This window comes from Triticum aestivum, chromosome 7A (assembly GCF_018294505.1).
Source record: "Triticum aestivum cultivar Chinese Spring chromosome 7A, IWGSC CS RefSeq v2.1, whole genome shotgun sequence".
Classification (NCBI taxonomy): domain Eukaryota; kingdom Viridiplantae; phylum Streptophyta; class Magnoliopsida; order Poales; family Poaceae; genus Triticum; species Triticum aestivum.
In genome coordinates, this window is record NC_057812.1 from 410,844,967 (window position 1) to 410,917,055 (window position 72,089).

Genomic DNA, 72,089 nt, shown 5'->3' on the forward strand with positions numbered 1-72,089 from the left:
TACTCTACATGTTATATATATTGTCCACTGAGCACACGTAGTAACGTGAAATACGATTAGTTTCTCCTACTATATGACAAGCAGTGAGGTACCAGGCAACTTAGCTATCAGCGATGGACTCTCTTGCACGCCATCATTATTTATCTCTGCGCATTTGAGCTGTGCATTTGTCGATGGGTCTGGGAGTTGAGCTAGTAGGGCAGTGGCCTGGGTCCAAAGTAGTAGAAGTAGCACAAAAACATTTTTTGAGTGTAGGATTTTCCTTGCTCAAGCCTGCCTAATAGAATTGCCAGTGCTCGAAAGGAAAAGTGAAGGCAAAACATAGGAATTGGAAAGTTTCCTATGGTACTACTATTCATGCATTTGGTTCAAAGGAATGGAGCAAAGGAAAACTGTAGGATTTGTTCCTTTAATGTCTCTTTGAAAGAAACACTATAGCAATTTTAATATCCACTTGTCCTCCTTTTCCAATTCTTGTGAACCAAACATCCAGATTGGCAGAAATCCTATGTTTTTAAATTCTCTATTTTGCACGTGCATTCCTATCCTATTACTGTGTATTTCCTATCCCTGCGCTGTTAGAATCCTCCAATTCAAATGAGCCCTTACAGAATTACTTCTCTTACAGATAGTTGTCAAAGAAAACCTTGTGTGGTTTATCCCGCTCCTACCGCGGTGTCGTCCACCTGAGCTCAGCGGCTCCAACGATAGAAGGGTCCAGCACAATAGGGATCCAGCCTCCAGACTGTCTTTCACCGCCTCAGATTTTCTTCCCCGCCACGGGCGGCCATGACAACTGCATTACCATCATCAACCAAGCAAATGACCTCGAGGACTACACGGGTCCGCAAGAGAGGTTGCAGTCTTCCGTGTCTGCTTACGTTATGCATTGCTTAATATTACATGCTACTTTATCATCCTATTCGCTGATTAGACTCTGAGTCAGCTCCAAACTAATGGTCAAACTTGAGTTTTTAAATGGTTGTGGGGTACATACCGGTGCCACAATCAATAATATCTATCTACTATCTAGTTAAGCTCCGGTGTCTACTATGAGTTTCATGTTGGGTGGGAAACAAACAGTAAAGAAGACATTATCTGCCTTCTATCATTGGTTTTGGGTCTATCCACAGGTTGCTACCATGACTCTAGATTTCTGCATGCACTCCTTACATAATCTCACTATGTTTTATTCCTATGCATGTCAGTTATTGTACACAATGGAACTGAACATGTAGAGCAAAAGAGAGGAGCCTTGTGTGGCAATAAAATTTCATGCAGACGTTGCTCCATGGTAGGCGCAAAGGCACCCCCCTCCACCCATTTCGGATTGTAATCGAGAGGAAGATATCTATTCTGGGGGGGATTCAGAAGGAGAAGACCACTCCTATTTACTCCCTGAGGTCTTCGCTCTAACTTGGCATGTTGATGTTGGTCATGTCATGCATATGGTGCCTTGCATTGCTTACTTTATACATCAAATATGTCATCTTCTTAGTTTAGACATGCTTTGTGTGAATGCCATCTATTTAGTTTATTCATCGTTTATGTGAATTATGCAACGCCATCTTTTTTAGCCAGGCATCATATATGTGAATTTTGCAATGCCATCCTGCTTAGCCAGTCATCTTATATGTGAATTATATCAGGCCATCCTTTTTTTGCTACGTATTACATTTGTCAACAATGTTAGTACATTCAACTACTCTTCGTGTGCATCAGCCATTTGACACGGTGATGGAAAATTCTAGAGTGAAAACAAGGTCTTCAGAGCGGACTATGCTATCTGATGAAGCGCATATCTTGCTGGTTACGGATAGCTCCTCAGAGGAGGATTCAGAGACAGATAACCAGTCCTATTTTCCCCCGAGGTGTACGCTCTAACTTGGCAGGGTTATGTTGCTCATATCATGCGTATGGTGTGTTGCATTGCTATGTCAATTGATTAGTTTCGACATGCTTTGTGTGAATGCCACCTGTTTAGTGTCTAATTACCATATATGTGAATTATGCATTGCCATCTTGTTGCAAGACATTATATATGTGAATTATGCAATGATATCTTGTTGCAAAGGCATTATATATGTGAATTATGCAATGCCATGCTGTTTAGCCAATCATCATGTATGTGAATTATATCATGCTATCATTTTTTTTGTATTACGTGTTCCATTTGTCGACAAGTTTGTATATTCAACTACTCTTCCTGTGCATCAGCCATTTGAAGCGGTGATGGAAGTATCTGGAGTGAAAACAAGGTATTCAGAGCAGACAATGCTACCTGCTGAAGCAGACATCTTGCTGGTTACAGAGAGCTCCTTAGAGGAGGATTCAGAGACTGATTACTAGTCCTATTTCCCCCTTGAGGTCTATGGTCAAACTTGGCAGGGTTATATTACCCATGTCAGGCATGTTGTCTTGCATTGCTTAGTTTTTAAATCATATATGGATTGCCATCTGCTTACTTGATTACTATATAAATCATATATTTGAATTATATCATGCCATCATGTTTACATACACAACATCTATCTGAATTATGGCATGGCAACCCATTTAATAAAGACATCATATAGTTATATCATATCATCCTGTTTAGTGTTTACATTCATCATATTTTGAATTATGTCATTCTATCTGTGAATTATATCATGCTATCATGTTTCCATAGGCGGCATGTATGTGAATTATGGCATGCCAACCTATTTAATAAACACATTATATAGTTATATCATGTCATCATGTTTACATAGTCATCATATTTTTGGACTATGTCTTTCCATCTTTTTTAGTTAGCCATCATAATATGAAATTGTGTCATGCTATCCTGTTTAGTTAGCCATCATATATGTGAAATCGTGTCATGCTATCCTATTTGGTTAGACAACATAAATGTGAATTATTTCATGCCCTCTTTTATTCTCCACTATCCATTGCACCTGTCTATCATACAATGTATGTACATTCAATTACTTTTCTTGTTTATCAGCCGTTTGAATTGGAGAGGGTGATGGCAGTATCTAAGGGAGTAACAACACAGTCTTCAGAAAAGATAGTGCTACCAGTTGATGTAGATAGAACCACGGTTGTACTTTCCCAAGAACCAACCCCACCACACATAACCCAGACTCTCGCAAATTGTACCCCTACCCAGTTGGACAGAGAACCAACTACACCCCTTCTAACCCCAACCCCTGCAGATAGTAACCCAGTTCCAGTTGACACAACACCGTCTCCACCACAGAGCACCCAAACATGAGCAGTTAGTAAGGGAACTGCAGTGCCCAAAGCACGAGGACCACCACTCTGAATCCCAACTCAATGCTTAAAGGAGAAGAAGAATTGTTCTCAGGTCAGGTTCTATAGACATGGTTCATACTCCTTTGTTCTTGCATCACTGTATTTACTCATACCAACTATTTTCAAATTTGAAGGATGGAATTGAAACTCCAATGGCGCAACAGGTATGTTTTAAACCTGTTTCTTTAACTGATTTGCTGTGGTAACTTGCTCTATGTTGATTTCATTTTCAATTGAATAAACACTTATGTTCTCATGTCATGCACATTACAAGTGTTGTTATTGCTCTATAGTTTCCCACACTTATATTCTATCTATTCTTCTTTGTCTTGAACAAATATTATTTGAACTGTGTCTCTATCTTGATTTGGCAACAAAAACCAGAATGATATAGACCATAAAGTGAACATGGTACATAGATATATGTTTGTTTCATGCTGTTATCCTGTCCATTTTACTACTGAACTGATTTACCAAAATGAGTTTCATATACAACATGGTAAACATGTGATGTGTCTGCTTGTTTCTCTTTTAGAATGCAGACAAAATATTGGAGAATAGTACCCCGTTATGCAATGGTAAAGGAAGTAATGCAGATAAGGTTCAAGATAGTGAGACATCCCTGTCGGTCTCCAAGAAAGCTGATAAAAACTATTTTGACGATAGTGAAAGAACCCAAAAGTCCTGTCTTGATGTAGTGTTCGAGTTACTAGCCACTACTGTTGGCACAAGCTCTTCGAACTCACTTCCTGAATTTGTTCGTCTTCTTGAGTCTCAACTTCAAGTTGAAAGACATCAATCAGATGTGCTGTGACAGGAAGCTGAAGGACTGAGGAAGTCCCTGCAGAATTCAGATGCATACTTTCTGGTGCAACAGCAAGCACTGGATGATTTAAGTGCCAAACAAGAGAAAGTTAATAAGCTTGCTAAGCATCTTGCCAGCATTATGGGTACCCAGGATATTGTTTCTTGAGCTCTTATGAAGTGGTTTCAGTTCTGTACTTGTTTTGCTGCGGCGTTTATTTGCACTGGGCGCCAACTTTGACAACCAGTGTATATGATATGCTGCTTTGTTCCCTATATTTGCACTGGTGGCGAACTTTGATGCCCAGTGGATGTAATATGTGTAATAGCCGTGATAGCCTAACGTAAGTTGCTTGCTTATTTATTTCCTTATTGTCTTGTTTATTTGTTTGCTTGTAGTTAGTGCGGTTCTTTTTCTGTGGTTTTCTAGTGGCCGCAATAACCTATTTTAAAAAGTAGGCCATAATAACCATGGGCTACATATTTACTGTAGTTACCATGGGCCTCCTATGGGCCATAGAAACGATGGGCCTTCTAAGGGCCATAGAAACAATGGGCCTTCTACAGGCTGTAGCATCAAATGGGCCTTCCACAGGTCGTATGATCGATAGGCCAAACATGGGCCAATAATAGACCGCATTATGGGACGTAAACAAGCTAGATTTGGAATCGTCCATTCATGGGCCGACAATAACGGGCCGTCGTTAATCGGCTGTTTTTGATGATGCTATGAAAACAACCCAACAGATTAACGGGCCGCAAATGGGCCGATTGTAACCACATGCTGAATTTGGCCCACAAGCAGAAAAGGCCAGCAACGGGCGTAAATAACCGAATGCTGGAAATGAGCCCAAGAATAAATGGGCCCTGAGAAGGCCGAAAGATAACACGGGTTGGAAACGGCCCAATGGAAAAGTGGGCTGTTGATGGGTATAAAGTGATACACTATTCATTGCGGGCCAGATTCACCATGGGTCGTTAATGGGCCAAGAGTTACAAATGGCCTCGTATGGGCCAAAAGACATCATGGGCCATACATAGGACGGAAGTTACAACGGGCTGGAATCATATTAGACGGCCCAGATGAAGCTACCTGGCAGCCCATAATGGGTCGTGAGTTAGCGGGCTGTAAATGGGCTATATACGAACAGGCCTTTAACAGGCTTTCCGTGGGCCGACCCATTACCTTTTGACCAAGTCAAACAGGCCGGTCTTTTCACTGGAATGGGCCTCTGTTGGGTCGTGCCACGTGTCGACGTATCATAGGCGCCTCTTGTCCAATGAATGGATGATATCTGTCCCAACAGTGAGCCAACACATGTTTCCTGCGGCCAATGAAAATTTTACACATGGAAAATCCTCATTGGTCCGGGTTGTTAGCGGGTTATCGGATCCAAAACCGGACCTAATAGCTTAATGGCGACCCATTATGGTGGATGCCACGTATCGCTCACCCTTGACGAAAGCACTTCTAAGACGCGCTATTTATCGTCATGGAAGTGGACACTTCCGTGATGATAATTTTGGTAATGTTATGGAACTCTTCTACGACAACACATGTATGACTATCTTGATTCTATCATAAAATCGTCATGGATGTACATGCATGACAGAAAACATGACCTACTATGACAAACACGTATCATCACGGAAGTGTATTTTTTTGTAGTGTAGGGGTGATGTCATGTATGATATGTCGTCACCATCCTCGTCCATGTCGATGACCTCCTCGGAGGCGTAATCTAGTACGTTAGATAAGTCCTCGACTGTAGCGACTAGGTGGGTGGCCGGTGATTCGTCTCCAACGTATCTATAATTTTTGATTGTTCCATGCTATTATAGTATCAATCTTGGATGTTTTATATGCAGTTATATATATACATATCATTTTTTTGGACTAACCTATTAACCTAGTGCCTAGTGCCAGTTGCTGTTTCTGGCTTTTCAGGAAATCAATATCAAATAGAGTCCAAACAGAGAAAAAACTCTGGATTATTTTTTCTGGACCAGAAGAGACCATAGAAGGTTTGGGAGAAGACCTGAAGAGCCACGAGGGAGTGACAAGCTCGGGAGGTGCACCCCAAGGGGCTCCCCCAGGCTTGTGGGCCCCTCGTGAAACCTCTTGACCTAATTCTGCCTCTATAAAATCTCAAATATTTATCTGGCATCAGAGAGCCACCCAAAATACCTTTTCTGCCGCCGCAAGTTTCTGTTCCCATGAGATCCCACCTGGAGGCCTTCTCTGGTACTCTGTCATAGGGGGGATCGATCGAGGAGGGGCTCTACATCAACCATGCCGCCTTTCCGATGAGGCTTCTTCTCTTTCTTTGATCTTCAATACAATGTTCTCCTCGATGTTCTTGGAGATCTATTCGATGTAATGAATTTTTGCGATGTGTTTGTTGGGATCCAATGAATTGCGAGTTTATGATCAGATTTATCCACGAATATTATTTGAGTATTCTTTGAACTATTTCATGCATGATCGGTATAGCTTTGTATTTCTCTCTCATCTATTGATTTGGTTTGACCAACTAGATTGATTTTTCTTGCAATGGGAGAGGTTCTTTGTTATGGCTTCAATCTTGAGGTGCTCAATCCCAGTGACAGAAAGGGACATGACACATATTTTTATCGTTGCCATTAAGGATAAAAATATGGGGTTTATTTATGCGTGTGTTTATTTTGTCCACATCATGTCATCTTGCTTAAGGCGTTACTCCTTTCATTAAGAACTTAATACTCTATACGCATGCTTGATAGTGGTCGATGTGTGGAGTAATAGCAGTAGATGCAAAATCTTTTTAGTCTACTTGTCTCAGACGTGATGCCTATATACATGATCATTGCCTTAGATATCGTCATGATTATTTGCTTTTCTATCAATTCCCTCTTGGAGAACGTAGTAATTTCAAAAAATTCCTACACACACGCAAGTTCATGGTGATGCATAGAAACGAGAGGGGAGAGTCTTCCATGTACCCTCGTAGACCGTTAAGCGGAAGTGTTACGACAACGCGGTTGATGTAGTCGTACGTCTTCACGATCGACCGATCCTCAGTACCGAACGTACGGCACCTCCGCGTTCAACACACGTTCAGCTCGGTGACGTCCCACGAACTCACGATCGATTAGAGCTCGAGGGAGAGTTTCGTCAGCATGACGGCATGGTGACGATGTTGATGAAGCTACCGTCACAGGGCTTCGCCTAAGCACCACTATAGTATAACCGAGGTGGATTATGGTGGAGGGGGGCACCACACACGGCTGGGAGAGATCAATGATCAACTTTTGTGTTTAGAGGTGACCCCTGCCCCCGTATATCAAGGAGCAAGGGGGGAGAGGCGGCCGGCCAAGGAGGGCGCGCCAAGGGGGGAGTCCTACTCCCACCGGGAGTAGGACTCCTCCTTTCCTCGTAGGAGTAGGAGAGGGGGAAGGAAAGGGAAAGGAGGAGAAGGAAAGAGGAGGCCGCCCCCCTTGCCCTAAACCAATTCAGTTTGGTCCTTGGGGCGCACGACCCACACTCCCCTTGCTGCCCCCTATTTCCACTAAAGCCTATGTAGGCCCATTAAGCCCCCGGGGTGGTTCCGGTAACCCCTGGTACTCTGGTATTTATCCGGTAACCCCTGGAACCCTTCCGGTGTCCGAATATAACCTTCCAATATATCAATCTTTATGTCTCGACCATTTCGAGACGCCTCATCATGTCCGTGATCACATCTGGGACTCCGAACTACCTTCGGTACATCAAAACATATAAACTCATAATACCGATCGTCACAGAACTTTAAGCGTGCGGACCCTACGGGTTCGAGAACTATGTAGACATAACTGAGACATGTCTCTGGTCAATAACCAATAGCGGAACCTGGATGCTCATGTTGGCTCCTACATATTCTACGCAGATCTTTATCCGTCAAACCGCATAACAACATACGTTGTTCGTTTTGTCATCGGTATGTTACTTGCCCGAGATTCGATCGTCGATATCTCAATACCTAGTTCAATCTTGTTACCGGCAAGTCTCTTTACTCGTTTCGTAATGCATCATCCCGCAACTAGCTCATTATTCACATTGCTTGCAAGGCTTATAGTGATATGCATTACCGAGAGGGCCCAGAGATACCTCTCCTACAATCGGAGTGACAAATTCTAATCTCGATCTATGCCAACTCGACTAGTACCATCGGAGACACCTGTAGAGCACCTTTACAATCACCCATTTACATTGTGATGTTTGGTAGCACACAAAGTGTTCCTCCAGTAATCGGGAGTTGCATAATCTCATAGTCATAGGAACATGTATAAGTCATGAAGAAAGCAATAGCAGTAAACTTAAACGATCAAGTGCTAAGCTAACAGAACGGGCAAAGTCAATCACATCATTCTCCTAATGATGTGATCTCGTTAGTCAAATGAAAACTCATGGCTATGGCTAGGAAACTCAACCATCTTTGATCAACGAGCTAGTCAAGTAGAGGCATACAAGTGACACAATGTTTGTCTATGTATTCACACATGTGTTATGTTTCCGGTTAATACAATTCTAGCATGAATAATAAACATTTATCATGATATGAGGAAATAAATAATAACTTTATTATTGCCTCTAGGGCATATTTCCATCAGTCTCCCACTTGCACTAGAGTCAATAATCTAGATTACATAGTAATGATTCTAACACCCATGGAGTCTTGGTGTTGATCATGTTTTGCTCGTGGAAGAGGCTTAGTCAACGGGTCTACAACATTCAGATCCGTATGTATCTTCCAAATCTCCATGTCTCCCACCTGGACTTGATCCTGGATAGAATTGAAGCGTCTCTTGATGTGCTTGGTTCTCTTGTGAAATCTGGATTCCTTTGCCAAGGCAATTGCACCGCTATGGTCACAAAAGATTTTCATTGGTACAGGTATGACACCTATATCGGATATGAACTCCTTCACCCAGACTCCTTCATTTACTGATTCCAAAGAAGCTATGTATTCCGCTTCACACGTAGATCCCGCCATGATGCTTTGTTTAGAACTGCACCAACTGACAGCTCCACCGTTCAATGTAAACACGTATCTGGTTTGCGATTTAGAATTGTCCGGATCAGTGTCAAAGCTTGCATCGACGTAACCATTTACGATGAGCTCTTTGTCACCTCCATAAACGAGAAACATATCCTTAGTCCTTTTCAGGTATTTCAGGATGTTCTTGATCGTTGTCCAGTGATCCATTCCTGGATTAGTTTGGTACCTTCCTGCTAAGCTAATAGCAAGGCACACATCAGGTCTGGTACACAACATTGCATACATGATAGAGCCTATTGCCGAAGCATAGGGAACACTTTTCATTTTATATCTATCTTCTACAGTGGTCGGGCATTGAGTCTGACTCAACTTCACACCTTACACAGGAAAGAACCTTTTCTTTGCTTGATCCATTTTGAACTTTTTCAAAACTTTGTCAAGGTATGTGCTTTGTGAAAGTCCAATTAAGTGTCTTGATCTATCTCGATAGATCTTGATACCCAATCTGTAAGCAGCTTCACCGAGGTCTTTCATTGAAAAAACTCTTATTTAAGTATCCTTTTATGCTATCCAGAAATTCTATATCATTTCCAATTAGCAATATGTCATCCACATATAATATCAGAAATGCTACAGAGCTCCCACTCACTTTCTTGTAAATACATGCTTCTCCAAAAGTCTGTATAAAACCATATGCTTTGATCACACTATCAAAATGTTTATTCCAACTCCGAGAGGCTTGCACCAGTCCATAAATGGACCGCTGGAGCTTGCACACTTTGTTAGCTCCCTTTGGATTGACAAAACCTTCTGGTTTCATCATATACAACTCTTCTTCCAGAAATCCATTCAGGAATGCAGTTTTTACATCCATTTGCCAAATTTCATAATCATAAACTGCGGCAATTGCTAACATGATTTGGACAGACTTAAGCATCGCTACGGGTGAGAAAGTCTCATCATAGTCAACTGCTTGAACTTGTCGAAAACCTTTCGCAACAATTCGAGCTTTGTAGACAGTAACATTACCGTCAGCATCAGTATTCTTCTTGAAGATCCATTTATTCTCTATGGCTTGCCGATCTTTGGGCAAGTCAACCAAAGTCCACACTTTGTTCTCATACATGGATCCCATCTCAGATTTCATGGCCTCAAGCCATTTTGCGGAATCTGGGCTCACCATCGCTTCTTCATAGTTCGTAGGTTCGCCCTGGTCGAGTAACATGACCTCCAAAATCGGATTACCGTACCACTCTGCTGCGGATCTTACTCTGGTTGACCTATGAGGTTCGGTAGTAACTTGATCTGAAGCTTCATGATCAACATCATTAGCTTCCTTACAAATTGGTGTAGTTGTCACAGGAACCGGTTTCTGTGATGAACTACTTTCCAATAAGGGAGCAGGTACAGTTACCTCATCATGTTCTACTTTCCTCCCACTCACTTCTTTCGAGAGAAACTCCTTCTCTAAAAGATCCATTCTTAGCAACAAATGTCTTGCCTTTAGATCTGTGATAGAAGGTGTACCCAACAGTTTCCTTTGGGTATCCTATGAAGACACATTTCTCCAATTTGGGTTCGATCTTATCAGGTTGAAGCTTTTTCACATAAGCATCACAGCCCCAAACTTTAAGAAACGACAACTTTGGTTTCTTGCCAAACCACACTTCATAAGGCGTCGTCTCAACGGATTTTGATGGTGCCCTATTTAACGTGAATGCAGCCGACTCTAAAGCATAACCCCAAAACGATAGCGGTAAATCAGTAAGAGACATCATAGATCGCACCATATCTAGTAAAGCACAATTACGGCGTTTGGACACACCATTTCGCTGTGGTGTTCCGGGTGGCGTGAGTTGCGAAACTATTCCACATTGTTTCAAATGTGACCAAACTCGTAACTCAAATATTCTCCTCCACGATCAGATCATAGAAACTTTATTTTCTTGTTACAATGATTTTCCACTTCACTCTGAAATTCTTTGAACTTTTCAAATGTTTCAAACTTATGTTTCATCAAGTATATATATCCATATCTGCTCAAATCATCTGTGAAGGTGAGAAAATAACGATACCCGCCACGAGCCTCAATATTCATTGGACCACATACATCAATATGTATGATCTCCAACAAATCTATTGCTCGCTCCATTGTTCCAGAGAACGGCGTTTTCGTCATCTTGCCCATGAGGCATTGTTCGCAAGTACCAAGTGATTCATAATCAAGTGATTCCAAAAGTCCATCAGTATGGAGTTTTTCATGCGCTTTACACCAATATGACCCAAACGGCAATGCCACAAATAAGTTGGACTATCATTATCAACTATGCATCTTTTGGCTTCAATATTATGGATATGTGTATCACTACTATCGAGATTTAATAAAAACAGACCACTCTTCAAGGGTGCATGACCATAAAAGATATTACTCATATAAATAGAACAACCATTATTCTCTGATTTAAATGAATAACCGTCTCGCATCAAACAAGATCCAAATATAATGTTCATGCTCAACGCTGGCACCAAATAACCATTATTCAGGTCTAAAACTAATCCTGAAGGTAGATGTAGAGGTAGCGTGCCGACCGCGATCACATCGACTTTGGAACCATTTCCCACACGCATCGTCGCCTCGTCCTTAGCTAATCTTCGCTTAATCCATAGTCCCTGTTTCGAGTTGCAAATATTAGCAACAGAACCAGTATCAAATACCCAGGTGCTACTGCGAGCATTAGTAAGGTACACATCAATAACATGTATATCACATATACCTTTGTTCACCTTGCCATTCTTCTTATCCGCCAAATACTTGGGGCAGTTCCGCTTACAGTGACCAGTCTGTTTGCAGTAGAAGCACTCAGTCTCAGGCTTAGGTCCAGACTTGGGTTTCTTCTCCTAAGCAGCAACTTGTTTGCCGTTCTTCTTGAAGTTCCCCTTCTTCTTCCCTTTACCTTTTTTCTTGAAACTGGTGGTCTTGTTGACCATGAACACTTGATGCTCCTTTTTTATTTCTACTTCTGCAGCCTTTAGCATTGCGAAGAGCTCGGGAATTGTCTTATTCATCCCTTGCATATTATAGTTCATCACGAAGCTCTTGTAGCTTGGTGGCAGTGATTGAAGAACTCTGTCAATGACACTATCAACCGGAAGATTAACTCCCAGCTGTGTTAAGTGGTTATGGAACCCAGACATTCTGAGTATATGTTCACTGAAAGAACTGTTCTCCTCCATTTTGCAGCTGTAGAACTTACTGGAGACTTCATATCTCTCAATCCGGGCATTTGCTTGAAATATTAACTTCAACTCCTGGAACATCTCATATGCTCCATGACATTCAAAACATCGTTGAAGTCCCGGTTCTAAGCTGTAAAGCATGGCACATTGAACTATCGAGTAGTCATCAGCTTTGCTCTGCCAGACGTTCTTAACGTCGTTAGTTGCATCTGCAGCAGGCCTGGCACTCAGCGGTGCTTCCAGGACGTAATTCTTCTATGCAGCAATGAGGATAATACTCAAGTTACGGACCCAGTCCGTTTAATTGCTACCATCATCTTTCAACTTTGCTTTCTTAAGGAACGCATTAAAATTCAACGGAACAACAACACGGGCCATCTATCTACAACAACATAGACAAGCAAAATACTATCAGGTACTAAGTTCATGATAAATTTAAGTTCAATTAATCATATTACTTAAGAACTCCCACTTAGATAGATATCCCTATAATCATCTAAGTGATCACGTGATCCAAATCAACTAAAACATGTCCGATCATCACGTGAGATGGAGTAGTTTTCAATGGTGAACATCACTATGTTGATCATATCTACTATATGATTCACGCTCGACCTTTCGGTCTCAGTGTTCCGAGGCCATATCTGCATATGCTAGGCTCGTCAAGTTTAACCCGAGTATTCTGTGTGTGCAAAACTGGCTTAAACCCGTTGTATTTGAATGTAGAGCTTATCACACCCGATCATCACGTGGTGTCTCGGCACGACGAACTTTCACAACGGTGCATACTCACAGAGAACACTTATACCTTGAAATTCAGTGAGGGACCATCTTATAATGCTACCGTCAATCAAAGCAGAATAAGATGCATAAAGGATAAACATCACATGCAATTAATATAAGTGATATGATATGGCCATCATCAACTTGTGCCTTTGATCTCCATCTCCAAAGCACCGTCATGAACACCATCGTCACCGGCACGACACCTTGATCTCCATCGTAGCATCGTTGTCTTCTCGCCAACTATTGCTTCTACGACTATCGCTATCGCTTAGTGATAAAGTAAAGCAATTACAGGGCGATTGCATTGCATACAATAAAGCGACAACCATATGGCTCCTACCAGTTGCCGATAACTCCTTTACAAAACATGATCATCTCATACAAAAATATAGTATCATGTCTTGACCATATCAGATCACAACATGCCCTGCAAAAACAAGTTAGACGTCCTCTACTTTGTTGTTGCAAGTTTTACGTGGCTGCTACGGGCTGAGCAAGAACCGTTCTTACCTACGCATCAAAACCATAATGATTGTTCATCAAGTTAGTGTTGTTTTAACCTTCTCAAGGACCGGGCGTAGCCACACTCGGTTCAACTAAAATTTGAGAAACTGACACCCGCCAGCTACCTGTGTGCGAAGCACGTTGGTAGAACCAGTCTCGCGTAAGCGTACGCGTAATGTCGGTCCGGGCTGCTTCATCGAACAATACCGCTGAACCAAGTATGACATGTTGGTAAGCAGTATGACTTGTATCGCCCACAACTCACTTGTGTTCTACTCGTGCATATAACATCTACGCATAAACTTGGCTCTGAAACTACTGTTGGGGAACGTAGTAATTTCAAAAAAAATCCTACTCGTCCATGTACCCTCGTAGACCGTTAAGCAGAAGCGTTATGACAACACGGTTGATGTAGTCGTACGTCTTCACGATCGACCGATCCTCAGTACCGAACGTACGACACCTCCGCGTTCAGCACACGTTCAGCTCGGTGACGTCCCGCGAACTCACGATCCAATAGAGCTCAAGGGAGAGTTTCGTCAACACGAAAGTGTGGTGACGATGTTGATGAAGCTACCGTCGCAGGGCTTTGCCTAAGCACCGCTACAGTATGATCGAGGTGGATTATGGTGGAGGGGGGCACCACACACAGTTGGGAGAGATCAATGATCAACTTGTGTGTTTAGAGGTGCCTCCCTGCCCCCGTATATAAAGGAGCAGGGGGGAGAGGCGGTCGGCCAAGGAGGGCGCGCCAGGGGGGTCCTACTCCCACCGGGAGTAGGACTCCTCCTTTCCTAGTAGGAGTATGAGAGGGGGAAGGAAAGGGAGAGGAGGATAGGGAAAGAGGGGGCCGACCCCCCTTGCCCTAAACCAATTCGGTTTTGGCCTTGGGGGGGCGCCCCACACTCCCTTGCTGCCCTCTATTTCCACTAAGGCCTATGTAGGCCCATTAAGCCCCCCCCCGGGGGGGGGGGGGTCCGGTAACCCCCGGTACTCCGGTATTTATCGGGTAACCCCCGGAACCCTTCCGGCATCCGAATATAACCTTCCAATATATCAATATATATGCCTCGACCATTTCGAGACTCCTCGTCATGTCCGTGATCACATCCGGGACTCCAAACTACCAGTGGTACATCAAAACATATAAACTCATAATACCGATCGTCACAGAACTTTAAGCGTGCGGACCCTACGGGTTCGAGAACTATGCAGACATGACCGAGACACGTCTCCGGTCAATAACCAATAGCGGAACTTGGATGTTCATATTGGCTCCTACATATTCTATGAAGATCTTTATCGGTCAAACCGCATAACAACAAACGTTGTTCCTTTTGTCATCGGTATGTTACTTGCCCGAGATTCGATCGTCGGTATCTCAATACCTAGTTCAATCTCGTTACCGGCAAGTCTATTTACTCGTTCCGTAATGCATCATCCCGCAACTAGCTCATTAGTCACATTGCTTGCAAGGCTTATAGTGATGTGCATTACCGAGAGGGCCCAGAGATATCTCTCCGTCAATCGGAGTGACAAATTCTAATCTCGATCTATGCCAACTCAACAAGTACCATCGGAGACACCTGTAGAGCACCTTTATAATCACCCAGTTACATTGTGACGTTTGGTAGCACACAAAGTGTTCCTCCGGTAATCGGGAGTTGCATAATCTCATAGTCATAGGAACATGTATAAGTCATGAAGAAAGCAATAGCAGTAAACTTAAACGATCAAGTGCTAAGGTAACGGAATGGGTCAAGTCAATCACATCATTCTCCTAATGATGTGATCCCGTTAATCAAATGACAACTCATGTCTATGGCTAGGAAACTCAACCATCTTTGATCAACGAGCTAGTCAAGTAGAGGCATACTAGTGACACAATGTTTGTCTATGTATTCACACATGTATTATGTTTCCGATTAATACAATTCTAGCATGAATAATAAACATTTATCATGATATGAGGAAATAAATAATAACTTTATTATTGCCTCTAGTGCATATTTCCTTCATTCTCAACAATAATGTTTTTACCCACCGTAGCTATTTTCATGAGAGACGTCTCTTGTGAAAACTATGGCCCCCGGGTCTACTTTTATCATATATAAAATCCTAAAAATACCTCACTAGAATTTTACTTTATTTATTTTATTTTGTATTTTTGCTCTATCTATCTATCTATCTATCTATCTATCTATCTATCTATCTATCGATCTATCTATTTATTTATCTATCTATCTATCTATCACCATACCATTTAATCTCACAAGTAATCGCCAAAGGATTGACAACCACTTATTCATGTTGGGTGCAAGGATTTGTTATTTTGTGTGTAGGTACTTCTAATGATGTGTTGCGTGGTTCTCCTACTAGATTGATAACTTAGTTCTTAACTGAGGAAAATACTTATCTCTACTGTACTGCATCATCCTCTCCTCTTCGAGGAAATGCCAACGCAGCTCACAAGTAGCATGAATAATTTCTGGCGTCGTTGCTGGGGAGACATCATCAATATCTATCAAGTACCATTGCATAAACTTTCATCTCCTTGCATTTACTTTATTTTCCATTTGCCTCTCGTTTTCATCTCCCCCACTTCTAAAACGTTTTCACAAAAATATTTTTCATTTGCCTTTTTCGCGTTTGTCTTTTTTGCATGTTATCTTGTTTTCCTAGGCACGATGTTTTGAAAAAATTATCATGATACTTCTTATTATAAAATATTGTTTGAAATCAAGAAAAATATTAAAGATTACATGTCTACGCAATTTGAGCACAACAGTTTTTTACCAAAAAACTTAAAGAACACTATGTTAGATGCTATTGCAAAACAACTCGATGATGTGAACAAAGAAGTTCCTAATATTCAAACTCAGTTTGCTCCTACTGAACAATTGCTAGGAAAATTTCGGATGCACAAGCTACGCTAGTAAATCAAATGGTAGCTAAGTCGGAGTCATTTGCACTTGGTAATGATGAAGGTATTAAAATGATTTGTGTTTCTCCCATTGAATCTTTGTTTAGTAATATTAAAATTGATGAAAAGGGGACTGAAGAGGAGTCAACTTTAGCTAGAAGGCATCCCCATAGTTTGGAGGGTGAAAATATTAATGAAAAACTTGATAAAAGTGGGTTTGGAGAGGTAAAAACTTTAAATAGTGATGTGCCCACTATTTTGGATTGCAAAGATTTTAATTATGATAGGTGTTCCTTGATTGAGTGTATTTCTTTCTTGCAATCCATGTTAAATTCTCCCAAAGCTTATGAGAAAAATAAGGCTTTTACTAAACATATCGTAGAAGCAATGTTGAAAGCTTTAGAATAAAAGCTAGAATTGGAGGTTTCAATACCTAACTTTTTATATGATGAGTGTGAACCTACCATTAAGGTGAAAATTAAAAATTATGTGAAATGCTTTTATGTTATTTGGGTGCTGGTGTTTCCACAATACCAAAATCTCTATGTGATATGCTACGTTTTACCAATATGGATGAATGTTCTCTTAAATTGCACTTGCCGGATTCTACTATTAAGAAACCTCTGGGTAGAATAAACGATGTTCTTATTCTTGCAAATAGGAATTATGTGCTCATTGATTTAATTGTTCTTGATATTGATTGTAATTCGTCTTGTCCCATAATACTTAGTAGGCCTTTCCCACGAACTATAGGTGTTGTTATTGATATGAAAGAAGGGAATATAAAATTTTAGTTTTCGTTAAAGAAGGGTATGGTACACTTCCCTAGAAATAAAATACACCAACATATGAATCCATTATGAGCGATACCTATGGAATTAGTCTCAAGGTTGACAACACATGAAACTATGCATTACGCCTAGCTATGGGCGTAAAACGATAGCGCTAGTTGGGAGACAACCCAATAGTTCTCTTCATTTTCTTATTTATTTTTTCTATTTTCTTGGGTGCACACAATTGTGCTACTGTTATGGTTATGTTTTTGTTTTTAAATTAGTGTTTGTGCCAAGTAAAGCCTTTGGGATGATTTGGTTGATAGTTGCTTTGGTTCTGTGCAAAAACAGAAACTTTTGCATTCAGTAGCAGATTTGTTGAGACTCTCTGGAGCATGATAAAATTCCGAATTTTGTACACATGATTGATATACAAATTTCACATGTTTCCTTAATTTTTCGGAATATTTGGAGTTACAGAAGTACAGTTCTTGTTCGAACTACTACAAACTATTTGGTTTTTGGCAGATTCTGTTTTCGTTGTGTTGTTTGCTTGTTTTTATGAATCTATGGATTGTATTGGGGGGGGGGGTATAAGCCATGGTGAAGTTCGAATACAATAGGTATAATGCAATAATAAAATATGAATGGGTTTACAATAGCACTTAATGTAGTGATTTACTTTGTTATACTAATGGATCTCGTGAAGGTTTTTGTTGAGTTTTGTGTGTTGAAGTTTTTATGTTTTGGGTGAGATCACGATGGATGAAGGAATAAGGAGTGGAAAGAGACTAAGCTTGGGGAATCCCGAGGCACCCCAAGCTAATATTCAAGGACTCCCAGGCATCTAAGCTTGGGGATGCACTGGAAGGCATCCCCTCTTTCTTCTGCCATCTATTGGTAATTTTACTTGGAGCTATATTTTTATTCATCACACGATATGAGTTTTGCTTGGAGGGTCGTGTGATGACCCACAAGCATAAGGGATCAATAGTATACCTTTTGATAAGTAAGAGTGTCGAACCTAGCGAGGAGCAGAAGGAAATGACAAGCGGTTTTCAACAAGGTATTTTTCTACACGCATTGAAATTCTTGGTAACCGATAGTTTTGTGATAAGATAATTCCTAATGGTTAACAAGTAAAAAGTGTAGCAAAGGTGCAGAAAGGTGTCCCAATCCTTCTTATAGCAAAGTATAATCCTGGACGAACTCCTATATACAACAAAGCGCTCCCGAGGACACATGGGAATTATCGTCAAGTTAGTTTTCATCATGCTCATATCACGTTCGTTACTTTGATAATTGATACGTCTCCAAAGTATCTATAATTTTTGATTGCTCCATGCTATATTATCTACTGTTTTGGGCAATATTGGGCTTTATTTTCCACTTTTATATTATTTTTGGGACTAACCTATTAACCGGAGGCCCAGCCCAGATTTGCTATTTTATGCCTATTTCAGTGTTTCGAAGAAAAGGAATATCAAACGGAGTCGAAATGGAACAAAATCAACTGGAGAAGTTATTTTTGGAAGTAAACCTACCGGATAGACTTGGACCCTACGTCAGAAGATGAAGGAGGAGCTCACGAGGGTAGGGCGCGCCCACCCTCCTGGGGCACGCCCCCTGCCTCATGGCCCCCCCTTCGGTCCACCGACGTACCCCTTGTACCCATATATACCTAAGTATCGTAAAACTTCCAGAACGCAAAATAGATCGGGAATTCTGCCGCCAGAAGCCTCCGTAGCCACCAAAAACCAATCTAGACCCATTCCGGCACCCTGCCGGAGGGGGCAATCCCTCTCCGGTGGCCATCTTCATCATCCCGGTGCTCTCCATGACGAGGAGGGTGTAGTTCTCCCTCGGGGCTGAGGGTATGTACCAGTAGCTATGTGTTTGATCTCTCTCTCTCTCTCTCGTGTTCTTGAGATGATACGATCTTGATGTATCGCGAGCTTTGCTATTAAATTTGGATCCTATGATGTTTCTCCTCCCCCTCTTCTCTCTTGTAATGAATTGAGTTTCCCCTTTGAAGTAATCTTATCGGATTGAGTCTTTAAAGATTTGAGAACACTTGATGTATGTCTTGCCGTGCGTATATGTGGTGAAAATGGGATACCACGTGATTCACTTGATGTATGTTTTGGTGATCAACTTGCGGGTTCCGCCCATGAACCTATGCATAGGGGTTGGCACACGTTTTCGCCGTGATTCTCCGGTAGAAACTTTGGGGCACTCTTTGAGGTCCTTTGTGTTGGTTGAATAGATGAATCTGAGATTGTGTGATGCATATCGTATAATCATACCCACGGATACTTGAGGTGACATTGGAGTATCTAGGTGACATTAGGGTTTTGGTTGATTTGTGTCTTAAGGTGTTATTCTAGTACGAACTCTAGGGCTGTTTGTGACATCTATAGGAATAGCCCAACGGATTGATTGGAAAGAATAACTTTGAGGTGGTTTCGTACCCTACCATAATCTCTTCGTTTGTTCTCCGCTATTAGTGACTTTGGAGTGACTCTTTGTTGCATGTTGAGGGATAGTTATGTGATCCAAGTATGTTATTATTGTTGAGAGGACTTACACTAGTGAAAGTATGAACCCTAGGCCCTATTTCCTATCATTGCAATACCGTTTACGCTCACTTTTATCATTCGTCACCTTGCTGTTTTTATAATTTTAGATTACAAATACCTTTATCTACTATCCATATTGCACTTGTATCACCATCTCTTCGCCGAACTAGTGCACCTATACAATTTACCATTGTATTTGGTGTGTTGGGGACACAAGAGACTCTTTGTTATTTGGTTGCAGGGTTGCTTGAGAGAGACCATCTTCATCCTACGCCTCCTACAGATTGATAAACCTTAGGTCATCCACTTGAGGGAAATTTGCTACTATCCTACAAACCTCTACACTTGGAGGCCCAACAACGTCTACAAGAAGAAGGTTGTGTAGTAGACATCAAGCTCTTTTCTGGCGCCGTTGCCGGGGAGGTTAGCGCTTGAAGTATATCTTTAGATCTTGCAATTGAGTCTTTTAGTTTCTTGTTTTATCACTAGTTTAGTTTATAAAAGAAAACTATTAAAAAATGGAATTGAGTTTGTCTCATACGCTTCACCTTTTTAATATCTTTCGTGAGTATGATGGAAAGGATAATTGTGCTCAAGTGCTAGAAGAAGAAATCTATAAAATGTTTGGCACTAAATCTTTGAATGATGAGCATGATTGGAATGTTGTTAGTACGAATTCTTTGAATACCCATGATGCTAATGATGATTGCACTAGTTATGATGAAAATGCCTCCTATAAACATGTTAATTTTTGTGGAGTGCATGTTTGCAAGTGCACACCAAATAGGGAAGATAGATATTGCAAGGGGCATAAGTACTTAGAAACCAAATTGTTGCAAGGAGAGCTAGATGAATGTGCTGAAAATTTAAGATATCTTACCCATACTTGCGAACTTTGCAATAAACATGGTCATTTAAATATCAAATGCAAATTGTTTCATGACCGTATCATGCCCAAAAATTGTGATGACTTGATTTCCCTTGCACATCATAATGAACTTAGTTTGCTCTTGGGTTATGAAGAAATGAAACGTATAACTGAGGGTATTCCAAAATTTAATCTCAATAAACTTCTTGGTTTTGATCTAGAGAAGATTTATATGTATTGCGCGGTGAATTGCATTGAAAATCCTTATATTGCCAATTACATAAAGAAAAGAAAACAAATAGGAGATGAAGAGAATACTAATGAAAGGGAAGAGACTTCCCAATATCCTCCTATTATTTCTTATGATGAATCAGGTAACGAGGAGGAGCCTTATATTCAACCAATCTCATTAATAAGGAGCTCCAAAAAGAGGATTGAACCCACACATGATGTGGTGAAGAAGAAGAAAAGAAAAATGAAGAGAGGTAAAAAGGTATCTCTCCCAAATAAAGTTGCTCCTATTATTGTTGTGCCTCATGAAAATGATACACTTGATGATGATCTCGTTATGCCTATTGCTTGTTGTGATGATTATGATTGGGAAGATAATGACACTTCTTATGATCTTGAAAATCTTTTTGGCACTTGCTTGGAAGAATATTATAATTGCTATACTATTGGTGCTATCTATACTATTAATGATGAGAGTGATTATGCTTATGATATGAAAAGGCCCAAGCTTGGGGAAGCTATGTTTGATGAGGATGACATATTTGAGAATATATTTGCTGCAATTAATGTTTGTCCCAAGCTTGGGGATGCTATGTTTAATAATGATGATATTTTTAGCCTCTCAAGTTTTGATATGCAAAGTTGTTATGATGATAGCATGCCTTCTACTTACGATGATTATATTGATGAAAGTGGGTTTTGGAAGAGTGTCAACTTTAGGAAGTAATGATCCCACTATTTTGGAGTATGTTGAATCTTATAATATTTATGAAAGTGGATTTGGAGAGGTCATGACTTTATTTAGTGATGTATCCACTATCTTGGAAGAGGTTTCAATCGATTATGATGAGAAGAAAGTTGCTACTTATGATGATTAATGTGATAAAACTTATGCTATAAAGAGTAGTGATGATTATATTTATAAAACTTGTCATGATTATGAGTACCCTTTCTCTGAAAATTACTCATTTAACGTGGAAACCATTTATAGTATTCAAGTCTCTTATGATACTCCCACTACTCCGAATGAGAAGAATTTTGCTTATGTGGGGAGTAGTAAATTTTCTATGCAAGTAGATCATGAAAAGAATTATTTAGGTGTTGTTTATATTGTTGAGTTGATTCATGATGCTACTGAAAATTATTATGAGGGAGGAATATATGCTTGTAGGATTTGCAATAATATCAAATTTCCTCTCTATGTGCTTAAAATCTTGAAGTTATGCTTGTTTTGCCTTCCTATGCTAGTTGATTATTGTTCCCATAAGTTGTTTTCTCACAAAATCCCTATGCATAGGAAGTGGGTTAGACTTAAATGTGCTAGTCATATTTTTCATGATGCTCTCTTTATGTTTCAATTCTTATCTTTTATGTGAGCATCATTGAAATCATCATGCCTAGCTAGGGGCGTTAAACGATAGCGCTTGTTGGGAGGCAACCCAATTTTATTTTTGTTCCTGTTTAGTAATAAATAATTCATCTAGCCTCTGTTTAGATGTGGTTTTATGTGTTTAATTAGTGGTTGTGCCAAGTAGAACCTTTGGGAAGACTTGGGGGAAGTCTTGTTGATCATGCTATCAAAAGCAGAAACTTTAGTGCTCACGAGAATTTCCGCCATTTTTATTTGGAGAGTGATATTTAGTTAATTATTTTTTCACATGATTAAAAGATAAATTCCTCAGGTCCAGAAATTTATTTTAGAATTTTTGGGGTTCCATAAGTATACGTTTGATTCAGATTACTACAGACTGTTCTGTTTTTGACAGATTCTGTTTTTCGTGTGTTGTTTGCTTATTTTGATGAATCTATGGCTAGTAAAATAGTTTATAAACCATAGAGAAGTTTTAATACAGTAGGTTTAACACCAATATAAATAAATAATGATTTCATTACAGTACCTTGAAGTGGTGTTTTGTTTTCTTTCGCTAACGGAGCTTACGAGTTTTCTGTTAAGTTTTGTGTTGTGAAGTTTTCAAGTTTTGGGTAAAGATTCGATGGAATATGGAATAAGGATTGGAAAGAGCCTAAGCTTGGGGATGCCCAAGGCACCCCAAGGTAATATTCAAGGACAACCAAGAGCCTAAGATTGGGGATGCCCCAGAAGGCATCCCCTCTTTCGTCTTCGTTCATCGGTAACTTTACTTGAAGCTATATTTTTATTCGCCACATGATATGTGTTTTGCTTGGAGCGTCATTTTATTTTATTTTGCTTTTCTTGCTGTTATTTAGAAAAATGTTTTGCATCTTTTATTTCAATAAAAGTGGCATTGATAGCCTTTACTATGCCTATGTTACAAGTATACATGTCGCTGTTTGAAAACAGAAAGTTTACCGCTGTTGCACTAGTTCCCTAGAAAAGTCAGAATGTGATAAATTGTTGAAACCTTTTGCATATTAAGCTCTGATAAATTTTCTACAGTGGGAATTTTCTTTCATAATTTTTGGAGCTAGGGAAGTATGGATGTTGCAGCATTCTTTACAGACTATCCTGTTTAGGCAGATTGCTGTTATGTTTGCATTGTTTGCATATGTTTTCTTCTTTAATGATTCTATTTGAGGATAGGACTATTAAATATGCAGAGGCATTTAGTATGCAATATTTAATAATAATTTTAGTGATTTGCTACAATAGAGTATGATAAGGTTTTTGCAATGGTTTATACTAACTTATCTCACAAGTCCTTGTTGAGTTTTGCGTGGATGAAGCTTTTGAGATTTAGGGAGACCTTGATATGAGAGGAATTAACGAGACACAAAAGCTCAAGCTTGGGGATGCCCAAGGCACCCCAAGATAATATTTCAATAAGTCTAAAGCATCTAAGCTTGGGGATGCCCCGGTTGGCATCCCACCTTTCTTCTTCAACAATTATCGGTTAGTTTCGGTTGATCCTAAGTTCTTGCTTCTTCACATGATGTTTGCCATTCTTAGAATGTCATTTTATTTTGCTTTGCTTTCTGTTTGAATAGAATACCAAGATCTGAAGTTATTAAATGTTATAGAGTCTTCACATAGTTGCATAATTATTCAACTACTCATTGATCTTCACCTATATCTTTCGGAGTAGTTTGTCGATGCTCTAGTGCTTCACTTATACCTTTTTAGAGCATGGTGGTAGTTTTATTTTGAAGAAGTAGATGAACTCTCATGCTTCACTTATATTATTTTGAGAGTCTTAAATAGCATGGTAATGTGCTTAAAAATCCTAATATGCTAAGCATACAAGATTTGTAAGAATTCTTATGAGTATGTTGAATACTAAGAGAAGATTGATGCTTGATGATTGTTTTGAGATATGGAGGTGATAATATCAAAGTCGTGCTAGTTGAGTAGTTGTGAATTTGAGAAATGCTTGTGTTGAAGTTTGCAAGTCCCGTAGCATGCACGTATGGTAAACATTGTGTAACAAATTTGAAACATGAGGTGTTATTTGATTTTCCTCCTTATGAGTGGCGGTCGGGGACGAGCGATGGTCTTTTCCTACCAATCTATCCCCCTAGGAGCATGCGCGTAATGCTTTGGTTTTTGATGGCTTGTAGATTTTTGCAATAAGTATATGAGTTCTTTATGACTAATGTTGAGTCCATGGATTATACGCACTCTCACCCTTCCATCATTGCTAGCCTCTTCGGTACCGTGCATTGCCCTTTCTCACATTGAGAGTTGGTGCAAACTTCGCCGGTGCATCCAAACCCCGTGATATGATACACTCTTTCACACATAAACCTCCCTATATCTTCCTCAAAACAGCCACCATACCTACCTATTATGGCATTTCCATAGCCATTCCGAGATATATTGCCATGCAACTTTCCACCGTTCCGTTCTTCATGAAATATCTCTCATTGTCATATTGCTTAGCATGATCATGTAGTGACATAGTATTTGTGGCAAAGCCACCGTTCATAATTCTTTCATACATGTCACTCTTGATTCATTGCATATCCCGGTACACCGCCGGAGGCATTCATATAGAGTCATACTTTGTTCTAGCATCGAGTTGTAATCATTGAATTGTAAATAGATAGAAGTGTGATGATCATAATTCAATAAAGCATTGTCCCCAAAAAAGGGAGAAAAGAGAAAGGCCAAAGAAAAAAAAGAAGGCCCAAAAAAAATATAAAAAAATAAAAAATAAAAGGGGCAACACTACTATCCTTTCTTCCACACTTGTGCTTCAAAGTAGCACCATGATATAGTGAGTCTCATATATTGTGCTTCATAGTAGCACCATGTTCGTCATATAGAGAGTCTCATATGTTGTCACTTTCATGTACTAGTGGGAAATTTTCATTATAGAACTTGGCTTGTATATTCCAACAATGGGCCTCCTCAAGTGCCCTAGGTCTTCGTGAGCAAGCAAGTTGGATGCACACTCACTTAGTTTATTTTGTTGAGCTTTCATACATTTATAGCTCTAGTGCATCCGTTGCATGGCAATCCCTACTCCTTGCATCAACATCAATCGATGGGCATCTCCATAGCTCATTGATTAGCCTCGATGGTGTGAGACTTTCTCCTTTTTTTGTCTTCTCCACATAACCCCCATCATCATATTCTATTCCACCCATAGTGCTATATCCATGGCTCACGCTCATGTATTGCGTGAAGGTTTATAAAGTTTGAGATTACTAGAGTATGAAACAATTGCTTGGCTTGTCATCAGGGTTGTGCATGATGAGAGCATTCTTGTGTGACGAAAATGGAGCATGACTAAACTATATGATTTTGTAGGGATGAACTTTCTTTGGCCATGTTATTTTTAGAAGACATAATTGCTTAGTTAGTATGCTTGAAGTATTATTATTTTTATGTCAATATGAACTTTTGTCTTTAATCTTTCGGATCTGAATATTCATATCACAAGTAAGAAGAATTACATTGAAATTATGCCAACTAGCATTCCACATCAAAAATTATCTTTTTATCATTTACCTACTCGAGGACGAGCATGAATTAAGCTTGGGGATGCTTCATAAGTCTCCAACGTATCTATAATTTTTGATTGCTCCATGCTATATTATCTACTGTTTTGGGCAATATTGGTCTTTATTTTCCACTTTTATATTATTTCTGGGACTAACCTATTAACCGGAGGCCCAGCCCAGATTTGTTGTTTTATGCCTATTTCAGTGTTTCGAACAAAAGGAATATCAAACGGAGTCAAAATGGAACGAAATCAACTGGAGAAGTTATTTTTGGAAGGAAACCTACCGGATAGACTTGGACCCTACGTTAGAAGATGAAGGAGGAGCTCACGTCGGTAGGGGGCGCGCCCACCCCCTTGGGGCGTGCCCCCTGCCTCGTGGCCCCCCTTCAGTCCACCGACGTACCCCTTGTACCCATATATACCTATGTATCGTAAAACTTCCAGAATGCACAATAGATCGGGAGTTCCGCCGCCATAAGCCTCCGTAGCCACCAAAAACCAATCTAGACCGTTCCAGCACCCTGCTGGAGGGGGCAATCCCTCTCCGGTGGCCATCTTCATCATCCCGGTGCTCTCCATGACTTGGAGGGTGTAGTTCTCCCTCGGGGCCGAGGGTATGTACCAGTAGCTATGTGTTTGATCTCTCTCTCTCTCTCATGTTCTTGAGATGATACGATCTTGATGTATCGCGAGCTTTGCTATTATATTTGGATCCTATGATGTTTCTCCTCCCCCTCTTCTCTCTTGTAATGAATTGAGTTTCCCCTTTGAAGTAATCTTATCGGATTGAGTCTTTAAAGATTTGAGAACACTTGATGTATGTCTTGCCCTGTGTATCTGTGGTGACAATGGGATACCACGTGATTCACTTGATGTATGTTTTGGTGATCAACTTGCGGGTTCCGCCCATGAACCTATGCATAGGGGTTGGCACACATTTTCGTCGTGATTCTCCGGTAGAAACTTTGGGGCACTCTTTTAGGTCCTTTGTGTTGGTTGAATAGATGAATCTGAGATTGTGTCATGCATATCGTATAATCATAACCACGGATACTTGAGGTGACATTGGAGTATCTAGGTGACATTAGGGTTTTGGTTGATTTGTGTCTTAAGGTGTTATTCTAGTACGAACTCTAGGGCTGTTTGTGACATCTATAGGAATAGCCCAACGGATTGATTGGAAAGAATAACTTTGAGGTGGTTTCGTACCGTACCATAATCTCTTCGTTTGTTCTCCGCTATTAGTGACTTTGGAGTGACTCTTTGTTGCATGTTGAGGGATATTTATGTGATCCAAGTATGTTATTATTGTTGAGAGGACTTACACTAGTGAAAGTATGAACCCTAGGCCCTATTTCCTATCATTGCAATACCGTTTACGCTCACTTTTATCATTCGTCACCTTGTTGTTTTTTAATTTCAGATTATAAATACCTTTATCTACTATCCATATTGCACTTGTATCACCATCTCTTCGCCGAACTAGTGCACCTATACAATTTACCATTGTATTGGGTGTGTTGGGGACACAAGAGACTCTTTGTTATTTGGTTGCAGGGTTACTTGAGAGAGACCATCTTCATCCTACGCCTCCTACGAATTGATAAACCTTAGGTCATCCACTTGAGGGAAATTTGGTACTGTCCTACAAACCTCTGCACTTGGAGGCCCAACAATGTCTACAAGAAGAAGGTTGTGTAGTAGACATCAATAATTTGATATGTGGGTGGACCGGTGCTTAGGTGACGTCCTTACTTGTACAAGCCTCTCACTTATGATTAACCCCTCTCGTAAGCATCTACAACTAAAAAAGAAGAATTAACATAAATCTAACCATAGCATGAAACATATGGATCCAAATCAGCCCCTTATGAAGCAACACATAAACTAGGGTTTAAGATTATGTCACTCTAGGAACCCATCATCTACTTAATACTTCCCAATGCCTTCTCCTAGTCCCGAATGATGGTGAAGTGTCATGTAGTCGATGTTCACATAACACCACTAGAGGAAAGACAACATACATCTCATCAAAATATCGACCGAATACCAAATTCACATGATTAGTTACAACAAGACTTCTCACATATCCTCAGGAACAAATGTAACTACTCACAAATCATATTCATGTTCAAGATCATAGGGTGAATAAATATCATTAAGGATCTGAACATATGATCTTCCACCAAATAAACCAACTAGCATCAACTACAAGGAGTAATCAATACTACGAGCAACCCACATGTACCAATCTGAGGTTTTGGGATGAAGACTGAATACAAGAGATGAACTAGGGTTTGAGAGGAGATGGTGATGGTGAAGATGTTGATGAAGATTTGCCCTCCCTTGATGAGAGGATGTTGGTGATAGCGATGGCTACAGTTTCCCCTCCCGGAGGGAAGTTTCCCTGGCAGAATAGCTCCGCTGGGTTCTGCCTCGAGACGGCAGCGCTTCATCCCAAAAGCTTCCTTATGATTTTCTAGGTCAAAACCTTTCATATAGCATAGTATAGGAACCAGTCGATGGCCAGGGGCCCACAAGCCCTGGGGGTGCGCCTCGGGGGTAGGGAGTGCCCCCAGGCTTTTGGCCTCCTGGTGGGTCCCCTTTTGTTGTTTCTTCACCCAATATTTTTTATATATTCCAAGATAATTCTCCATAAAGTCTCAGGACATTTGGAGTTATGCAGAATATATATCTAAAATTTGCTCCTTTCAAGTCCAGAATTCCAGCTGCCGACATTCTCCCTCTTCATGTAAATCTTGTAAAATAAGAGAGAAAATGCATAATTATTGTACCATAATGTGAAATAACAGTCCATAATGCAATAAATATCAACATAAAAGCATGATGCAAAATGGACGTATCAACTCCCCCAAGCTTAGACCTCGCTTGCCCTCAAGCAAAAGCTGAAATCAATAATCATGACCACATGTTTAGAGATAGATGTGTCGACAAAATAAAATACGGACATGAGGGCATCATGATCATCTTTAGAATAAAAACATATTGTCATATAACATCTTATGATAAAGTGATAATTCATTCACAAGGTAAAGTATGAATCAAAAACTTCATTGAAAACTAACAAACTATGATCTCAGTATTGAAGCAATCACTACTAGGAAAAGGGCTATAGATGGAATTGACACTAATGGAGCACCAGACATGCGGTGCGCCATTACTAAATACTAATGGCGCACCATGTGTTGGTGTGCCATTAGTGTGCAAATACTAATGGCGCACCACATCCACAGTGCGCCATTAGTAATTTTTTTAATTTTTTCAAAACTACTAATGGCTCACCGTGGGAGTGGTGCGCCATTAGTAACTTGGCCCAAACATTCACCCGAATGCACCCCCCCCCCTGTGGACCGCCTTTTCAGTTTCAAAAAAATAAAAGAATATAAGATTCCCATGTGATATGTGGTCTAGTTGTTAGCAAAATTTACAAACATGAATTTTCGTCTTTTTGCAAAATCTCTCGAGAATTTGTAAAAATGGGCATAACTTTTGCGTACGAACTCGGATGAAAAGTTTTTTTTATGAAAAATCATCTACTCAAAAAGTTACATCCGAATTTAACGGGGGGACCCCGTTAAACATTTTCAAAATCCTCAAAAACCTAACAGAAAAAAGATACGGGGCTTTTAAGATCTGGAGAGGCAAAAAAATTCAAAAAAAAATCAAACTTACTAATGGCGCACCTACCCATGGTGCGCCATTAGTATCTTCCCTCCTTCAAAATTCAAAATAAGTCAAAAAATAATTAAAAAAAGTTACTAATGGTGCACCTGCCCATGGTGCACCATTAGTATCTTCCCGCCTTCAAAATTCAAAAAAAAAATAAAATAAAAAAAAAGTTAGTAATGGCGCACCTGCCCACGGTGCGCCATTACTATGCCGTATATATGGCTGGGCGTGGTCCTCTCCTCCTTACCTCTTCATTCTTCTCCTCCACTCCACCTCTCCTACACTCCATCTCCTCCTCTCCTCCACTCCATCTTCCCTTCTCTCCTCCACCATACTACCCTCCTCCTCTCTGGCGACCTCCTCCTCCTCCTCTCCGGCGACCTCCTCCTCTCCTCCCCTCCCCTCCCCTCACAGTTTCTCCTCCCTCCTCTCCGGTGAGCTCCTCCTCCCTCCTCTCCGGTGAGCTCCTCCTCCCTCCTCTCCGGTGAGCTCCTCCTCCCTCCTCTTCGGTGAGCTCCTCCTCCCTCCTCTCCGGTGAGCTCCTCCTCCCTCCTCTCCTCACATTCCCTCATGGTTTCTCTTTCCTCCTCTTCGATGCTTCGGTGAACTCCTCTACGGCGACCTCCTCCTCCTCTCCGGCGATGTAGGTGAGTGCCTCTCCGGTGACCTCCTCCTCCTCTCCGGCGAACTCCTTTCCGACAAAAGAACACGACAAAAGAATGTACAAGATCCAAAAACAGGAACAAAATTTGAAATAATATCGTGCCAAAATACGAGCAAAAAAAACGAGAAAAAAATGGGCAAAAAAATCACGATCCAGAGCCAAATTCAAAATTCAAAAATAGCAATGGCGCACGGTGGGGGTTAGACGGTGCGCCACTACTATTTTCCCGCCTTCAAAATTCAAAATTAGTAATGGCGCACCGTGGCCTATACTAATGGCGCACCAGTGGCCTATACTAATGGCGCACCATGGCCTATACTAATGGCGCACCAGTGGTGCACCATTAGTAAAAAATACTAGTGGCGTGATACTAATGGCGCACCAGTGATGCGCCATTAGTAGGCAAAAACTGGTGCGCCATTAGTAGCCCTTTTCCTAGTAGTGAATTCCAATTTATCATAATATTGGAAAGACTCAATGTAAGAGCTTTTATGTATAAAGTCCACATACTCAGCTATTCACAATTGCTAACACTCACGCGATACTTATGGGATCAAAGCCTCAGTCGGACACAGAGAAAGATAGGGGCTTATTATTTTGCCTCCCAACCTTTTACCTCATGGGTAATGTCAACAATAATAATTTATGATCACCTACATCCGAGTGGATATGTATGCCTGGATCTTTCCCTAACATATAGTGCTTGCCAAAAAGAGAAAGTGTCAAAAGGAAGGGTGAAGATCACCATGACTCTTGTATAAATGTAGGAGATAAAAATAAAAGATAGCCCTTTGCAGAGGGAAGCAGAGGTTTTCATGCGCTTTTATGGTTGGGTGCACGCAATTTTTATGCAAAAGAACGTCACTTTATATTGCCGCTTGTCATAAAGAAATTTATTATGCAATCTGTCTCTTTTATTTCTTCCATATCACAAGTTCGTATAAAGTATATTTTCCTCACACTAAAATATCATACATATTTAGAGAGAAATTTTTATTGCTTGCACCGATGACAATTTAATTGAAGGATCTTACTCAATCCATAGGTAGATATAGTGGACTCTCATGGAAAAATTGGGTTAATGGGTTTTTGATGCACAAGTAGTATCTCTACTTGGTGCAGAAGATTTTGCTAGCATGGGATGAAAAACAAGCTCAACATGTTTGAGGATCCATGACAATATAACTTCTATTCAGATATAAGAAAACATAACCCATTATGTTGTTTTCCTTGTCAAACATCAACTTATTAGCATGTAATATTTTAATGAGTGCTCACAATCACAAAAGATGTCCAAGATAGTGTATTTATATGTGAGACATCTCTTTCTTTATTACTTCCTATTAATTGCAACAATGACCAAAACTATGTTTGTCAATTATCAACAAATTTTATTCATCATACTCCTTATATGTGAAGTCATCACCTTCCACAAGATTATATATAATCTTTTTATTTCTTTTTTTCTTTTCCAAGATCAAAGCAAGGAAGCAAAGACCTCAACTCAAAACTACTCTTTATTATATAACTCTTGGACTCGATTAGATAGATGGATCACAAAGAAAAACTCAAATACTAAATCATACTAAGACATTTATTCAACTAGATCAAGATATAACCAAAAGGATCGAACTAAGATAAATGATAAAGGTAAAGATGTGATGGTGATACGATACTGGGGCACCTCCCCCAAGCTTGGCACAAGCCAAGGGGAGTGCCCATACCCATATACTCAAGTGTCCTTATTTGGAGGTGGTGGTGCAACATTCTTCGCTATAATTCCCTTCAGGATGCAATTCTCTTCTTCGAGCATATAATTTTGCTGTTGACATCCATAATTTCCTTGCGGAATTTTCTTGTGACATTTAGAGCACCGTCCAGCCATGGATGCATCCTCGTTGCAGAAGAAAAAGCAACACTCTTTTTCAAGTTATTGTAAGAAATAAATTTAGCACCAGGTGGTTTGACCGAATCCGGCAGGACTGAGCTCGTGAATTCTTCATGCCCGCCATTAGGTCGAGGGAGAGAGGTGCTTTCTTGATCCTCTTCCATGGCATCCACTCTTTTCAGGTCAGCTTCCATCTCTTCGTCCGTTGACCACCCAAAGGGATTAGCTTCGATGTATTCTCTTGGGTCCGGTGTCGGGTGAGAGACATGACTCTCCCCGACCGACTCTTGAGAAGACATCTTGCTCTGAATATGCTGCAGAACACTACTAGAGAAAACCTTACTAGTGGCGCTGGTTTTTTACATACCAATAGCGCGGGCACGCGTGCTACTGCTAGGGCGCTACAACTATTACTTAACAATAGCGCGTTTCTAAACAAGCGCTACAGCTAAGATACTTAGTAGTAGCACCTCTTTCTCTACCAACGCTACAACTATCATCACGTAGTAGTAGCGCCCTATTTTCTCCCCACGCTACAACTAGGTAAATAGAAATAAAAAATAAAAAAAGAAGTCAGATGCAATATTCATGGAAATCAAGACAAGTCCAGTGCAAATAAACTAACTTCACAGAACCATCTCACAAGCATTAACGACAATAGCACATTTAATATAACCACACAATCTCGCAAACTCATATATAGTAGTCAACAATGCATGCATAGATCATAGCTGATAAGTCTACTAGGTAGTCATACTAGCATATATATGGTTCACCAGCCACATGCACGCATATGTATTTCTAGATGATATTGATGACGACCATCATCCTCAAGCCTGGGCGGTGGGTGTTCCTGATAGTAATTAGGATTTCCTGTCCAACATGAAGATTCTTGCCGATGAGGAAGCTCTTCCACCCAACCGAGTTGAAGTGTGTGCGACCATCCATGTCCACGCCGTATGCACAAGTGGTGACGGAGCCCCTCGCGGTAAGGCGTATTCCAGCAGATCCTTCTTCACCAGGCTTGATACCACAACTCTCAGATAGGCTCTTTGGCAATTCTGAATAAGAAAAACATATCAATTAATAAGTAGCCTCCCACATTCTACACTATCAAAAGACAGTACTACATTTCTGTTAAACCTGAATTCTACTAATAAGTATATATGGATTCTACACTATTAACAGTTCTTTGGATTCTACACGAAGCATATATATCATCGGATTCACTAAGCATATAGATCATCGGATTCACTTAGCATATAAGATTCACTAAGCATATATATCATCGGATTCTACACTAAGTATAACAATAAAGCATATATATCATCGGATTCACTAAGCATATAGATCATCATATTTACTAAGCATATAAGATTCACTAAGCATATATATCATCGGACTCTACACTAAGTATAACAATAAAGCATATAAGATTCACTAAGCATATAAGATTCACTAAGCATATATCTTCGGACTCTACACTAAGTATAACAATAAAGCATATAAGATTCACTAAGCATATATATCATCGGACTCTACACTGAGTATAACAATAAAGCATATCATCAAATTACTACAGTAAATGCAACATACCATGATATGCCGATAAACCATGGTACTTGTCAGGCGGGTCACGAATGGCACCCCGACGAAGTCAACATGTGGCGGAATGATGTCCCATAGGTTGTACACCTCCTCCTCGCCCAACCTCATTCTTTGAGCTACGATGGATTCACCAAGCGGGTCGTCATCATCCTCATCATCTTCATCATCTTCTGCTTTGTTGAAATAAATCACGGCTAGCTTGGGCCTTTCTGCTCTGAAGGAGAAGCTGATCAACTCACCACTGGTGACACGCATGTGGGCGATGAAACAGACCCATCCATCTCCTCCCACCTGCGTCATATTTTATCCTTTCTCGACCTCCATAGTGTAGGGGCCCCCAGGAGCCTCAAAGGTCACAGAGTCTCCGGTCAGCTTGTTGAATTCTGACCTCACATTGCATGGGACGATCTATGTACAAAAAGCAAAATGATATATACACGATGCATTAATGCCAATAACACTAAAAACAAAATAGTGATTACCAGTTTCATATAATTTATTACCGCTGCATGAAGAAAACTAGACTCGAAGTAGATGATGAACAGCGTGCCAATTGCAAGGCTACTGGGGCACCTTGACTTGCGCCATCAACATGGTGGGGGTGGTGGTGGCGCCATTTCCCTAAAGCAATATGGTTGAAGGATTAACGATCCAAAAAGTAAACATAAAGTTTTCAATACACATCAGGTTTTGAATAATATACACATCAGGTTTACAACATAGAGAATACACACCAGGTTCACATGGCAAGCAAAATAACAACTAAATTGTAGTTCAGTTCAGACAATAACCTAATAGAGATCATGTAACCCAAACAAAGCCTAATAATAAGGTAAAAAGCATATTGCCATTATTGCACAAGCAGACAAGCAAAAGTAGTTCAATCGAGAGAGAGAACCATCTCTAAACCCTAAAACACTAGGCACCGCCGCCACCACTAAACAAAAGCCAAGGCACGACGAGAGAGAGAACCCATCTCTAAACCCTAGAACACTAGGCACCGCCACTAAACAAAAGCCAAGGCAGGACGAGAGAGAGAACCCCTCTCCAAACCCTAGAACACTAGGCACCGCCATCGCCGCCCCTGCTCCAGGGACAACAGCAAAGGAAGAAGAAACCAAGCCTCCGCCCTTCTGCTGCCCTTAACACCTCTCACCTAACCCCTCTCTCACATCACTGAGGCTCGGTGCCCCGGGCTGCTCTCGCCGGGTGGCCCTACTGCTCTTCTGGGCCATGCTCGGCGGCACCGACGCAAGGACGCCACCAAACCATCAACACACACTGCCTCTCCAGTCCTGTGCTAAAAATGGACATAACCTACATCAGCTTCACCGACGAGCAGACCCGTACTAATAACTACACCTTCACCGCTTTAATCTCCAACAACAAGGGTCAGCGTCAGCGATGAACAATCACAGCTCGTTCGGCAAGGGCAGCACAATTCGTTTGATTTGGGTCGATTTGGATCCATCAGATATCCTGGCAAATTGCTGACCTAATTAACTTGCCGCCCTCTCCGCCATTCTCCTGCTCCTTCCCCTTCCCCTTCTCACTGGCCCTCTGCTTACCCACCGCCACCATGGCGGCGGCCGCCACTGACTCCCTGCTCTCTCGCTGCTGCTCCTCCCACTACGCGCTGTCCAGCAGCTCCCGCCGCCTCCTGTACCTCTCCTGCAGTGCTCCCGCCGCTAAACAAAAAGCCTATACTTCTCTCTCACCTAACCCCTCTGTCTACTTTCTCCCCAATGACGTGAGGAAACAAGCCTGGAACATGTCGCACCAAAGCGTGGAGCCAACGTGCAATCCCTAAATCCCTTTCACCCATGCGATATTCCAAAACATGGCAAGCCGCCGAGGCGAATCGATCGGAGCCTAGCTAGCTAGTGGTGGCGCGTGCAGGGAGGAGGAGATCGAGGGGACTTACGGGGCTGGAGCGTCAGAGGAGGCGAGAGGCGACCGCGCATGGTGGCGGCGCACGGTGCCATCAATGGGGGTGAGGCGGCCGGGGAGGAACCCTAACCGCAGTGGCGTCGTTGGGTGGAGGGGATCGATAATGTGAGAGTGTACATGAGGGGGTGGGGGCGCTCGGGCCAGTTTTCTTTTCCTCTAGTAGTAGCGCTGGGCAGAGGCCGGCGCTAGTGCTAAGCCCACCAGCTATAGCGCTCGTTCGAAACAAACACTACAGGTAAGTGGGCTACCGGTTTTGTCCTGCGGCCCATGTAACAGCAGCGCGGCCCAAGCTAACAAATGATGTTGTTATTTAGTAGTAGTAGCGTGTTTTCTACCCAGCGCTACTAGTAAATATCAGTAGCATGGGGTCATAAACAGGCGCTACTGGTAAACTTCTATCTATAAGCACTTTCCTAGTAGTGGAAATAGCTTGAAACAAGAACATATGATATTGCCGTGATACGGTGGTCAAAGCCTTATGGAGGTTATATAATGAATGTTTACCATGCAAAAAAAGTATTCTGGGAGAAAACGGAGTCCGGAGGGCACACGAGGTGGCCACAAGCTTGGGAGGCGCACCTAGGGGGGTAGGGCGCGCCCCCAAGGCTTGTCGCCTCCTCGTGCACTATTCGGACTACTTCTTATTTTCCTAATTTTTTAAATATTCCAAAACGGAGTAAAATTGCTGTTGGAAAACTTCTGGAGTCGGTTTACTTACTCTATCACATAGTTGTTCCTTTTCAGGGTTCTCGAGCGCTCTGGAAGGTTTCCTTTATGTTCCTCTGGTGTTATTAAATTAATAATGTTGGTTTCAACATTTATGGGTGTACCTGAGATATAATGTTTGATTCTCTGCCCATTCACCACTTTCGGATTAGTATCTTCAGCGTTGTTGATCCGGATGGCACCGGAACAATAAACTTCCTCGATAATGTAAGGACCTTCCCACTTAGAGAGAAGTTTTCTTGCAAAAATTTTTAAATGGGAATTGTATAACAAGACATGGTCACCTACATTAGATTCCCACTTTTGTATCCTTTTGTCATGCCATCTTTTAACCTTTTCTTTAAACAACATGGCATTTTCATAGGCCCGGGTTCTCTATTCACCAAGTGAGCTAATGGCAAATAACCTCTTTTCACCAACAAGTTTGAAATCATAGTTGAGCTCTTTAATTGCCTAATAAGCTTTATCTTCTAATTCAAGAGGAAACTGACATTCTTTTCTATAAACCATTTTGTATGGAGACATACCCATAGGATTTTTATAAGCAGTTCTATAAGCCCATAATGCATCATCAAGTTTCTTAGACCAATTCTTCCTAGATCTATTAACAGTATTTTGCAAGATCAATTCAATTTCTCTGTTACTTAATTCTACTTAACCACTAGACTGAGGATGATAAGGTGATGCAATTCTATGGTTAACATCATACTTAGCAAGCAATTTACGGAAAGCACCATGAATAAAGTGTGAACCACCATCAGTCATTAAATATCTAGGGACCCCAAACCTCAGAAAAGTAACTTCCTTAAGCATTTAATGGAAGTGTTGTGCTCAGCACTACTAGTTGGAGTAACTTCTCACCACTTAGTAACATAATCAACAACAACTAAAATATGAGTATACCCATTAGAGGATGGAGACGGTCCCATATAATCAAATCCCCAAACATCAAATGGTTCAATAACAAGTGAATAATTCATAGGCATTTCCTAACATCTACTGATGTTACCAATTCTTTGACATTCATCACAAGACAAGACAAAACTTACAAGCATCTTTGAAAATAGTAGGCCAATAAAAACCAGATTGTAATACCTTGTGTGCAGTTCTATCTCCAGCATGGTGTCCTCCATAAGCATCGGATTGACGCTTACATAGGATCTGTTCTTGTTCATGCTCAGGTACACAACGTCTAATAACACCATCTACTCCTTCTTTATAAAGGTGTGGGTCATCCCAGAAGTAATGTCTTGAATCATAGAAAAACCTTTTCTTTTGTTTGTATGTGAAACTAGGTGGTATAAATTTAGCAACAATGTAATTATCATAATCAGCATACAATGGAGTACTACGAGCTAGTTGTTCATCAGGAAAGCTATCATCAATAGGTAGTGGGTCATCAAGAATATTTTCTAACCTACACAAGTTATCTGCTATGGGTTTCTCAGCTCCTTTCCTATAAGTAATATGTAAATCTAATTCTTGTAGCAAGAGAACCCACATGATAAGTCTAGTTTTAGCATCTTTCTTTTCCATAAGGTATTTAATACCAGCATGATCGGTGCGAACAATTAATTTGGAATCAACAATGTAAGATCTAAATTTATCACAAGCAAACACAACTTCTAAAAATTCTTTTTTAGTGGTACATAATTTCTTTGAGCACTGTCTAGAGTTTTACTAGCATAATGGATAACATTTAATTTCTTATCAACTCTTTGTCCTAGAACAGCACCAACAACATAATCACTAGCATCCCACATAATTTCAAAGGGTAGGTTCTAATCAGATGGTTGCACAATAGGTGCAGAAATTAAGGCTTCCTTAAGTTTTTTGATGGCTTCTAAACAATCATCATCAAAAACAAATGGGACATCTTTTTGTAAAAGATTAGTAAGAGGCCTAGAAATCTTAGAGAAGTCTTTAATTAATATCCTATAGAAACCAGCTTGACCAAGGAAGCTTCTTATACCTTTGATATCTGTAGGACACGACATTTTTTGAATGGTATCTACTTTAGCTTTATCAAATCCAATGCCTCGTTCCGAGATTTTATGCCCCAAGACAATACCTTCATTAACCATAAAGTGGCACTTCTCCCAATTCAAGACAAGATTAGTTTCTTCACATCTCTGCAAAACCCGATCAAGGTTGCTTAAGAAATCATCAAAAAAGTTCCGTAGACAGAAAAATCATCCATGAAAACCTCAACAATCTTTTCACAAAAGTTAGAGAATATAGCGGTCATACATCTTTGAAAGGTAGCATGTGCATCGCATAAACCAAAAGGCATACGTCTATAAGCAAAAGTACCAAAAGGGCATGTAAGAGTAGTTTTTTCTTGATCCTCTTATGACATAGGTATTTGACAAAAACTAGAGTATCCATCTAGAAAACAATAGTGTGTGTGTTCTGATAATATTTCCAGCATTTGATCAATGAAAGGTAGAGGATAATGATCTTTCCTAGTAGATTTGTTTAATTTTCTAAAATCAATTACCATTCTATAACCTGTGATAATTCTTTGTGGGATCAATCCATTTTTATCATTAGAAAATAATACCTCCCTTCTTAGGGACACAATGAACATGGCTTACCCATCTATTATCAGCTATGACATAGATTATACTTGCTTCCAGAAGCTTTAGTATTTCATTTCTTACCACTTCTTTCATCTTAGGATTTAAACGTCACTCGTGATCAACAACTGGTTTGGCATCAGATTCCATATAAATTTTATGCTGACATAGAGTGGGACTAATGCCCTTAAGATCATCAAGAGTATATCCAATAGCGGCACGATGCTTCCTTAGAGTTTTCAATAATCTCTTTTCTTCGTGCTCTGAAAGGTTATCACTAATAATAATAGGATATATCTTTTTTCATCAAGATAAGCATATTTCAATGTATCTGGTAATTGTTTAAGATCGAACACAGGACCACTCTTGGGTAGTAGAGGATCCCCAAGAGTCTCAACGGGCAAATTGTGTTTCAAGATAGGCTTTTGTTCAAAGAATATTTCATCTATGTCATTTCTTTCATTCATGAACATGCCATTTTCATGGTCTAGCAAATATTCTTCTAAAGGATCAATAGGAGGCACAATGATGGAAGCAAGACCAATGATTTCATCTTTACTAGGAAATTATTTATCATGAGGTTGTCTACGAAATTTGGAGAAATTAAACTCATGAGACACATCACCAAAATTAACACTGACCATTTCTTTAGTGCAATCAATTTTAGCATTCATCGTATTCAAGAAAGGTCTACCAAATATAATGAGAAAAAAATCATCTTGTGGGAAACCAAGAACTAAAATATTAGTAGGGTATTTTATTTTCCCACAAAAGACTTCAACATCTCTAACAATCCCAAGTGGTGTAATAGTATCTCTATTAGCAAGCTTAATAGTAACATCAATATCTTCTATTTTAGCAGGTGCAATATCATTCATAATTTCTTGATATAAAGTAAATGTTATAGCACTCTGATGACCCACAAGTATAGGGGATCTATCGTAGTCCTTTCGATAAGTAAGAGTGTCAAAACCAACGAGGAGAAGAAGGAAATGACAAGCAGTTTTCAGTAAGGTATTCTCTGCAAGCATTGAAATTATCGGTAACAGATAGTTTTGTGATAAGGTAATTCGTAACGGATAACAAGTAACAAAAGTAAACAAGGTGCAGCAAGGTGGCCCAATCCTTTTTGTAGCAAAGGACAAGCCTGGACAAACTCTTATATAAAGGAAAGCGCTCCCGAGGACACATGGGAATTATCGTCAAGCTAGTTTTCATCATGCTTCGCGTTCGTTACTTTGATAATTTGATATGTGGGTGGACCAGTGCTTGGGTACTGCCCTTCCGTGGACAAGCATCCCACTTATGATTAACCCCCTTCGCAAGCATTCGCAACTACAAAAGAAGAATTAAAGTAAACCTAACCATAGCATGAAACATATGGATCCAAATTAGCCCCATACGAAGCAGCACATAAACTAGGGTTTAAGCTTCTGTCACTCTAGCAACCCATCATCTACTTATTACTCCCCAATGCCTTCCCCTAGGCACAAACAATGGTGAAGTGTCATGTAGTCGACGTTCACATAACACCACTAGAGGAAAGACAACATACATCTCATCAAAATATCGAACGAATACCAAATTCACATGACTACTTATGGCAATACTTCTCCCATATCCTCAGGAACTAATGTAACTACTCACAAATCATATTCATGTTCATAATCAAAGGGGTATTAATATGCATGAAGGATCTAAACATATAATCTTCCACCAAATAAACCAACTTGCATCAACTACAATGAGTAATCAACACTACTTGCAACCCACAGGTACCAATCTGAGGTTTTGAGACAAAGATCGGATGAAAGAGATGAGCTAGGGTTTGAGAGGATATGGTGCTGGTGAAGATGTTGATGGAGAATGACCCCGTACCGATGAGAGGATCGATGGTGATGACGATGGTGATGATTTCCCCCTCCCGGAGGGATGTTTCCCCGGCAGAACAGCTCCGCCGGAGCCCTAGATTGGTTCCACCAAGGTTCCTCCTCGAGATGGCGGTGCTTTGTCCCGAAAGCTTCCTTCTTATTTTTTCCAGGGTGAAAGACACCTTATACCAGAAGATGGGCATCGGGGGCCTACCAGGTGGCCCACGAGGCAGGGGCGCGCCCAGGGGGGTAGGGTGTGCCCCCACCCTCATGGATGGTGGCTGGCTCCCCTCTGGTGCTTTCTTCACCCAATATTTTTAGTATATTCCAAGACTGACTTTCGTGGAGTTTCATGAATTTTTGAGTTGTGCAGAATATGTCTCTAATATTTGCTCCTTTTCGTGCCCAGAATTGCAGCTGCCGGTATTCTCCCTCTTCATGTAAACCTTATAAAATAAGAGAGAAAAGGCATAAGTGTTGTGACATAATGTGTAATAACATCACATAATGCAATAAATATCGATATAAAAGCATGATGCAAACTGGATGTATCAACTCCTCCAAGCTTAGACCTCGCTTGTCCTCAAGCGGAAGCCGATATCGAAAAATATGTCCACTTGTTTAGAGATAGAGGTGTCGATAAAATAAAATATGGACATGAGGGCATGATGATCACTCTTAGAACAACAACATATATACATATAGTCATATGGTTTCTTATGCTAAAGTAACAATCCATTCACAATGTAAAGTATGAATCAGAAACTTCATTGAAAGCTAGCAAACTATAATCTCAGTCGTTGAAGCAATTGCAATTTTTCATAACATCAGAAAGAGTCAATATAAGAGCTTTTCAGCAAGTCCACATACTCAACTATCATTTAGTCTTTCACAATTGCTAACACTCACGCAATACTTATGGGTATGAAGTTTTAATCGGACATAGAGAAAGTGTAACATCCCAAATTTTCAATTTGGAATGTTATACAATAGACGATCACTGCATATCATATTTATTTGCATTTTGGGTTGATCCTAGAAATTTCACACAATACTGATCCATGAAGTCCACATACTCAACTATCATTTAGTCTTTCACAATTGCTAACACTCACGCAATACTTATGGGTATGAAGTTTTAATCGAACATAGAGAAAGATAGGGGCTTATAGTTTTGCCTCCCAACCTTTTTCCTCAAGGGTAATGTCAACAATAATGCTTTACGAAAACCCACATCCAATTAGCTATATATATCAGGATCTTTCCAACATATTGTGCTTGCCAAAGGATAAAATGTAAAAAGGAAAGGTTAAGATCACCATGACTCTTGTATAAAGTATAAGACAAAAAAGATAAAAGATAGGCCCTCCACAGAGGGAAGCAGAGGTTTTCATGCGCTTTTATGGTTGGATGCACAAAATCTTAATGCAAAAGAACATCACTTTATGTTGCCACTTGTGATAGGGACCTTTATTATGTAGTCCATCGCTTTTATTTCTTCCATAGCACAAGCTCATATAAAGCTTATTTTCTCCACACTAATAGATCATACATATTTAGAGAGCAATTTTTATTGCTTGCAACAATGACAACTTACTTGAAGTATCTTACTCAATCCATAGATAGATATGGTGGACTCTCATGGCAAAACTAGGTTTAAGGATATTTAGAAGCACAAGTAGTATCTCTACTTGGTGCAAAGAATTTGGCTAGCATGAGGGGGAAAGGCAAGCTCAACATGTTGGATGATCCATGACAATATAATTTATTTCAGATATAAGAAAGCATAACCTTACGTTGTCTTCCTTGTCCAACATCAACTTTTTAGCATGTCATATTTTAATGAGTGCTCACAATCATAAAATATGTCCAAGATAGTATATTTATATTTGAAAACCTCTCTTTCTTTATTACCTCCTATTAATTGCAACGATGACCAAAACTATGTTTGTCAACTCTCAACAACTTTTATTCATCATACTCTTTATATGTGAAGTCATTACTCTCCATAAGATCAATATGATCTATTTATTTCTTTTTCTTCTTTTTTATTCCCTCAATATCATAGCAAGATAACCAAGCCCTTGACTCAAAACTAATCTTTATTATATATAGCTCACAGACTCGATTACATAGATAAGGATCAACACAAAACTCAAAGCTAAATCATACTAAACTTTATTCTACTAGATCAAGATATGACCAAAAGGATGGAACTAAGAAAAATAGTAAAGATAGAAGTGTGATGGTGATATGATACCGGGGCACTTCCCCAAGCTTGGCAGTTGCCAAGGGGAGTGCCCATACCCGATACTTAGTTCTCCGGAGGTGGCAGTGATGATGGAGTTGTTGATGATGTAGGCTTGTCATCCATCTTCCAAGGCATAGGCTCACCATCATAGAAGGATGATCGAGTCTCCGGGATCCTAAAATCTACAGCCAAACTCATCCTTTTGAATCTATATTCATACTCACAGTTTTGGTTTTGCAGGTCATAGATCTGGGCTTGGAGGTGCTCGATTTTCTCGTGAAGCTTGAAGATGGTCTCCCCAATGTTCTTGGCATCCAGCTTGTGGTTATTGGTGAACTCCGCGATCATCATGTGGTTGGCATCGAGTCCGCGTTCCACCATCCCTTGGCACTTGAAAACTTGTTGCTCCATTGCTTCGAATCTTGTCTCCGTGCTTCCGGTCCTCCTTGGTCCCTCAACATCGCGGATGTGCAGCACCCCCTCATGCATCTCAATGGTTTGAGGGTGTTGCAGCACCTCTTTGAGGTAGGGATTGATGACCTTCTCGAAAAATTTGTCCTTGGGGGCGCTTGAAGACGTCATGGTGATCTAGATCTGTTAGAAAAACAGCTCGAAACAAAAGCAGGAGATATTTGTGTGGTACGGTGGTCAAAACCTTCGGGATATTATATAATGATTTTTTACCGACCAAAAGAAGTATCATGCAAGAAAACAGAGTCCAGAGGGCACACGAGTTGCCCACGAGACAGGGGCGCGCCCAGGGGGTAGGGCGCGCCCTCCACCCTCGTGGATGCCTTGTGTCCTTTCCGGACTACTTCTTATTTTCCTATTTTCTTAACTATTCCAAAACGGAGAAAAAATGCTATTGGAACTATTTTGGAGTCAGTTTACTTACCCTACCACATACCTACTGTCACATCCCAACTTTTCAATTTGGAATGTTATACATTAGATCATCTATGCATATCATAGTTTATTCTGCATTTTGGTTGATTCTAGAAATCCTAAGCAACTCAAGGACCCACGGAGAGAGTTGGGGGTTTCGTTATTTTCATATTTGAGTTTTCTCAAATTTTGAGAATAGGATCATTTGATTTTATTTATTTTATCATCAGTTATTTCTATTACAAAAACATGAGAGAGGGAATAAAATGACTTTTCCAAAATAAAGAAATATTGAGGATTAAATAATAAAATCAAATAAGATTTTATTTCGGAGTTTTTCGGTGTTTTATTTGAATTTAGGAAAAATGTGCATTTTTCAAAATTGCATTTAGGTCCCAAATAAATGTTCACCTTGTGCCGCTTGATTTTAGAAGCCCGTGAAAATTTATTTCGGAATTTTTGGAGTCCGTTTAGTATTTCTTTTTATTTTTTTTCTTCTGCGCGTAAAAAACGAACCGACCTACGGGCCGTGTCCGGCTAGGACTCCGGCCCGAAGTGGCTTTATAAGCCGGCCCAGCCCCGGGGGAACCCTAGCCCCGAGCCGCCACCGCCGCCTGCCCCGCCGCCGCCGCCGTCGCCGCCCATGCGCCGCCCCGCCGGAGCCGCCGCCCCGCCCGCACGCTCGCCGAGATTCGCCGCCGCCTCGAAATCCATGCCCGATTTTTTTTTAGAAAACTGATCGGTTTTCCGTCGGTTTTTCGTTGGTTTTTTTAGTTTCGTTTTTTTAAATAGATCGGTTTTCTGATTTATTTAAATAGCGAGCGTTCGTCCGTTTGTTCGTTCTAGCGAACGTTAGTCGTTTTTCTTTTTCTCGGATTAATTCCGCGATTTTTCTGATCGCGATTCCTAATCCGATTTTCGTTTTAGTGTAACTTTTCGCTCGTTTATCGGAATCAGGCGATTCAAGCGCCTGGAGTTTCGTCTTGAAACCCTCTATCCGTTTAACCAACTTAAACAAGATTTTGTTACTATAAAATTTTCCCTAGATCCAGATTATTAGAACAAAGTTGTTTTCTTTCGCCGTTTGACTTTCGTTGCTTCGTTCGATTTGATTCTTTTTGCCAACCGGAGTTCTTAAGTTGAACCTTCTGTTTAGATCTCTTACTTGAGTTTTACCCGTGCATTAGATGAGTACTTATTGTATGCTTGTTTGTTTGTCTGCGATAGAATACCCGGAGTGCGCCGCTTGTTACTTCGAATCTCTAGGTTTCCCGGATCATCAGCAAGGCAAGTAACACTTTGATCATACCTTCCTACTACCCAGTTTTATTGCATTAGATCAATCCTCACACATTGCATGATTAGGATCTAAGTAAATTGTGGGATGGGAAGTAGTTGAGGTAGTACCTATTACCTGTTTATTATCAAACCTTTGGGAGTTACTTCTAGGTTTGCTTATTATGCCATGCTATGCTAGTAGACGTGGATTGGGTGAGTGATATCCATGACATATGTGAGTTTGGTTAATTAATGGTTTATCTAAGGTGGCAACTTAAACACACATATGGGTGGATTGAGGTACCTGGGTATTCCAGGACTTGCCTGTTTTCTTTTGGACCGCCACCCAGGCTCAAAGGGATCATGAGACTATTCATACTAGAAACTTCTGTGTGCAGCCACAAGATATTATGGGCTCTAGCATAGTTGACTAAGTCGTGCAAACTCTTATAGTGGTAGACTAGCAGATGTAGGGGATGTAGGTGGTACGGTCTACCCGATCGTAAGGTGCTAGCGCTTCTCAAACACCATGTAGTGCGAGAAACCAAACGGAGGCGATCGAGTGTTGTGGGGAAAAGTGCGCAAACCTCTGTAGAGTGTAATAAACTAATCATGATTAGCCGTGTCCCCAGTTATGGACATCTTGAGTATCTAGTACCTAGATTTTCATGTGAATCTCAACATGTTACTCTAAATTAATTTTGTTGGGTTTTGTTTAATGATGATGCTTAATTGGGATTGAGAATGCTGTCAACCATTCTCAATGTTTAACAACTACCATGATAGTAATTAAATTTTATTCCTTTGAAGTAGGAAAAAATTGGCTTTACGCAAAACTGTAAGCATAGAGCTTTCTACCAGCCAAATATGCATATAGTATAGCTGTTTCATTCCATTACTCTCTGTGTGTTACATTGCCAGCATATTCCATGTGTTGACCCGTTTCGGGCTGCAACGTTAATGTTGCAGACTTTTCAGACGACGATTAAGGAGTTTTTAGGTCGTGGTTCTATACTCAGTGATGCTGTTGGAGTTGATGGACTCACTTATCTTCCAATCCTTCCGCTGTTATCGTTTTTAGATTGCCTTAAGCCATATTTATTGTAATAAGTTCTTTTTTGAGACACTCGATGTAATAAGTGTGTGATTGCTACTGTGTTATAAATCCTCCGAGTACTGTGTGGTGTTAGCATTACTGATCCAGGGATGACACCGGAGCACAGAGATCAGACTGTTTGAGGTCTGGTCACTACAGATATGGTATCAGAGCACACGCTGACTGTAGGACACGACCACTAAGCTAAAAGACCTAGATCACTTTTCACTCTCTTCTCTTCTGACTTCTCATCTTTTCTACTCTTTAGGATGGCGGATGCAAGGAACAAGTTCACGCAACCGGACGAAGATACACCCTTTGGATGTCACTTGAAGGAAGTCACTAGATACCTGAATATAGGAGTACCAAGCTTCACCAGAACCTACAGTGCCACTTTACCTGAAGAAGAGCGCTGGATGATTCAAGTTCAAGTTCCAGGAAGGACGTTCATGCCAGTCACTGAGCCCATAGAGTTTCTTTTGATGCACCAACTTGGAGTCTAGGAAAGAGCATGGCAGCTCACATCGCCATGGGACGCATTGGAGAAGTCTACCGCAAGGATCTCAAGGATACTATCTACCAGATTTGTGGGCGCTGAGATGAGCACTAGGAGATGATCAGCACCATAAAGGATAGATCAATCGCAGCTTTTATCCAGGAGTTAAACCAGCACATTCAACGACAGGAGAAGCATATGTGCGCTGACATGATAGATCTGAAGAAAGCTAAGACAAGAATCAAGGAACTGGAGGAAGAACTCAAGGCTACACATGAAGATTATGAAGAGGAAATTGAAGTATTGGTGGAGAAGAATGACTACCTGATCAAGAAGATTGGAATATTTATGGGAGGCCCTACACCAGTGGACGAAGACGAAGAACCCAAGGAGATTAGCCCGGAAGACTACATCATCATCGACGACACCGACTCGGATCCAGATAGTAGCGATGATGACTATGTTGATGAAGCTGGAGCAGATATCATGGAGTCTGCCACCGAAGAATATTTCTAGTAGACCACCTCATCAGTAGTAGTAGTCCACCATGTAAATATAGTAGTCCGAGCACTTGTTGCGATAGATAGATCGATTGTATGCCCTTGTTTGATTGAATGAAGTGAATTGTTTGCTTTTTGCCTCATGTGCATATGGGTAGTGTTTTCTCTTTAGAACCCCTCTATTCTTAAATCTCATCTTTTCTAAACCCCTCAGATGCCTCCGAGACGTGACCCTGGATTTGCCTTTCCACCGGAGCTCACCCAGTTGATCCAGCAGCAGAACACATTGATGCAGTTGCTAGTCCAGAATCAGAATCAGGGGAACAACAACAACAACCCACCACCACCACCACCACCACCTGTTGACCACTTAGCCCGTTTTCTTAGGCTAAATCCGCCGGTGTTTTCCAGTAGCACCGAGCCGATAGTAGCAGATGATTGGCTCCGCAAGACAGCTAGGGAGTTAACCACAGTAGGATGCACAAATGCGGAGAAGGTGAAGTTTGCCGCACATCACCTTGAAGGACCCGCATCATCATGGTGGGAGAATTTCACAGCCACTTTCCCAGTCGACACTGCCACATGGGACCAGTTTTAGCAGGCTTTTCGTACTGCCCATGTTTCAGCCGGAGCTATGGCCATGAAGAAGCGTGAGTTTCGCAACTTGCGCCAAGGAGGACGGATAGTTGGCCAGTATGTGGAGGACTTTAGTAAGTTAGCACATTATGCCCTAGATGACGTTGCTACGGATGCAGCTAAGCAGGAGAAGTTTCTGGAAGGACTGAATGATGAGTTGAGCATGCAGTTGATGGTAGCAACCTTCAACAACTACCAGGAGTTGGTAGATCGTGCTCTTATGATTGAAGGGAAGCAGCAGCAAATTGAGAATCGCAAGAGGAAGTATGGACCAGGAAAGTACAATTCAGGAGCTCAGCAGAAGCCACGTTTTACCCCTAGACTGGGAGGACATTTTCAGCATACCCCTGGAGGAGGTAGCTCGCACAATCACAATGGCACCAAGAATGGTAATGGCAATGGAGGAAGCAACGGCCAGAATCGCACCAACCCATCAACCCCAACCAAGAAGGACCTGAGCCAAGTCACTTGCTTTAAGTGTCAGAAGACCGGACACTATGCCAATGAATGTCTTGAAGGCCAAAAGGGCAATGGAAGTTCTGGGAAGAAGCCGAACCCTTTCAACAGGGGACAGGTGAACCACGTTAGCGTGGAGGAGGTTGAAGCTCAGCATAGGGGACAGGTGAACCCTTTCATACTAGAAACTTCCGTGTGCAGCCACAAGCTATTATGGGCTCTAGCATAGTTGACTAAGTCGTGCGAACTCTTACAGTGGTAGACTAGCAGATGTAGGGGATGTAGGTGGTACGGTCTACCCGATCGTAAGGTGCTAGCGCTTCTGAAAGACTATGTCTCGGTCATCCGTCTTCTCAAACACCATGTAGTGCGAGAAACCAAACGGAGGCGATCGAGTCTTGTGGGGAAAAGTGCGCAAACCTCTGTAGAGTGTAATAAACTAATCATGATTAGCCGTGTCCCCGGTTATGGACATCTTGAGTATCTAGTACCTAGATTTTCATGTGAATCTCAACATGTTACTCTAAATTAATTTTGTTGGGTTTTGTTTAATGATGATGCTTAATTGGGATTGAGAATGCTGTCAACCATTCTCAATGTTTAACAACTACCATGATAGTAATTAAATTTTATTCCTTTGAAGTAGGAAAAAATTGGCTTTACGCAAAACTGTAACCATAGAGCTTTCCACCAGCCAAATATGCATATAGTATAGCTGTTTCATTCCATTACTCTCTGTGTGTTACATTGCCAGCATATTCCATGTGTTGACCCGTTTCGGGCTGCAACGTTAATGTTGCAGACTTTTCAGACGACGATTAAGGAGTTTTTAGGTCGTGGTTCTATACTCAGTGATGTCGTTGGAGTTGATGGACTCACTTATCTTCCAAGCCTTCCACTGTTATCGTTTTTAGATGGCCTTAAGCCATATTTATTGTAATAAGTTCTCTTTTGAGACACTCGATGTAATAAGTGTGTGATTGCTACTCTGTTATAAATCCTCCGAGTACTGTGTGGTGTGAGCATTACTGATCCAGGGATCACACCGGAGCACAGAGATCAGACTGTTTGAGGTCTGGTCGCTACACCTACTCCTTTTCGAAGTATGAAATATTCTGGAAAGTGTCCCGTATGTACTCCTCCGGGGTTACGGTATTAATAACATTGTTCAACATTTATGGGATTACCTAAGATATAATGTTTGATTCTTTGACCATTCACCACCTTCGGATTTGTGCCTTCGAAGTTGTTGATTTTATGGTGCCGGAACGATAGACCTCCTCGAGAACATAAGGACCTTCCCATTCAGAAACAAGTATTCCTGCAAAAAAACTTAAATGAGAGTTGTATAACAAAACATAATCACCTACATTAAACTCTCACATTTGTAGCCTTTTGTCATGCCATCTTTTAACTTTTTCTTTAAACAGTTTGGCATTCTCATAGGCCTGGGTTCTCCACTCATCAAGTGAGCTAATGTCAAATAGTCTCTTCTCACCGGCAAGTTTGAAGTCATAATTGAGCTCTTTAATGGCCCAATATGCCTTATGTTCTAGTTCGAGAGGTAAGTGACATGGTTTTCCATAAACCATTTTTTATGGAGACAAACCCATTGGATTTTTATATGCAGTTCTATAGGCCCATAATGCATCATCAAGTTTCTTGGACCAATTCTTTCAAGATCTATTTACAGTCTTTTGCAAAATTAATTTAAGCTCTCTATTACTCAGTTCTAGTTGACCACTAGACTGCGGGTGGTATGGAGATGCAACTCTATGATTAACATCATACTTAGCAAGCATTTTACGAAAAGCACCATGAATAAAATGTGAACCACCATCAATCATTAAGTATCTAGGGACTCCAAACCTCGGAAAAATAACTTCTTTAAGCATCTTAATAGAGGTGTTATGATCAACACTACTAGTTTGAATAGCTTCTACCCATTTAGTAACATAATCAACATCAACCAAAATATGTGTATACCCATTAGAGGAAGGAAACGGTCCCATATAATCAAAGCCCCAACACATCAAATGGTCCAATAACAAGTGAATAGTTCATAGGCATTTCTTGATGTCTACTAATATTACCAATTCTTTGACATTCATCACAAGACAAGACAAACTTACATGCATCTTTGAAAAGAGTAGGCCAATAAAAACTGGATTGCAATACCTTATGTGCAGTTCTATCTCCAGCGTGGTGTCGTCCATAAGCCTCAGAGTGACACTTATGTAGGATCTGTTCCTGTTCATGCTCAGGTGTGGGTCATCCTAGAAGTAATGTCGTAAATCATAGAAAAACTTTTTCTTTTGCTGGTATGTGAAACTAGGTGGTATAAATTTAGCAACAATGTAATTATCATAATCAGCATACCTTGGAGCAGTACGAGAAGCATTTATGACAGCTAATTGTTCATCAGGAAAAGCTACCATCTATAGGTAGTGGGTCATCAAGAACATTCTCTAACCTAGACAAGTTGTTTGCAACGGGGTTCTTAGCTCCCTTTCTATCAATAATATGCAAATCAAATTCTTGTAGCAAGAGAACCCATCTAATGAGTCTAGGTTTAGCATCTTTCTTTTCCATAAGGTATTTAATAGAAGCATGAATAGTGTGAACAGTTACTTTTGAATCAACAATATAAGGTCTGAACTTATCACAAGCAAATACAACTGCTAATTTTTTCAGTAGTAGCATAATTTCTGTGGGCATTGTCTAGAGTTTTACTAGCATATTGGATAATGTTTAATTTCTTATCAACTCTTTGTCCTAGGAAAGCACCTACAACATAATCACTAGCATCACACATAATTTTGAAGCATAAATTCCAAGCAGGTGGCTGAACAATAGGTGCAGAAATCAAGGCTTTCTAAGTATTTCAAATGCTTCTACACAATCATCATCAAAGACAAAAGGGACATCTTTTTGTAAGAGATTAGTCAGAGGCCTAGAATTTTTTGAGAAGTCTTTAATGAACCTCCTATAAAAATCGGCATGACCAAGGAAACCTCTTATACCTTTAATATCCTTAGGACACGTCATCTTTTCAATAGCGTCAACTTTAGCTTTATCGAATTCAATACCTCTTTCAGAAACTTTATGCCCCAAGACAATACCTTCATTAACCATAAAGTGGCACTTCTCCCAATTCAAGACAAGATTAGTTTCTTCACATCTCTGCCAAACTCGATCAAGGTTGCTTAAGCAATCATCAAAATAAGTTCCATACATGGATAAATCATCCATGAAAACCTCAACAATCTTTTCACAAAAGTCAGAGAATATAGCAGTCATACATCATTGAAAGGTAGCAGGTGCATTACATAAACCAAAAGGCATACGTCTATAAGCAAAGGTACCAAAAGGTCAAGTAAAAGTGGTCTTTTCCTGATCCTCTTTCGACACAGGTATTTGAGAGAAACCAAAATAACTGTCTAGAAAGCAAAAATGTGTACGTTTGGATAATCTTTCTAGCATTTGATCAGTAAAAGGTAAAGGGTAATGATCCTTTCTAGTAGCTTTATTGAATTTGCGGAAATCAATTACCATTCTATAACCTGTAACAATTCTTTGTGGGATCAATTCGTCTTTATCATTAGGAACAATGGTAATACCTCCCTTCTTAGGGACACAATGGACAAGACTTACCCACTGACTATCAGCAACATGATAAATTATACCTGCCTCCAGAAGCTTCAGTATTTCATTTCTTACCACTTCTTTCATCTTAGGATTTAACCGTCATTGGTGATCAACAACCGGCTTAGCATCTTTTTCCAATTTTATTTTGTGCTGGCATAGAGTGGGACTAATGCCCTTAAGATCATCAAGAGTATATCCAATAGCATCACGGTGCTTCTTTAGAGTTTTCAATAATTTCTCTTCTTCCTACTCTGAAAGGTTAGCACTAATAATAACAGGATATATCTTCTTTTCATCAAGATAAGCATATTTAATAGTATCGGGTAATGGTTTAAGCTCAAATACGGGATCACCCTTGGGTGGAGGAGGATCCCCTATAATTTCAACAGGCAAGTTGTGTTTCAAAATAGGTCCCTGTTTAAAGAATACTTCATCTATTTCCCTTCTTTCATTCATAAACATATTATTTTCATGGTCTAGCAAATATTGTTCTAAAGGATCATTAGGAGGCAAGGCAATAGAAGCAAGACCAATAATTTCATCTTTACTAGGTAATTCGTTATCATGGGGTTGTCTACGAAATTTAGCAAAATTAAAATCATGAGACATATCCCCTAAACCAACAGAAACAATATCCTTTTTCCAGTCTATCTTAGCATTAACATTATTCAAGAAGGGTCTACCAAATATAATGGGACAAAAGTCATCTTGTGGGGAACCAAGAACAAGAAAATCAGTAGGATATTTAACTTTCCCACACAAGACTTCAACATCTCTAACAATCCCAACTGGTGAAATAGTATGTCCATTGGCAAGCTTAATGGTAAAATCAATGTCTTCTATCTCAGCAGGTGCAATGTCATGCATAATTTCTTTGTATAAGGAATGAGGTATTGCACTCGCACTAGCACCCATGTCACATAAGCCATGATAGAAATGATCTCCTATTTTGACAGAAACAACAGGCATGCCTACAACAGGTTTATGCTTATCTTTAGTATCGGGCCTAGCAATTCTAGCAGCTTCATCACAAAAGTAAATAACATGCCCATCAATATTATTGATAAAGAGATCTTTAATCATAGAAATACTAGGTTCAACTTTAATTTGCTCAGAGGGTGTGGGTGTTCTAGCATTACTCTTATGAACCACAATTGAAGCTTTAGCATGATCCTTTATTCTAACAAGGAAAGGTGGTTTCTCAACATAAGCGGTAGGAACAATATGATCCACATTATAAGTGATAGTATTTTCTTCAACTTTAATAGGTTCAACTACTCTTAATTCAATGGGAGGATGATATTTAAACCACTTCTCCTTAGGGAGATCAACATGAGTAGCAAATGATTCACAGCAAGAAGCTACTATCTCAGAGTCAAGTCCATATTTAGTGCTAAATTGATGAAAAGCATCGGTATCGATAAAAGATTTAACACAATCAAACTTAGGTGTTATACCTAACTCCTTAACTTCATCGAGTTCCCAATGTTCAGAGTTGCCTTTAATTCTTTCTGATAAATCCCATTTGAATTCAATAGTCTTCATCATAAAAGAACCAGTACAAGAAGTATCGATCATGGAGCAATTATTAAGAGAAAGTCGAGCATAATTTTTTTGAATAATAATTTATCTTGAGAGCTCATGATTGGGGCATGAATATAACATTCACTAAAGACTCCTCCAAGCTTGAGTGATGCTTTCTCCTTCACGAGGCCAAAAATTATATATATAATTACGATCATGATGAACCAGATGCATAGGATAAAACTTCTGATGAAATTCCAATTTCAATCGATTATACTTCCATGATCCAATATCATCATATAGCATAAACCATGTCAATGCCTTTCCCTTCAAAGATAAAGGGAAGACCTTCTTCTTGATAACATCCTCGGGCATACTTGCAAGCTTAAATAATCCACAAACTTCATCCACATAGATTAGATGCATATTGAGATGTAATGTTCCATCTCCTGTAAAAGGATTAGCTAGCAGTTTCTCTATCATACCGAAGGAATTTCAAAGTGAACATTTTCAGTAGGTTCAGTAGGTTGAGGAGCAACTATTTGCTCTACTGGCCGGGGTGAAGATACCCAGAACAAGCCCCTCAAAGGATTATTTTCCATAGTAACAAGTGACAGTAAATTTCAGCACACTATATAAATTTTTCCTTACCAAATTCCACTTACCAAAGGCCCTTCACTCCCCAGCAACGGTGCTTGAAAAGAGTCTTGATGACCCACAAGTATAGGGGATCTATCGTAGTCCTTTTGATAAGTAAGAACGAGGAGCAGAAGGAAATGACAAGCAGTTTTCAGTAAGGTATTCTTCGCAAGCACTGAAATTATCGGTGATAGATAGTTTTGTGATAAGGTAATTCGTAACGGGTAACAAGTAACAAAAGTAAACAAGGTGCAGCAAGGTGGACCAATCCTTTTTGTAGCAAAGTACAAGCCTGGACAGACTTCTATATAAAGGAAAGCACTCCCGAGGACACATGGGAATTATTGTCAAGCTAGTTTTTATCATGCTCATATGATTCGCGTTCGTTACTTTGATAATTTGATATGTGGGTGGACCGGTGCTTGGGTACTACCCTTCATTGGACAAGCATCCCACTTATGATTAACCCCCTTCGCAAGCATCCGCAACTACGAAAGAAGAATGAAGGTAAACCTAACGATAGCATGAAACATATGGATCCAAATCATCCCCTTACGAAGCAACACATAAACTAGGGTTTAAGCTTCTGTCACTCTAGCAACCCATAATCTACTTATTACTTCCCAATGCCTTCCCCTAGGCCCAAACAATGGTGAACTATCATGTAGTCGACGTTCACATAACACCACTAGAGGAAAGACAACATACATATCATCAAAATATCGAACGAATACCAAATTCACATGACTACTTATAGCAAGACTTCTCCCATGTCCTCAGGAACTAACGTAACTACTCAAAAATCTTATTCATGTTCATAATCAAAGGGGGTATTAATATGCATAAAGGATCTGAACATATAATCTTCCACCAAATAAACCAACTAGCATCAACTACAAGGAGTAATCAACACTACTAGGAACCCACAGGTACCAATCTACGATTTTGAGACAAAGATCAGCTACAAGAGATGAACTAGGGTTTGAGAGGATATGGTGCTGGTGAAGATGTTGATGGAGAATGACCCCCTCCCGATGAGAGGATCGATGGTGATGACGATGGTGAAGATTTCCCCCTCCGGGAGGGATGTTTCCCTTGCAGAACAGCTCCGCTGGAGCCCTAGATTGGTTTCACCAAGGTTCCGCCTCAAGACGGTGGCGCTTCGTCCCGAAAGCTTCCTTCTTATTTTTTTCCAGGGTGAAAGACACCTTATACCAGAAGATGGGCATCGGGGGCCTGCCAGGTGGCCCACGAGGCAGGGGGCGCGCCCAGGGGGTAGGGCGCGCCCCCACCCTAGTGGACGGTGGCTGGCTCCCCTCTGGTGCTTTCTTCGCCCAATATTTTAATATATTCCAAAACTGACTTTCGTGGAGTTTCATAACTTTTGGAGTTGTGCATAATAGGTCTCTAATATTTGGTCCTTTTCGATTCTAGAATGCCAGTTGCCGGCATTCTCCCTCTTCATGTAAACCTTATAAAATAAGAGAGAAAAGGCATAAGTATTGTGACATAATGTGTAATAACATCCCATAATGCAATAAATATCGATATAAAAGCATGATGAAAAATTGATGTATCACTCACACTAGCACCCAAATTACGTAAGCCATAATAACAATGATCTCCTATTTTAACAGAGACAATCAACATGCCTACAACAGTTCTATGTTTATCTTTTTCATCGGGTTTAGCAATTCTAGTATCTTCATCACGGAAAGAAATAACATGCACATCGATATTATCAACCAAGATATCTTTAACAATAGGAACATTATGTTCAACTTTAATTTGTTCAGGGGGTGTAGGTGTTCTTGTATACTCTTACAAACCACAGTTGAAGCTTTAGCATGTTATTTTATCCTAACAGGAAAATGTGGTTTCTCAACATAAGTAGTAGGAATAACTGGATCAACATTATAAGTAACGGTTTCTTCTCTAGTTTCAATGGGTTCTACTATTTTTACTTAAATGGGAGGATGATATTTAAACCACTTCTCCTTAGGGAGATCAACATGAGTAGCAAATGATTCACGGAGAGTAGTTATTATCTGAGACTTAAGTCCATATTTAGTGCTAAATTCACAAAAGGCATCAGTATCCATAAAAGATTTAACACAATTAAACTCAAGGTTTATAGATGATTCCTTACCTTCATCGAGATCCCAATATTTAGGGTTGAGTTTAATTATTTCCAAAAGATCCCATTTGAATTCAATAGTCTTCTTCATAAAAGAACTAGTACAAGAAGTATCGAGCATGGATTGATCATTACGAGAAATCTGAGCATAAAATTTTTGTATAATACTCTTGAGACCTGGGGCATGAATATAACATTGACTTAAGCCTCCCCCAAGCTTGAGCGATGCTTTCTCCTTCACGAGGCCAAAAATTATATATATATATATATATATATATATATATATTTACGATCACGATGAACCAGATGCATAGGATAAAACTTATGATGAAATTCCAATTTCAATCGGTTATAGTTCCATGATCCCATATCATCATATAGCCTAAACCATGTCAATGCCTTTCCCTTCAAAGATAAAGGGAAGACCTTCTTCTTGATAACATCCTCGGGCATACCCGCAAGATTAAATAATCTACAAACTTCATCCACATAGATTAGGTGCAAATCGGGATGCAATGTTCCATCTCCTGTAAAAGGATTAGATAGCAGTTTCTCTATCATACCTAAAGGAATTTCAAAGTAAACATTTTCAGTATGTTCAGTAGGTTGAGGAGAAACTCTTTGCTCTACTAGTCGGGGTGAAGATACCCTGAACAAGCCCCTAAAAGGATTATGTTCCATAGTAACAAGTGATAGTAAATTTTAACACGTAGTATAAATTTATCTTTAACAAATTCCACTCACCAAAGGCGCTTCACTCCCCGGCAACAGTGACATAAAAGAGTCTTGATGACCCACAAGTATAGGGGATCAACCATAGTCCTTTCATTAAGTAAGAGTGACGAACCCAACAAGGAGCAGAAGGAAATGACAAGCGATTTTCAGCAAGGTATTTTCTGCAGGCACTGAAATTATCGGTAACAGGTAGTTTTGTGATAACATAATTCATAACGGGTAACAAGTAAAAAGTGTAGAAATGGTGCAGCAAGGTGGCCCAATCCGTTTTATAGCAAAGGATAAGCTTGGACGATGTCTTATATAAAGGAATGCTCTCCCGAGGACACATGGGAATTATTGTCAAGTTAGTTTTCATCATGCTCATATGATTCGCGTTTGTTACTTTGATAATTTGATATGTGGGTGGACCGGTGCTTGGATGCTGTCCTTACTTGGACAAGCCTCCCACTTATGATTAACTCCTCTCGCAAGCATCCGCAAATACAAAAGAAGAATTGAGATAGATCTAACCATAGCATGAAACACATGGATCCAAATCAGCCCGTTACAAAGCAACACATAAACTAGGGTTTAAGCTTTTGTCACTCTAGCAACCCATCATCTACCTATTACTTCCCAATACCTTCCCCTAGACCCAAATCATGGTGAAGTGTCATGCAGTCGACGTTCACATAACACCACTGGAGGAAAGAGAACATACATCTCATCAAAATATCAAACGAATACCAAATTCACATGATTAGTTACAAAAAGACTTCTCACATGTCCTCAGGAACAAATGTAACTACTCACAAATCATATTCATGTTCAAGATCAGAGGGGTAATGCATATCATTAAGGATATGAACATATGGTCTTCCACCAAATAAACAAACTAGCATCAACTACAAGGAGTAATGAACACTACTAGCAACCCAGAGGTACCAATATGAAGTTTTGGGACAAAGATTGAATACAAGAGATGAACTAGGGTTTGAGAGGAGATGGTGCTGGTGAGGATGTTGATGAAGATTGACCATCCCTCGATGATAGGCTTGTTGGTGATGATGATGGCTTTGATTTCCCCCTCCCGGAGGGAAGTTTCCCCGGCAAAATAGCTCCATCGGAGCCCTAGATTACTTCCACCCAGGTTCCGCCTCGAGACGGCGGTGCTTCGTCCCGAAAGCTTCCTTATGATTTTTTTCTAGGTCAAAACCTTTCATATAGCATAAGATGGGCACCAGACTATCGGTGTAAAAAAGTAGGGGCCTTCTGTACCCCTTTACTTGTGCACGAGCAGTCTTAGCCGCACCTGCGACCACACTTGGCGGGGTACAGTAAGCGAAGATACAAGACTACCTGCGCAGCGCTGTAACCAGAGGCGCGAAGAGCAAAGGCACAAGATGGGTTTCCCCCGACAAGAGCGTACGACCTACACTTCCATGGCAAAAGCCTTGCTGGGGAAACTTTCCCATCACCATCGAGACCGCCACCTTTGATCCTAAGGATTATGACACCATCAACAACGTTAAGACCAAGGCTCGGGAGCGCCTACATGGTGGCATGCAGATCTTTGTGATAAACAGAGCCCTGCAAGACTGGGTAAGAACCAGAAGGCGAAGGCCCCCAGCAAGATCCTTGTCGGGGACGACCACAGAAACCCGACAAGACCCTTGCCGGGGATATCTACAGGTCCACAACCAGGCCCGCACTTACCAAGGTTTCACTGCCCCATGGTTGTTCCGATGCAGCAGCCAGCCTGCTGACTAGGCACACACCTACATGGCATCATGCAGCTTATAGGCCAACCAGGCAAGCACCTGCGTGGTGGCATGCAGCTCTTGGAGAAGACCCTGCCACCGCACTAGCGCAGCAGCCGGCCAGCCAGCGTGGCGCTGCATGCCTCGTTAGCTTGGACGCGCGTCGAAGCAAGGCAAGGCGGCGACGGACAAGACGAGCTCATGTGCCATCCCCAGTAAAGCAAGAGGGCACGTCGGCAGCGCATTAAATGCGTTTGTCCTACGGTTCCTGGATATAGACTTGTACACTGTAGATACTTTCCACCTCCTGTGTGCCACTATGGCAAACCCCTTTGACTATAAAAGGAGGCCCGAGGCATACTAAGGAAGGATTCCGACTTTTTGGGCTAGGATGCACCGCAGCTAGTTCAAGAACTCAAGAACACCAAATATACACCAAAGCAGGATTAGGGCATTACGCATCGCTTGCGGCCTGAACCTGGATAAAATTCCCCCGCGCTGATCTTCTAAACCCTCTCTTTCCACAGCCCCACGCCACGTCAACCGTAGTAGGGATTCCCTGTGATCCCATAGGTGTCCATTTCCCCGACATCTTCGGCGCGCCAGGTAGGGGGCGCGAGCTGTGAAAATCCGGTTTGGAAGTTGGCGCATCGACTTCATCATCACCATGACCCCCAAGAAGAAGGGGATCACAGCGATCGGGTCGTCCGAAGCCGGCCCGTCCGCTCCAGCATGGGCGGGCGATGGAGTGGCCACGCATGACACTGGAGGCGTGGCCCGCGAGCATCCATGGCACTCTGGCAATCGGAGCCAGACGAGCGGTGTCATTCGGGTCCAAAACGACGAGCCAGACGCCGCTGGGCCCGGGGGCGGGGCTGTACTGCCCACGGGCGGTGAGGCGACCTCCTGGATGCTGTCGGCGTCCATGCTGCGACCTCCCCAGGCCGCGCGCGATGAACAACACCACGATGCCGACGCCCCTGGGCGCCACCGCAGGAAAAGCCCTTTGCGTCACTCTCAGGACGCACCAGGCCGGCGTGCGCGCTCGGACGCTGACAGAGGCGGCGTGCGACCAGGAGACCGTGATAGAGCTCCTTATAATGTGGTTAGAAGTCAGAGTGCATCACGGTCCACGCAGCTTTCCCCGCCACCCATGCCAGCAGAAGCGTTGGCGTGCGTGCAACTGCTCCTCGACTTTCCTCCTCCTGCAGAGAAGCTAGACGAGTGGAGAGCCACCATCCGGAGCCTCATCAGCTTCGCCAACAAAGATGAGCCGTAGTTAGCGGGACCCTCGTGCCGGCGTTCTGTAGAGCTGGTGCACGCTAGAGGTGGGAGGACCAGGAGTGCTGCGACCAGGGTGCACTCTCCTCCCCCACACCAGCAACAGCAGCCGCCGGCCCATCGGGCCGACGCCTGTGACAATGTTTCCACGGCATCATCCTACCTACGAACCCGCTACGACCAACGTCGAGTTCTTCAAGAGAGAGCTCAGGAAGACACTCGAACCACCATCGAGCAACGGCGGGAAGCACGCCAACAGTCAGATCAGTGTGCAGGGCCTACTATGGACCACCCAGCGCCGGGGGGCTCCGGCGACCTGCCTTACAAGGTGGGTTGTCCAGCCTTTACCCGAGAGTTGCGGCAGTTCCAGTGGCCCTCCCACCGCATGTTCAAACCTGATGTTTGGGAAAAGTACAATGGCAAGACTCACCCGTCGGAGTTCCTCAGCATCTACACCATCGTGATGCAAGCCGCCGGGGCTCGCGACGACAAGGTGCTTGCCAACTACTTTCCGTTGGCACTTAAACCCAATGTCAAGTCATGGTTGATGCACATGCCAGTGGATTCTATCTCTTCTTGGTCGGATCTGTGCCACGAGTTTGTTGGCGCCTTTACCAGAGGCCACCAAGCTCCTCGCCAGGCAGGTGATCTGCATGTCATCCCCCAGAAGGACGGTGAGACCCTGCACAAATACATACAAAGGTTCAGCCGTGTATAGTACACCATCCTAGATGTTCACCCCGCCGCTGTCATTTGTGCATTCCATCAGAATGTACACAACCGCAAGATGCGTGAAGAGCTGACGATGAATAAGGTTAAGGATGTAGCCGAACTTTATGTTCTGGCTGATAGATGTGCTCGGGCTGAGGAAGGAAGGAAGGAAGTACCCCGGCGAGGACACTGGCGCGGAAACCGACTCCACGGATGAAGACGTCGTCGCCCCGATAGAGAAGGGCCGACACCGCAACAGGAAGTGCAAGGGCAAGACTGTGCTTGGCGTTGAGGGATCCGGCGACCCCGGCGCCGCCAAGAAGGCCAAGGCAGACGACCCCGACAAGGAAGTTGCTGGGTGCGCCGCCTGCCAGGCCTTGGCAGTTGCCGACAAGCCAGGAGGCTCCGACAAATAGTACTTCAAGATCCATCGCACCAAGGGCCATGACCTCCAGAACTGCCAACAGGTTGAGCTGCTTGCAGAGAAGCAGAAAGCTTAATATGAAAGGCGGGACAAGGAGAAGGATCAGGATGGTGCTGAGGGGTCCGGCAAGAAGCATGGTGGCCAAGGAGGTCGCCGCGGCAAGGATAATCAACAAGAGAGGCCCGCTCAGGGCCGTGATAAGGAGGAAGATGATGATAATGATGGGGACGATGAGTCCGGCGAGCACAAGTTCCAGAAAGCTACAAAGGCAATGTGCGTCGATGGTGGTGCCTTGCTGCACACCTCTCACCGCCAACTGAAGCAATGGGCGCGTGAGATTACCGCGGCAGAACCATCGATCGATGCCTAGAAGCCACTGAAGTGGTCCAGCACACCTATCATTTTTGACACTGAGGACCACCCTGATCGCACAACTGCGGCCGGGTGTTTGCCGTTGTTGGTTTAACCAACAATATGCAACCTCAAGGTAACAAAAGTGCTAGTGGATGGTGGGGCCGGACTGAACTTGATCTTGCCCGCCGTGATCAAGAGGCTGCAAATCCCCGATGGAGACCTCGAGGAGATGGGCACGTTTCAAGAGGTCAACCCGGGGAGGAGTCAGCTGAAAGGTAAAATCATGTTGCCCATTACATTCGAGGGCGAGCTAAACTATAGGACATAGAAGATCGTCTTTGATGTCACCAAGATCCCCTTGCCCTACAATGGGATCCTTGGCTGCCTAGCGCTGGCCAAGTTCATGGAGGCATCACATTACACCTGCAACACGTTGAAGATGCCCGGGCCGCTGACCATCGTCACCGTCCCCTCCGACAAGAAAGACACGCTCATCTGTGTCGACCAACTCTACCGGGAGGCAGTTGCAGCAATTGCCGCCAAGGCACTTTCTCCAGCCGCTGAAACCCCGGGAGAGAAGAAAACCGGCAAGACCTCCCGCACCCACTCTGGCAAGCGCGCCTCTTTGGAGTGCAGCACTCCCGTCGAGGACGTGCCAGAGAGCTCCACCGGCAAGACCAAGGAATCCAAGGCAGCACCACCAGAGACCAAGAGGGTGCCCGTCAAGGGGGGCGGCATGGGTGGGGCTTTTACCATAAGCTCCACCTTGGACAACAAGTAGGAAAGCGCGCTCGTCGCCTTCCTGTGGGTGAATGTCGATGTGTTTGCATGGCCAGCATCCGACATCCCCGGCGTTCCTAGGGAGGTCATTGAGAACCATCTTATTGTGTGTCCTCATGTGCGGCCCGTCAAGCAGAAGGTCAGGAAGCAAGCTTTGGAGCGACAAGAGTTCATCATCAAGGAGATCAGGAAGTTGGAGGCGGCAGACCTAGTTAGAGGAGTACTCCACCCTATGTGGTTGGCCAATCCAGTGGTGGTGCGTAAGGAGAATGGGAAATGGAGGTTGTATATTGACTACATGGATATCAATAAAGCCTGTCCAAAGGATCATTTCCCTCTGCCATGCATCGACCAGATTGTGGACTCCACTGCCGGGTGTGACTTGGTGTCGTTCCTCGACGCCTATTCAGGACACCAGATTTTCATTATGAAGGAAAACGAAGAAAAGACCGCGTTCATCACCCCATGTGGTACGTACTGTTGTGTATGAATGCCTTTCGGGTTAAAGAGCGCTGGTTCGACGTTTGCCCGAGCGGTCCAAATTGGTTTTGAGCCCCAACTGCATAGGAACATGGAAGCTTATATGGATGACATAGTGGTCAAAACCAAGGACAGGGCCACGCTCTTGCAAGATCTGGAAGAAATATTTGCAAATGTGCGCAAGATCAACCTCAAGCTCGACCCAGAGAAGTGCATGTTCGCTGTCCCGTCCGGCAAGCTTCTTGGGTTCTTTTTGTCTCAATGCGGAATCGAAGCAACTCCCGACAAGATCAAAGCAATTGAGCAGATTGAGGCGCCAAGAAGGGTCAAAGACGTCCGTAGGCTCGTCAGCTGCGTTGCCACCCTAAGTAGGTTCATCTCCGAATCTACTGAGCGCGCCCTCCCCTTTTTCAAAGTTTTGAAAAAGATGGATCTAGTGAAATGGAGTCCAGAGGCAGAGGCGGCGCTGCAGGAGTTGAAGAGGTACCCCTCCTCCACGCTAATACTAGTCACGCCTAAACCACAAGAGCCGTTGCTGCTATACTTAGCAGCAACAAATCATGTGGTTAGTGCCGCGCTGGTGGCATAGAGGAAAGTTGAGGAAGAAGCGGCAGCAACAGCAGCAGTGGAGTCATCGGATGATGGGCCGGGGCTCTCCCCGGCAGGGCTTGGCGCCGGCAAAGCGGAACCCCCAGCAAGGCCCGGTCCCGGCAAGACAGAGTCTACGCAGATGGGCGAAGTTGAACAGAAGAAGAAAGTGGTGCAACACCCGGTCTATTTTGTCAGCTCCCTCTTGCAGGGGGCTAGATCAAGGTATTCTTGTATGCAGAAGCTACTTTTCATTCTCCTTATGGCCTCGAGAAAGTTGCGTCACTATACCCAAGCACATGAGATCACCGTCGTCACCTGCCTCCCTTTGCAACGAATCTTGCACAACTCGGATGCAACTGGGAGGATTGTGGAATGGGCTTTGGAACTGTCGAGCTTTGGCCTCAAGTTTGAGAGTACTTCGACAACCAAAGAGCCGAGCTTTGGCAGAGTTCATAGCAGAATGGACATCAACGCCCGACGAAGAGATTCAAGAAACTACCATTCCCGGCAAGGAGACGAGCCATGATTGGATCATTTACTTTGATAGAGCCTTCTCACTGCAAGGTGCTAGTGCCGGCGTATTACTTGTCGCACCCACCGGAGAGCGCCTCAAGTACATTGTCCAGATGCACTTTCCCGGGAAAAATCAACGAAAAATACGGCGGAGTACGAGGGATTGCTTGCCGGTCTCAGGATCGCGGCAGACCTCGGAATCAGGAAGCTCATCATCAGAGGGGATTCACAGCTCGTCGTCAATCAAGTCATCAAGGATTACCAGAGCCCGCTGATGGAGGCCTATGTGGATGAGGTGAGGAAGTTGGAGGAGCATTTTGACGTTCTACAAGCAGAGCATGTTCCCCGGGCAGAAAATACCATTGCTGACGACCTGTCAAAGCGCGCTACCCTAAAGTTGCCTGTGGAACCAGGTACCTTTGTGCTTCAATTAACCCAGCCATCTGTTGAGCCATCAGTAGGACAGAACAAATGAAGGAACGCGGGCCCCGGCAAGTACTTTCTGGCTGAGCTCCCAGGGGCCACCGACAAGAACATTGCCGGGTGCCCCAGACTCGCCGGGGAGCGGCAACCTTCGGCGGGGCCTCAAGCCTTGACTATAGAGGCAGCTGCCCCTGCAGCCATAGACGAGCCTTTAGTCCTTGCCGTCGAGCCCCAGGCTCCCGCATGGGCGCAGAGCACCATCTGTTTCCTCCAAACAGGGGAACTCCCCGAGGAACAAGAAGAAGCAGAGAAAGTAGCCCGTCGGTCCAGCATGTACCAGTTTGTGGATGATTCCCTATACAGAAGGAAGCCGAACGACGTGAAATTAAAGTGCATTCCTTGGGAGGACGGACTGGAGCTGTTGGCAGGGATACATGGAGGCATGTGTGGCTCCCACATAGGGTCGAGAGCCCTTGCCGGCAAAGCATTCCGGCAAGGTTTCTTTTCTCCAGGATGCAACTGCACTAATAACCAAGTGTGAAGCGTGCCAGTTCCATTCAAAGAAGCTCCATCAGCCAGGCCAAGCTCTTCAAATAATCCCTCTTTCCTGGCCATTTTTGGTCTGGGGGCTCGACATACTAGGCCCCTTTCCCCATGCTGTCGGGGGCTTTGAGTGTTGGAAATATGCCCTAGAGGCAATAATAAAATGGTTATTATTATGTTTCCTTGTTCATGATAATTGTCTATTGTTCATGCTATAATTGTGTTATCCGGAAATTGTAATACATGTGTGAATATATAGACCACAACATGTCCCTAGTAAGCCTCTAGTTGACTAGTTCGTTGATCAATAGATGGTTATGGTTTCCTGACCATGGACATTGGATGTCATTGATAACGGGATCACATCATTAGGAGAATGATGTGATGGACAAGACCCAATCCGAAGCATAGCACAAGATCGTGTAGTTCGTCTGCTAGAGCTTTTCTAAGTGTCAAGTATCATTTCCTTAGACCATGAGATTGTGCAACTCCCGGATACCGTAGGAGTGCTTTGGGTGTACCAAACATCACAACGTAACTGGGTGGCTATAAAGGTGCACTACAAGTATCTCCGAAAGTGTCTGTTGGGTTGGCATGAATCGAGACTGGGATTTTTCACTCCGTATGACAGAGAGGTATCTCTGGGCCCACTCGGTAATGCATCATCATAATGAGCTCAGCATGACTAAGTAGTTAGTCACGGGATCATGCATTACTGTACGAGTAAAGTGACTTGCCGATAACGAGATTGAACGAGGTATTGGGATACCGACGATCGAATCTCGGGCAAGTAACGTACCGCTTGACAAAGGGAATTGAATACGGGATTGATTGAATCCTCGACATCGTGGTTCATCCGATGAGATCATCGTGGAATATGTGGGAGCCAACATGGGTATCCAGATCCCGCTGTTGGTTATTGGTCGGAGAGTTGTCTCGGTCATGTCTGCATGGTTCCCGAACCCGTAGGGTCTACACACTTAAGGTTCGGTGACGCTAGGGTTGTAGAGATATTAGTATGCGGTAAACCAAAAGTTGTTCGGAGTCCCGGATGAGATCCTGGATGTCACGAGGAGTTTCGGAATGGTCCGGAGGTAAAGATTTATATATAGGAAGACCAGTTTCGGCCACCGGGAAAGTTTCGAGGGTCACCGGTATTGTACCGAGATCACCGGAAGGGTCCCGGGGGTCCACCGGGTGGGTCCACCTATCCCGGAGGGCCCCATGGGCTGGAGTGGGAAGGGAACCAGCCCCTCATGGGCTGGTGCGCCCCCCTTGGGCCTCCCCCTGCGCCTAGGGTTAGAAACCCTAGGGGTGGGGGCGCCTCCATTTGGTTTGGGGGCCAAGCCACCCCCTTGGCCGCGCCCCCCATCTAGATGGGATCTAGAGGGGCCGGCACCCCCGGCCCCTATATATATTGGAGGGGAGGGAGGGCAGCCGCACCCAAGTCCCGGGCACCTCCCTCTCCCTCCGTGACACCTCTCTCTCTCTCGTTGGTGCTTGGCGAAGCCCTGCCGAGATCTTGCTGCTTCCACCACCACGCCGTCGTGCTGCTAGATCTCCATCTACCTCTCCTCTCCCATTGCTCGATCAAGAAGGAGGAGACGTCTCTCCCAACCATATGTGTGTTGAACGCGGAGGTGCCGTCCGTTCGGCGCTCGGTCATTGGTGATTTGGATCACAACGAGTACGACTCCATCAACCCCGTTCTCTTGAACGCTTCTGCTCGCGATCTACAAGGGTATGTAGATGCACTCCTCTTCCCTGGTTGCTAGATGACTCCATAGATTGATCTTGGTGATGCGTAGAATTTTTTTAAATTTCTGCTACGTTCCCCAACAGTGGCATCATGAGCTAGGTCTATGCGTAGTTTCTATGCACGAGTAGAACACAAGTTGTTGTGGGCGTTGATTTTGTAAATTTACTTGCCGTTACTAGTCTTATCTTGATTTGGCGACATCGTGGGATGAAGTGGCCCGGACCGACCTTACACATACGCTTACGTGAGACTGGTTCCATCGACTGACATGCACTAGTTGCATAAGGTGGCTAGTGGGTGTCTGTCTCTCCCACTTTAGTCGGATCGGATTCGATGAAAAGGGTCCTTATGAAGGGTAAATAGAAATTGGCATATCACGTTGTGGTTTTGGCGTAGGTAAGAAACGTTCTTGCTAGAAACCTATAGCAGCCACGTAAAACTTGCAACAACAATTAGAGGGCGTCTAACTTGTTTTTGCAGCATATGACGTGTGATGTGATATGGCCAAAAGGATGTGATGAATGATATATGTGATGTATGAGATTGATCATGTTCTTGTAATAGGAATCACGACTTGCATGTCGATGAGTATGACAACCGGCAGGAGCCATAGGAGTTGTCTTAATTTATTTATGAACTGCGTGTCAACATAAACGTCATGTAATTACTTTACTTTATCGCTAACAGTTAGCCATAGTAGTAGAAGTAATAGTTGACGAGAGAACTTCATGAAGACACGATGATGGAGATCATGATGATGGAGATCATGGTGTCATGCCGGTGATGACGATGATCATGGCGCCCCGAAGATGGAGATCAAAAGGAGCAAAATGATATTGGCCATATCATGTCACTATTTGATTGCATGTGATGTTTATCATGTTTTACATCTTATTTGCTTAGAATGACGGTAGCATAAATAAGATGACCCCTCACAATAATTTCAAGAAAGTGTTCCCCCTAACTGTACACCGTTGCTAAGGTCTGTTGTTCTGAAGCACCACGTGATGATCGGGTGTGATAGGTTCTAACGTTCGCATACAACGGGTGTAAGCCAGATTTACACATGCAATACACTTAGGTTGACTTGACGAGCCTAGCATGTACAGACATGGCCTCAGAACACGGAAGACCGAAAGGTCGAACATGAGTCGTATAGAAGATACGATCAACATGAAGATGTTCACCGATGATGACTAGTCCGTCTCACGTGATGATCGGACACGGCCTAGTTGAATCATATCATGTATCACTTAGATGACTAGAGGGATGTCTATCTCAGTGGGAGTTCATTGAATAATTTGATTAGATGAACTTAATTATCATGAACTTAGTCTAAAATCTTTACAATATGTCTTGTAGATCAAATGGCCCACGCTAACATTATCCTCAACTTCAACCCGTTCCTAGAGAAAACCAAGCTGAAAGATGATGGTAGCAACTATACGGACTGGGTCTGGAACTTGAGGATCATCCTCATAGCTGCCAAGAAAGCATATGTCCTTGAAGCACCGCTAGGTGAAGCACCACCCCCAGCAAACCAAGACGTTATGAATGCTTGGCAGTCCCGTGTTGATGATTACTCCCTGGTTCAGTGCGGCATGCTTTACATCTTAGAACCAGGGCTCCAGAAGCATTTTGAGCAACACGGAGCATATGAGATGTTCCAAGAGCTAAAAATGGTTTTCCAAGCTCATGCCCGGGTCGAGAGATATGAAGTCTCCGACAAGTTCTACAGTTGTAAGATGGAGGAGAATAGTTCCGTCACCGAGCACATACTCAAAATGTCTGGGTTGCACAACCACTTGTCTCAGCTGGGAGTTAATCTCCCGGATAATGCGGTCGTTGACAGAATCCTTCAATCGCTCCCACCTAGCTACAAGAGCTTTGTGATGAACTTCAATATGCAGGGGATGGAAAAGACCATTCCTGAGGTATATTTGATGATGAAATCAGCGGAGGTAGAAATCAAAAAGGAACATCAAGTGTTGATGGTGAATAAAACCACTAAGTTCAAGAAAGGCAAGGGTAAAAAGAACTTCAAGAAGGACGGCAAGGGGGTTGCCGCGCCCGGTAAGCAAGCTGCCGGGAAGAAGCCAAAGAATGGACCCAAGGCCAAGACTGAGTGTTTTTATTGCAAGGGAAGTGGTCACTGGAAGCGGAACTACCCCAAGTACTTAGCGGACAAGAAGGCCGGCAACACCAAAGGTATATGTGATATACATGTTATTGATGTGTACCTTACCAGTACTCGTAGTAGCTCCTGGGTATTTGATACCGGTGCGGTTGCTCATATTTGTAACTCAAAACAGGAGCTACGGAATAAGCGGAGACTGGCGAAGGACGAGGTGACGATGCGCGTCGGGAATGGTTCCAAGGTCGATGTGATCGCCTTCGGCATGCTATCTCTACATTTACCTACGAGATTAGTTTTAAACCTCAATAATTGTTATTTAGTGCCATCTTTGAGCATGAACATTGTATCAGGATCTCGTTTAATACGAGATGGCTACTCATTTAAATTCGAGAATAATGGTTGTTCTATTTATATGAGAGATATGTTTTATGGTCATGCCCCGCTGGTCAATGGTTTATTCTTATTTAATCTCGAACGTGATGTTACACATATTCATAGTGTGAATACCAAAAGATGTAAAGTTGATAATGATAGTCCCACATACTTTTGGCACTGCCGCCTTGGTCACATTGGTGTCAAATGCATGAAGAAACTCTATGCAGATGGACTTTTGTAGTCTCTTGATTATGAATCATTTGACACGTGCAAACCATGCCTCATGTGCATAATGACCAAGACTCCGTTCTCCGAAACAATGGAGCAAGCAACCACCTTATTGGAAATCATACATACTGATGTGTGCGGTCCAATGAGTGTTGAGGCTCGCGGTGGCTATCATTATGTTCTCACCCTCACTGATGACTTGAGTAGATATGGGTATGTCTACTTAATGAAACACAAGTCTGAGACCTTTGAAAAGTTCAAGGAATTTCAGAGTGAGGTTGAGAATCAACATGACAGGAAAATCAAGTTCTTGCGATCAGATCGTGGGGGAGAATATTTGAGTCACGAATTTGGCACGCACTTAAGGAAATGTGGAATAGTTTCACAACTCACGCCGCCTGGAACACCTCTGCGTAATGGTGTATCCGAACATCGTAATCGCACTCTATTGGATATGGTGCGATCTATGATGTCTCTTACCGATCTACCGCTGTCATTTTGGGGCTATGCTTTAGAGACTGCCGCATTCAGTTTAAATAGGGCTCCGTCGAAATCCGTTGAGACGACACCGTATGAATTATGGTTTGGGAAGAAACCTGAGCTCTCGTTTCTAAAAGTTTGGGGATGCGATGCTTATGTGAAGAAACTTCAACCTGAAAAGCTCGAACCCAAATCGGAAAAATGCGTCTTCATAGGATGCCCAAAAGAAACTATTGGGTATACCTTCTACCTCAGATCCGAAGGCAAGATCTTTGTTGCCAAGAATGGATCCTTTCTAGAGAAAGAGTTTCTCTCGAAAGAAGTAAGTGGGAGGAAAGTAGAACTTGATGAAGTATTGCCTCTTGATCCGGAGAGTGGCGCAGCTCAAGAAAATGTTCCTGAGGTGCCTGCACTGAATAGAGAGGAAGTTAATCATGATGATCATGAAACTTTAGATCAAGTTGCTACTGAACTTCGTAGGTCCACAAGGACACGTTCCGCACCAGAGTGGTACGACAACCCTGTCCTGGAAATCATATTGTTAGACAATGGTGAACCTTCGAACTATGAAGAAGCGATGGCGGGCCCAGATTCCGACAAATGGCTGGAAGCCATGAAATCCGAGATAGGATCCATGTATGAAAACGAAGTATGGACTTTGACTGACTTGCCCGATGATCGGCGAGCCATAGAAAATAAATGGATCTTTAAGAAGAAAACAGACGCGGATGGTAATGTGACCATCTATAAAGCTCGGCTTGTCGCTAAGGGTTATCGCCAAGTTCAAGGGGTTGACTACGATGAGACTTTCTCACTCGTAGCGAAGCTGAAGTCCATCATAATCATGTTAGCAATCGTCGCATTCTATGATTATGAGATATGGCAAATGGATGTCAAAACGGCATTCCTTAAAGGTTTCCTTAAGGAAGAATTGTATATGATGCAACTGGAAGGTTTTGTCGATCCTAAGAATGCTGACAAGGTGTGCAAGGTCCAACGCTCAATCTATGGGCTGGTGCAAGCATCTCAGAGTTGGAACATTTGTTTTGATGAGATGATCAAAGCGTTTGGGTTTACACAGACTTGTGGAGAAGCCTGCGTTTACAAGAAAGTGAGTGGGAGCTCTGTAGCATTTCTCATATTGTATGTGGATGACATACTATTGATGGGAAATGATATAGAATTCTTGGAAAGCATAAAGGCCTACTTGAACAAGTGTTTTTCAATGAAGGATCTTTGAGAAGCTTCTTACATATTAGGCATCAAGATCTATAGAGATAGATCGAGACGCCTCATTGGTCTTTCATAGAGTACGTACCTTGACAAGATATTGAAGAAGTTCAATATGGATCAGTCAAAGAAGGGGTTCTTGCCTATGTTGCAAGGTACAAGATTGAGCACGGCTCAATGCCCAACCACGACAGAAGATAGAGAAAAGATGAGTGTCGTCCCCTATGCCTCGGCCATAGGGTCTATCATGTATGCCATGCTGTGTACCAGACCTAATGTAAACCTTGCCGTAAGTTTGGTAGGAAGGTACCAAAGTAATCCCGGCATGGAACACTAGACAGCGGTCAAGAATATCCTGAAGTACCTGAAGAGGACTAAGGATATGTTTCTCGTTAATGGAGGTGACGAAGAGCTCGTTGTAAAGGGTTACGTCGATGCTAGCTTTGACACAGACCTGGATGACTCCAAGTCACAAACCGGATATGTGTATATTTTGAATGGTGGGGCAGTCAGCTGGTGCAGTTGCAAGCAAAGCGTCGTGGCGGGATCTACATGTGAAGCAGAGTACATGGCAGCCTCGGAGGCAGCACAAGAAGCAATTTGGGTGAAGGAGTTCATTACTGACCTATGAGTTATTCCCAATGCGTCGGGCCCGATGACTCTCTTCCATGACAACAATGGAGCTATTGCCCTTGCCAGGGAGTGCAGGTTTCACAGGAAGAGCAGGCATATCAAGCGTCGCTTCAACTCCATTCGTGAAAATGTTCAAAATGGAGACATAGATATTTGTAAAGTGCATACAGACATGAATGTCACAGATCCGTTGACTA